We start from the raw sequence: 72,089 nt of genomic DNA, 5'->3' as shown, positions 1-72,089 counted from the left end.
ATTTATTTCCTGGGCTTGGCCATTTACGTACTCCAACTGGCCCCCTAATTTGTTCTCTAATCCCCCAATTTGACTTCCCATATCATTTCTCAATCCGCCAATTTGGTTTCGCAATTCATTTCTCATTCCCCCAATTTGGTTGCCCATATCATTTTTTAATCCCTCAATTTGGTTTCCCAACCCCATTTGTACGGCTGCCTGCAGCTGCGCAATGAGGTCCTGCAGATCCATCCCTTCCAGTTGCGCAGCGGGCGCGGCCCTCGTCGCCATGTGCGAGGCGCCGCCATTTTGTGCGCCTGCAACCCCCACTACCGCACCTTCTTCAATTCCCTCTTCGATTACTCCCACTTCTTCCCTGGGGTCCTGGGTTGACTCTAACTCTTCCTCTATTTCCTCATTTACCCCCACCGGCATCCGATCGCCTTGGTTATCCATGGCACGATTCAATTTGGATGTTCAATAAAATTTCGGCCGCTCGTGATTTTTTACCAAAAAATTTTCAGATATAAAAAATTTGGTTCGGGTCCAAATCCCACTCCCAGACACCAATTGTTACGGCCAATATGCACAATTGGTGTCCAAAATTTTGTCTAACAAATTTCGTCCCAGGTTCCAAATCCCACCCCTGACACCAATTGTTACGGATCTTGGGGGTCGGCGCTCCCCTTATCAAGGGGGGGTGGGGGGGGGGGTTAATCCCTTTATCTTTTTAGCTGGCCGACTCGAGTCCTTAGAAGTTATAACGTTCCTTCCGGTCGGTGGTAAATAGGGATGTTGGTCGAGTCTTAGTCCAATTACCTAAGTACTACCACCGGCCGTGAAGCAAGGAGATAACTCCCGCTCGAACCACGGATACGATGGAATATGCCGAGCGGATAGCAATCCGCGATCCGAGCTATTAACAAAGTGACTAGACCCGATTATAGCGGTTTCAATCGTGCCACGTTTACCCAATGATAGAAAGGACGGATGCGATCGGATGGAGAGGAATCCAGAATGTAGGAAGAACAAAGATGGGTTTATTAACAAATATACAGAAAGAAGAGGAAACGAAAGGGATGTACAAGAGGAAGAGGAAGAAGCAGCACACAGGGCAGTCTTATAACAGTCTTATTCTAATACCCCACACAAACATACACACTCACATGGGGATTGTAGTTGGTAGAGTGGAAGGTCCGGCAATGGGGTCCAGGCTCCAGTCGACTCCGGTCCAGCGGGCGAAACCCGGCAGGCAGCTCCGCGTATGGTTGGACGCGAGCGGACAGTTCATATAACGGGGGAGGCTGGGACGCTGCGTACGTAATTCGTGCACACTTGTGCCAAGCGCTTTCTCTCTCTCTCTCAAGTCCTCCTTTGATAAGGTGCGCTCTCCCAATTAGTTCTGTGATCAATGCCGTGCGCACGCAAGTCCCGTGGTGAAGGTGAGCCCTCTCCCGCAGTAAGTCCAAGTCCCTCCGAGTCCGTTACAATGCGCGAATCGTGCCAGTCCTGTGAAAGGGCTTTGCGTTCGCGCCTATATAACGCGCCACGTGATCACTCCGCGCTCCACAAAACCACGCCCGTCGGTGATGTTCCTCAGCCCTGGTTGGCTGGTGAGGGCTGACCGGCCACGCCTTTGATGACTGGATGATGTGGCCACACCTTCTTCTTGCCGTTCCGTCCCCTTTCTCGGGCCTAACCGCATGGCTTGTGGCGGCGTTTGGGCAAGCTTCAGCTCAAGGCAGCGAACGTTGCTGGCAAAGGCAAGTAATGGCGTCGCTTGGAGAGAGAGGTTGGCAAAAATGGATGGAATGAAATGGGCCTACTTCTTATTTGATTGATGCAACGCAGATTCAACTATTGGAAACACGGCCTTATCTAAAACACATACTAATGAAATAACTGAGTTCCTATGGCGGCCTACGTGTTGCTTGTGGCCTAACTAGGGGTGCTACCTTTAACCTTTTAATGATGAGATATTTACAAGAGTTTATATACAAGTGTGGGTTCTAAAACCGCAACAATATATATATATATATATATATATATATATATATATATATATATATATATATATATATATATATTGTTGCGGATATGGGATTTGGCCTCCATCCATATCCGCTTGTAAATATTCCCCTATTTCCCCAATACTCCCCAACTATCCCCAATCCCCCATTCCCTAGTCCCATTGTCTGTAAATAACACTCTGTAGCCCCGACCTTCCCCTTTTTCCCCCATTAAATGTCGTGCCCAGGTTCACCGCATCTCACGTAGACAACTATAGGACATCTTGCTAGTTATTCTTAGTCTATGTCAGTTAAGGACTCGTTTCCATTAATTCTGACTCTTCGTTGCACCAGAATGTGATTGTATGGCACCAGTAGTAAGTTTAGGACCTCCCCATACCTCCCCGCATCTCTTCCCTATGAAACAACAACACCAACAACAACAACAGCGGCGCGGGGAGTGCGCGTCCTCACTCCGGCTTGGTTAGCCGCCATTGACCATGTGCTCCGACGGGGTTACCACTCAGGGGCTGACTGTCAGCTCCTCGTCAAGGGCGGAGCCCGGTAACCCCCCGCACCCAATAAGAAGCGGCGGACCGATTCCATCTGGGGCGGAGCTAATGAGCCGAGGGCGTGTCACTCCCCGCTGGATATGCGCAGGAAGACGGAGGTGACGTCAGATGCGCCTCAGCTTGGACAAAGAAGGACGCCACCTCCGAGCGCTGAGACACCTCCCTGAATCTTTTGGACCGGACCGGGTCGATTCTGCCCCTGAGCCAAGGTGCACCTTGAGCCATCGACTGCCTGCCCTCCCCTGCCATCAATCCCTGTGTGAGTCAGTCTTGTCCCGTTTGTCTGTGGTCTGTCGGGAATAAGATAAGACCGTGTATAAGTGCCCACCTTTCTGTGCTGTACCTCTTGTGCCGTGTAATCTAAACGTTCTGCATATCCCATATTATATCCTCCTCCGGAGGTCTTGAGAACTGTACCCCTGGTGTCGTGTCATTTAACCCAGCCGTTGTGTCCTTTCCTTCATTGATCTAGCGTAGCGCGATTCGGCCAACGTTCGAGTATAATCGGGTAAGTTGTGCGAACACGGCGGCCATTCCGCTCGGCCCAGCATAACATCTTAATAAGTCGTGTCCGTAACAATATATATATATATATATATATATATATATATATATATATATATATATATATATATACACACAGTTGGACCCCGCTATTCGTGGGGGATATGTTCCTGAAAAATCTGTGAATAGCGAAACCCATGAATAGCGGGGCATTGTTTTGATGGAAAAAGGGGGGGGGGGGGGGGGGATTGGTTCCCAAGTCATGAAAATCCGCGAATATAGAGGACCAAACCGCGAATGGGGCAAAATCCGCGAATGTTGACGCAACTCCAGAGAGTGTCGCCGATAATCCGCGAATGTCGATGAAAGTCCCGGAAATGGTGAGACAAAACCTGCGAAGGTCGAAGAAAATCCACGAAGGTCGATGAAAATCCCATGAATGTATGCCACGGCATTGTTTCAATGGGGAAAAAGGGAATACGTTATAGGTTTCCGGCAGTTCCTGATTGATCGAGGAAATTTCTTTTAAGTTTAAAATGTTTTCGACAGCAAATGCACATGGTTACAGTCTCACAAAAAATGCTTACAAAAAAAAAAAAAATGACAACACCAGGTACCATTTCCAATTTATTGAAGGAATGCACTAATAGTTTATTAAAAGTGCTGAACCATACCTTACCGTGAAAGTAAAAAAAATAAAAAACACCACCATGTACTGTTTAAATTTTTTATTTTACAACACACGCAACTTTCAAATGATGATGATGATGCTGTTGTTGATGATGATGGTGATGAATTAAAATCCCTTGAATTCCTTGAACGCTGAGGATGACCCAAATTATAGTCCTGCAACGAAATGCACTGAGGGAGAGGCAGGACAGGCAGCAGGACGCTGGTAAGGACACTGAGAGGGCGGCAGGATAGGAGGGTGCTGGTGGTGTTGAGGTGGAGGGAGCAGGGCTGAAGAAATGCTTAATTGAGAGCTGCCTGGCAGATTGCCGCAGGTTTCGATGCAGCTCTTCGTAGGGGAGAAGGAAATCATCCAGGCCCCTCTTGTACTTGAGGTACTTCTTTCTCCATGACTGGGTCAGCATCTTCTAATTTGTCGACAAGCACCCACATGACATGCAGCAACTCACCCAGGAACTGAACTGTGAGGTTAGACCTCGGCACCTCTTCCTCATCACTGCCCGACTTCTCCTCCTCAGAAACCGTTATAATGGCCCCCAACTCCTCCTCGTTGAGGTTGTCGCCATGTGAGGCAATGAGATCCCCCAACTCCTGAGGCTGCATGTCATCAACTCCTTCCCCTCCCAACTGCCGTGCCAACCCGACAATCACATGCCTCTCCTCGGTGTTATCGGGAAAGCCAGCAAAGTTTCTGACTTGTTTAACTGCTGGCCACAGGTTGTGCTAGCACGTGTTTATGGTGGAGGCTCTCACTCCATCCAGCGACTCCTTGATGGTGCCGATGTAGTGGGCAATGTTGAAATCCTTCCAACACTGCCCGACGGTGAGCTCTGGGTCCAGAATTGCATCCAAAATGTGGCTAAAGATGCGACGGGTGCAATATGTTTTAAACGTTGAAATCACACCTTTGTCGAGTGGCTGGATGATGGAGGTGGAGTTGGGAAGCAGGAAGAAAACCTCGACATTCGAGTGAGCCACGTCGAGGTTCGGGGGTGGTCAGGAACGTTGTCCAGGAGCAAGAGAACCTTGAATGCAAGGTTTTTGCCCACCTTGTACCTCTCCACCTGAGGGCTGAAACAATTATGGAACCAGTCCAGGAAGGTTGCTGCCATCACCCAGGCTTTCCTGTTGGCCTCCAAAACACGAGCAGAGTTTGCTTGTTCTTGCCCTTGAGAGCACGCGGGTTCAGGGAACGAATGGTACAACATCATGGTTTTCAGCATGAGGTCCCCTTTGATGATCATGATCATCATGATGATCATCATGGTTTTATGAGAAGGGATACCCGGTCCTTGGCGGCCTTGAATCCCGATGCTGTCTCCTTGCTTTTCGAGATGAAAGTTCTCGTGGGCATCTTTTTCCAGAAGAGGCCAGTCTCATCGGCGTTGAGCACGTGCTTTGGGAGGTATCCCTTCTCTTCGATCAGCCTCTTGAGTTGAACAGGGAGCACTTTTTCTGCCTCGTGGTCTGCGGAGGCATGCTCCCCTGAGAGCTTCACATTTTTGAGACAGTACCGCTCCTTGAAACCATTGAACCATCCCCTGCTTGCAGTGAATGACATCACGCTGCTTGTACCATCATCGCTCGGCGCACCACCCACGCCAGACTGATGATCGTAGATTTGTTTGGCCTTTTCGTGAATGAGAGGTCCACTCAAAGGCATACTTTTCTGCACGTTGTCCTCAATCCATATGCTGAGAGCCTTCTCCATCCTTTCTATGTGGACATTTAGGACATGGGTGACCACCTTCGTACTCGATACAGCGCTCGCTGAAATACTGTCACCAATCGCCTTCTCGTTCTTCTGTATGTACCGAACTGTGGATTCGTTGACGTCATAATGCCTGCTGTAAATTGCAAATTGTAATCGATTTAATGAAGCCTTTGCATTCTATAATTTGCGGAGTTGACTTGTTTACATATTATCTGGTGGGATATCCCGCGAAGCTCTCGATTTATAGTTCAGCTAAAATTCACGGCCGCAAAAGCCATGAATATGCACATCACACAGCAGGTCATGCTAGCGGCTTGTACAAGATGTTTTTTTTGCGTATGTTCAGCTGCTTTATGCATGGTTGGTGAATGATGGGTTTTACATATGTGTCAAGCTAGCGGCTTGTGAAAAAAATTATTGCGCCCTTGAAAAACCGCAAAATCGCATAACATGGCCGCGAATAAGGGGAAAAAACCGTGATTTCGCAGAACATGGCCGCAAATAAGGGGAGAAAAAACACGATTTCGCGGGACATGGCCACGAACAGGGGGAAAAACGGTGATTTCGTGGAACATGGCCACAAACAAGGGGGAAAAACCACGATTTTGTGGGACATGGCCACGAATAGGGGGAAAAAAATCGCTATTTCGCGGAACATCGCCATGAAAAAAAAACGCGAATTTGCGGGACATGGCCGTGAATAAGGGGGGAAAAAACTGCGATTTCGTAGAACATGGCCATGAAAAGGAAAGAAACGCGAATTCATGGGACATTTTTCTGTGAATAGAGAAACGTCGCATTTTATCAACCGTGAATACGCGGATTCCACGAATAGCGGGGTCCGACTTTGTATATATATATATATATATATATATATATATATATATATATATATATATATATATATATATATATATATATATATATTGTTGCGGATATGAGATTGGCATCCATCCATATCCGCTTGTAAATATTCCCCTACTTCCTCCATCCTTCCCAACTATCCCCAATCCCCCATTCCCTAGTCCCATTTTCTGTAAACAACACTCTGTAGACCCGACCTTCCCCTATTTCCCCCATTAAATGTCGCATCCAGGTCCACCGCATCTCACGTAGACAACTATAGGACATCTTGCTAGTTATTCTTACTCTATGTCAGTTAAGGACTCGTTTCCATTAATTCTGACTCTTCGTTGCACCAGAATGTGATTGTATGGCACCGTTAGGAAGTTTAGGACCTCCCAATACCTCCCCGCAGCTCTTCCTCACGGTTCAGCAACAACAACAACAGCAACAACAACGGCGGCGGCGCGGGGAGTGCGCGTCCTCACTCCGGCTTGGTTAGCCGCCATCGAACATGTGCTCCGACGGGGTTACCACGTAGGGGCTCGCTGTCAGCTCCTCGTCAAGGGCGGAGCCCGGTAACCCCCCGCACCCAATAGAAGCGGCGGACCGATTCCATCTGGGGCGGAGCCAACGAGCCGAGGGCGTGTCACTCCCCGCTGAGCATGCGCAGGAAGAGGGAGGTGACGTCAGATGCGCGCTGGACTTGAAGGAAGAGAGACGCCACCAACCGAGCGCTGTGACACCTCCCTGCATCTACTGGACCGTGCTGTATCCTGTCCCTGAGCCAAGGTGCACCTTGTGCTATCGACTGCCTGTCCTTCCCTGCCATCAATCCCTGTGTAAGTCAGTCTTGTTCCGTTTGTCTGTGGTCTGTCTGGGATAGATAAGATTGTGTCTAAGTGCCCATCTTTTCTGTGCTTTACCTCATACCTTGTAATCTACCCCTTTTCTCCACCACCAATTATATCCTCCTCCGGAGGTCTTGAGAACTGTACCCCTTGTGTCGTTTCATTTATCCCAGTCGTTGTGTCTTTTCCATCATTGATTTAGCATAGCGCGACCAGGTCAACGTCGGGTGGAATCGGGTGAGTTGGGGAAGAATCGGGGGAATTGTTAGGTCGCGGCAATACCACCGCTCGGTAAATAACATCAAATCCGCGATCCGTAACAACTGGTGTCGAGGAGTGAGATCGGACCCGAAGTGCGCTTAACAGTTAACGCGCTCAAAATTACAAGTAACCGAAATTTGTTTTGTTTTAAAATAAAAACCCGAATTTTGAAAGTCGCGCTATGGCAGATCAAGACGGCTGGGTTCCGGTAGAGGAGAGTGAGGCAGGGTCGATCCAGGACCAAATTGAGGGACATGAGGAGAGCGAAGCAGTGAGGGCGGCAGGTTCGCAAAATGGCGTCCTCGCGCACGAGGTTGCGGGCGTGCAAAATTGCGCCTCGCACATGGCTGCGGCGGCCGCACCCGCTGCACAAGTGGGAGGGATGGCCCAAATGCAGGCCCTCATGGAGCAATTTATGGTACAAATGCAGGCGTCCCTCAACCTGCAGAAGGACGATATGAGGGCTAATAGTCAGCAATTGGGGAATCGGATGGATGCTCAGAGTGAGCAAATGAGGGCTGATAGTGAGCAAATGAGGGCTGATAGTGAGCGATTGGGTGAGCGATTGGAGGGCCAAATGGGGGTAATGAGGGACGAAGCGAGGGGTACCGGTGAGGGGTTAGAACAAAGGATGGGGACCCAGATCGGAGGGTTAGGGAGTAGAATAGAGGGATTAGACAATAGATTAGGGGAAATACAGGAGGGGTTAATGGGGGTAGAAAACAGAATGGCCGCTCAAGAGAATCAAATGGAAGGGATGCAAAAGGGGTTAGAGGGGTTAGAAAACAGTATGGAAGGCAAATTGAGGGACATGAGGGACCAAGCGGAAAGGGAAGTTTAAAAAATGGGGCAGCAGATAGAGGGGGTCAGAATGGGGGTAGAAACTAAATTGGATGCTCACAGGGAGGAAATGGAGCAGATGAGGGTGGCATCTGGGCAGGAGATGCAAGTGATGGGAGAGGAGATCAGAAGAGGTGTGAGTGAGGAGGTCGGAGGAGTGCGCGAGGAGGTGAGGCACTGTAAGGAGCGCATGGAGAAGGAGGTGAGAAAGGGGACTGTAAAATTGCAAGGGGGTATAGAGGAGTTGACGCTGGGAGTAGAACAACTGACAGTGGGACAAAAGGAGTTGGGGGCCAGGTAAAGAAGAACACAGCGGTAATAGAGGGTTTAAAATCGACACAGAAGGAGATGAAAAAGGACGTAGGGGTAATTAAAAAAGAGTGTCAGACGGTACATGAGGACCTGACGAGGAAAATGAACAAGGTGGTAGAGGTGATGGAGGTTAAAGAGTGGGAGGTGCGGGAGCACATAGAAAAAAATAAGGTGGAGTTAGAGGAAGAACTTAAGGGGGCGCACGAGGAGATGAAGGAGGTGAAGCAGAAATTAGAAGAAGTGGAAGAAGGGGTGAGCGAAATTAAGAAGCGACGGAGAGAGGATAAGAAAGAGATAAAGGAGGAAGTAAAAGAATTGGTCCAAAGTCTGTGTTCGGATCGTGATGATGTGCTCATTAACCGGATGAGGGATTCGCAGGTGATGGAGGAGAAGCGAAGAGAAAGAGGACCCGGTGTAAGTGGTGACCAATATGGTCGTGCGTATGATGCGCCAGGTGATTTAATAAGCTTGGGGGTCGAGATAGACCCGGATGTTCGTGAGAGGCCGTTGGTGAAGTGTGCGACAGGTCTGGTGTGCGAAAAAGGAGGAGTGCGAGAAAGTCCGACTCTGGGGTGTGTGAGGAAAAAGTGCGTGCCAAGGAGTGAGGGTGCTGTCGAGAGTGAGTCGGTCGTAGCGCGTGTGCGAGGGAGCACATGGAAGCGCGTAGTGAGGAGTGTTACGGAGGGTGTAAAGGGAGAATGCACGCCTGTGGTGAGTGTTACAGAGGATGTAACGGGAGAGGGTGTGCGAGAAAGATGTGTGACGGACAGGTGCATGGGGAAAGAGTGCGCTGTCAAAAGTAAGGAAGAATGCACGCCTGTGGTGAGTGTTACAGAGGGTGTGACGGGAGAGTGTGCGCAAGAGTGTGCGCGAGAAAGGTGTGTAACGGACGGGTGCATGAGGAAAGAGTGCGCTGTCGAGAGTAAGGGTGAGTGCGCTGTCAAGAGTGGAGGTCAGAGTAGTAAGAGTGACACGGAGCGTGAGTTGGTTGTGACAGGTGAGAAAGGATGTACACCTGGAATGGAAGGATGCACACCTGGAATGGTAGAGCATGTGTGGGAATGCACGCTGGAATTGGTCGTGAGGCACGTGGTTGGGTGTGCGAGTGAGGGCACACCTGTGATTGTCACAGAGGAGGTGACCGAGGAGGGGGCGCGAAGAGGTGTGTTGGTGAGGTGTGCGACCAACGAATGTGTGCCAAAGTGTTCGGTGGTCAGGTGTGTGACCAAGGCTGGGAGTGGAATGAGTGTGCCTGGGTGTGTTAGAGAAGGTACGACGAGGAGCAGGGAAACGGCTGGATGTATGAGCAAGAAAGGGGTAGCGTATGCATGTAAGCATGCAGGTGAAGCATCGACGGTAACCGGGTTAGAGGTTAGAACGACTTATAGCCGAATCGGGCCCTCGGTGCGTGCCGGGCTTCGCGTGCCGCGAGAACCAGCGGGGATCCGAGCCACGGCGGGTTCGAAAGGACCGCCGTACGCGATCCACGCTGGGCCTCGCTTTGAACGGCCGCGTCCGTGCTCCACTAGGCGGAGCGGGCAGCCCGATAGGAAGGGTCGTCATGGCGACCACTTTTTGTTGAGGCATTCCGGCAGGTCGAGATCGGGCCATGGGATGGCTCCGTGCCGAGATGGTGCGTGGGGTCTCGGGCCGGGTAAGCCCCCGTCCCTGCCCCGAATGCGGGACGTATCCAGCCGCTGGCACAAAACAACCCGCGTTCATTGGTCGGCTGTACGAAGCCGGGCTGTAGACGTGAATTGGCGCACCGAGAGGATCTAATAAGTAGACGGGTGATGAGGTTAGTGTTTTGGCCCCGAAATTAGAAAAACAAAATTTGGTGATTGGCAAAGGATTGGCAGTAATGATTGGCAGATGATGGGTAGTGATTGGCAAATTTTTGATTTGTTGAAATTTGATGTGCAAAATTGGTAGTGGGAGATGCCCGATGTGGTGGGATGGCAACTCTGTCATCCCTCACAAAGTGGGGCAAATGCGCTATAGTTTATGGGGTTGATGGCAGTGAAAACTAGCCCGGGTGGGTTAGGTTATATTGTTAGGGCCCTAGAGGATGACATTAGGTAACGTTAAGATTAGTTAGTGACTGATACCTGTAGTGGGGACGCAGGTAGATTAGTATGGATGATAATGACGTGGGAGCGCAATAGTTTAAAGGGACGACTGGGAAGCGCAAGTTTCAGAGGGGAGTAGTTAGATGAGATGATGCTGTGTGAGAACTGGACAGGTGTGTGGAGCAGTGTATGAGTAGTGAGTGTTGTGGATCAGCGCGAATGCGCTTTGGGGAGAGAAGGGTGCAGGCGGCACCGAGTATGAGAGCACAGGTGTGCAAGTACAGGTGTGTGGAATACATGGAGTAAGTGGTACGGAGTGGTGTGCATGGTGCGAAGGTGTGGATGGGGGAAGAGTGGACCCCTTTTCACGAGTACCCGGGGAGGGTAGTTTAAAGAATAGTTAGAAGGTATAGGTAAATTGTGGTTGGATATTGGCATTTGTGGTGCGGTTGCAGAATGGTATTGTGGATGGGTGCATTAGTGTTGTGGAAATGGCTGGGCGTGTAGCCTGTTAGTGTGTGTAGTTGGTTTGGGCACTCCACCACTGTGAGGATGTCGGCCAGGTGAGGCCGCAGGTGGGCTCTGGGAGCCGTTAGTGTCAGTGGGTGCCTGAGGATCCCGGGTGTGGATCGGGCAGCCCGTGCCAGAGAGGGCACTGAGGGGTGAGAGTGCGAGAGGGCCTTCCCCAGTTAGTTAGGTTAGGGTGAGGAGCAGGTAAGCTCGGGTGGCAACTACAGTGGTGGAGGTGTGCAGGTGGGTAGACCTGCTGGGAGAGCTCCACGTCACAGCCCAGAAATTGTGCGAGAGCACCGAGTGTTGAATCGGGGGAGTGAGACCCCAAATTGATGAAGCACCACAGTTTGGTCAATGGGAATTGGTTTTTAGAACCCATAGTGTAAGTTGGCCAATGGATTGGCAGGGAAAGACCCCGGGTAATGTAAAGTTGGTAAAGTCATTTAGGAAATAGTTAGGATTGACGAACCTGTCGCACCATACGCAGCCACTTACCTGAGGCGATGATGATGACTCCACACCTGTGTTCCTTTGTTCTGTGTTGCAGGAAATGAGAATTGCTGTGTGGATTTGTGAGACGCATCACGACGTGGATGAGACATTGGGGTGATTCCATCTCTCCCTCCTTAGGAGGGACTGATGATGAATTGGTGATGGCAAATTTTGATGTTGAGTTGGAGATAGCAAATTTTGATGAGAGTTGGAAATGGCAAATTTGATTGGTTAGGAGGGAGAGAAGACGAATTTGGTTTATGGGAGGAACGGGGAAGACAGTAGGGACGTTTGTTGATGTGTAAAGTAGATGTTTATGGGTAGTGTGGTGTTTTGTGGATACAGTAAGGGGTAAGGGAGGGGCAATGTAGGTTACCTGGTGGGGGGAGGGGCGTACGGTAGGAACGTACCTGTCTCACCTGGTTCCCATGTGCCCCCAGTGTGCATTACCTAGCATTGCGTGCACTTTTGCACCCTTACCACCTTACTCACTTGTCTTCTTTTTGTCTCCCACCTCCGAGGATCTGGCTTTGGGGCAGAGAGAGAGGAGAGAGAGGTGCTGGCTCCGCAGTTGTGGGCCTGTACTTTCGCTGCTTGCTGCCTGGATCGATACACCATATGGACCGCAATTTTTGTGGCCGCCCACCATGGACCGCAGTTCTTTTGCGGGCAAGCACCACCCGTGGATGGACCTCTGGGTCAACGTGGCACCTATGCCATACAGGTGAACCACTTATAGTTGGCCCCCCTGACGGCCACAATTTAGAAATGGACGCGGTTGGCGCCTTTCTTTATTCCTAAGGAAGCCAGAAGGCCAAGTGCTCCATGAAGGCAAGACCAGCGGCAGAACATCGGCCGGCTGCGACACCACCGGTGATTATTGAACACTTTATTGGTGCACCGGATGGTGCTGACTGTGTGTATGGGGTGGTGCTTTTGGTGCTTGGATGGGGTGCTCTGCACATTATTAAAGGCCGTAGGGCCACAGGGCACTCGTGGGTTGGTGTATCGATGCTGGCATGCGTGCTCTCTCTCTATGCATAACATCTGCATGTGTTCCTCAAAGAACAGGTCCTGGATCGTAGTGTAAATATCAGTCTTGTGTAAATAATGCTCCCTACCGGCTGTATGTTTAGTTTGAGGATTCTTTCCGCGATTCGGTTATCCTGTGGGTGTGTTTCTGTGAGGAGAAGGGTGCAACATCGCAGGGGGACATATTTACTCGTTTGTGAACATCTGTAAAACTGTCGCACTCAGGGTTGAGTTAATAGTAGAGGGAACTACATCTGAGTGCCACACTAAAGTAAGTAAAAATTTATCGGGTCTGGACGCCCCGAGGTAGAGAAGGGTGCAATGTTGCGGATATGAGATTGGCATCCATCCATATCCGCTTGTAAATATTCCCCTATTTCCTCCATCCTTCCCAACTATCCCCAATCCCCCATTCCCTAGTCCCATTTTCTGTAAACAACACTCTGTAGACCCGACCTTCCCCTATTTCCCCCATTAAATGTCGCATCCAGGTCCACCGCATCTCACGCAGACAACTATAGGACATCTTGCTAGTTATTCTTAGTCTATGTCAGTTAAGGACTCGTTTCCATTAATTCTGACTCTTCGTTGCACCAGAATGTGATTGTATGGCACCGTTAGGAAGTTTAGGACCTCCCAATACCTCCCCGCAGCTCTTCCTCACGGTTCAGCAACAACAACAACAACAACAACAACAGCAACAACAACGGCGGCGGCGCGGGGAGTGCGCGTCCTCACTCCGGCTTGGTTAGCCGCCATCGAACATGTGCTCCGACGGGGTTACCACGTAGGGGCTCGCTGTCAGCTCCTCGTCAAGGGTGGAGCCCGGTAACCCCCCGCACCCAATAGAAGCGGCGGACCGATTCCATCTGGGGCGGAGCCAACGAGCCGAGGGCGTGTCACTCCCCGCTGAGCATGCGCAGGAAGAGGGAGGTGACGTCAGATGCGCGCTGGACTTGAAGGAAGAGAGACGCCACCAACCGAGCGCTGTGACACCTCCCTGCATCTACTGGACCGTGCTGTATCCTGTCCCTGAGCCAAGGTGCACCTTGTGCTATCGACTGCCTGTCCTTCCCTGCCATCAATCCCTGTGTAAGTCAGTCTTGTTCCGTTTGTCTGTGGTCTGTCTGGGATAGATAAGATTGTGTCTAAGTGCCCATCTTTTCTGTGCTTTATCTCATACCTTGTAATCTACCCCTTTTCTCCACCACCAATTATATCCTCCTCCGGAGGTCTTGAGAACTATACCCCTTGTGTCGTTTCATTTATCCCAGTCGTTGTCTTTTCCATCATTGATTTAGCATAGCGCGACCAGGTCAACGTCGGGTGGAATCGGGTGAGTTGGGGAAGAATCGGGGGAATTGTTAGGTCGCGGCAATACCACCGCTCGGTAAATAACATCAAATCCGTGATCCGTAACAATATATATATATATATATATATATATATATATATATATATATATATATATATATATATATATATATATATATATTGTTACAGATCGCGGTTTAGATGTTATGATGACCGAGCGGTGGTGTATTTAACCGCGACCTAACAGGATCCCTGACTCACCCGATTCACCCAGGACTTTGGCCGGATCGCACCGCAGCTGCTCAATGAGGGGAAAAGACAAAAACGACGACTGCAAAGAGGAAAAGGAATAAAACGAATAGACGGACAGAAGAGTAATTGGATTTATTATTTACACAAGCAAAAAGGAGCAATCAAGTTTATTTACAACACATAAGACGCAGGTGACACAGTGCAAATATTAGCTTACCTACAGACTTAATTAAATACCCAGGGACAGAACAAACAAAACAAACTCACGTATACAAGAAGGCTGGAAAGGCAGGAGGTAGATGGCTGGAGGGAGAGGGAGGTCCAAGGGGGTCCCGCAGCACAACCGGCGCGTTTAGCAGCCGCCGTTCAGGCCAGGCCCCACGCTGCTGTTTTGGCTGCTGTGTACGTCGCGTGCTTTGCCAGGCCTTGTCCGACTCGTCTGGTCCAAACCCTCAACTCTTTCTTGGTTCACTCACTCCTCACCACCGACTCCTCACCGCAACCAACTGACCACCGACTCCACTGACTGACTCTTCACCACTCTCTCTTGACGACCAACTCCCTCTGGCAACCGACTCAGACCAACTCAAAGTGCATCTCTCTTGGGAACACCCCCGCCGTGGGTTATATATGCCCCGCCCCTCAACCTTTTCGAACCTCCCCCAAACGTTCTCTCCCCGCCCTCTCAAGCCTAACCCCTTGTTCATGGTTGGTCGAGTGGGGCCGGCTCACTCCTCCCCTCTCTGACGAGGTGGGGACCCGCCTTCCTTCCCCCAACCCTGCCTCGTGGTCAATGGCGGATGAAGGGAAAACCGCCCAACATGCAGTTGGCAATGCGAATTGCAATTGACGGGAAGGGGGGAATGGAAGTGTTGGGAGTGGGAATGAAGGGAATCTATCTCTTTCACTGGTGCAATGGAGTATTTCAATTAATAGAAGACACAGCCTTACACTAATACACATAATAAGAATATAACTGTCAAAAAAAGATATATCGTGTCCTGCATGTATGTTTTATGGACTAACTACGGAAACGCCCTTTGACCTTTATACAACCACAAACGGAGGGAGGAGGGGTGATATTTTACAACAACCTTTTACAACAACATTTTACCACAACAATAAAATAAAAAAACATTCTCATATCCACAACACTGCACCCTCCTCCCCTTAGGCACGTCCCGGGCCTATAACTTTTACCTTAGTGTGGCACGTAGGTGTAGTTCCCTCTACTTTTAACCTGACCCTGAGTGCGACAGTTTTAAAACATAAATAAATGTGTCCCGCTGCTCCATTGCACCCTGCCTAACAGACTTACGCCCACAGTTAACCGAATTGCGGAATGGTCTTCAAACTATACACTGACGGTGGAAGCATTATTTACAATGACGCTATTTTTATTTACAAAACTAACCCAGGACCTATGATTGTTCTTTCTGGGGGGGAGACAGTCTGCTCTGCATCGACGCACCATGAAAGCACCTATAACGCACCAACACACCCTCAAGCACCAATCGGTGCAGTCACCACAGTTCAACAATGTTCAATAAAAATAAAATCAACAACCCCTAACCCTGCAGGTGGTCTCTTGCTCTTCGGCTCCCTCTGCTGGTTATTATTATTTGGTCTTCCAGATGTTGTCATTCTTTTGCTTTGCTTACTGGCGGCCTATTTTCAATAAAGTGTGCCCAATGTGTCCTTTTTATTTGCTTTATTTATGGCCCACAGGGCCGACTATGTGTGGTTCACCTGTGGGGCATCGGTGCCCTGTGGCCAAGGTCCGCCAGCAAGATTTCGGGCCCTCATGGCCGGTTCCAGCAGAGGGGCCATGCCCCAACCCATGGGGTCCATAAGTGGTGCTCGGCCACAGGCATGTGGTCCATAATGTGGTGCATCGATGCAGACAGCTGGTTCTGGGAATTTCGGGCGCACAATGGCCGACCCACGCACGCTCCCCTCGGCACCCAATGGCACACAGGTCATGTGGGAGACAAAAGGGGAAAGACAATTGAGCGAGGGGTAAGGTCACAAGGGTACACATCAATAAGGCAATGCAAGGCGAAATGCGTACGGAGGGCGAAGTGAGAAAGCTCGTCCCTACCGTACGTCACCCCCCTGTCACCTACCCTACCCTTACCCCATATGTACAAAAATCTACACATTTACAAATTCGTCACTACTGTCACGTCTTCCCCATATTTCCCCTATACCAAATTCGTCTCCACAATCCCTCGACTTCAAAATTTGCCATCACCAAATTCATCATCAATCCTCATAAGGAGGCAGAGATGGAACATCAAAGCACAATGTCACACCCACGTCATGATGCGTCTCACCATCCAAACATTTGCACAGTAAAAATAACAAAACATGGCATGGTGTGGAGTACCTGTCACCTCAGGTGAGTGGATGCAGATGGTGCGAGGAGACTTCATCCTAACTACTTTCTAAATGACTTTAACACACTTTACACTACCCGGGGTCTCTCCCTGCCAATCCATTGGCCAACTTACACTATGGGTTCTAAAAACCAATTCCCATTGACCAAACTGTGGTGCTTCTCAATTTGGGGTCTCACTCCCCCGATTCATCTCCCGGTGCCCTCGCACAATTTCTGGGCCGCGACGTGTAGCTCTCCCAGCAGGTCTACCCACCTGCACACCTCCACCACTGTAGTTGCCACCCGAGCTTACCTAGCTCCTCACCCTAACCTAACTAACTGGGGACAGCCCTCTCCTGGCTCTGTCACCCCATGGTGCCCTCTGGCACTGGGCTACCCGGGTCTGTCCTCCGGATCCTCGGGCCCCATCCACAACAACTACTACCGGCTCCCAGAGCCCACCTGCGGCCTCACCTGGCCGACATCCTCACAGTGGTGGAGTGCTCAACCAACTACACACACTAACAGGCTACACGCCCAGCCATTTCCACAACACTAATGCACCCATCCACAATACCATTCTGCAACCGCACCACAGATGCCAATATCCAACCACAATTTACCTGTACCCTCTACCTAACACTTACACTACCCGCCCCGGGTATCTGTGATGGGGGTCCACTCTTCCCCCATTCACACCTTCGCACCATCCACTCCACTCCACAATTTCCACCATACTCACTCCACGACCATCCATTCCAATACTCCATACCATTTATTCCATACACCTGTCCTTCATTCACCTGTCGTTGCACACCTGTGCAATCCTACCTGGTGCCACCTGCACCCTCCTCCTCTTCCTGGACCATTTGGTCAACACAACACGCAATCACCACTACTCCCTCATACACTGCTCCATACACCTGTTCAGTTGCACACCTGTGCAATCACACCTGTTCAATTCTCACACATACGGCATCATCTCATCTAACTACTCCCCTCTGAAACTTGCGCTTCCCAGCCGTCCCTTTAAACTATTGCGCTCCCACGTCATTATTATCCACACTAATCTACCTGCGTCCCCACTACAGGTATCAGTCACTAACTAACCTTAACGTTACCTAATGTCAATCTCTTCTAGATCCCTATCATTATCCAAGCCCTCCCTGGCTCGGTTGTCATAGCCACCCCATAAACTATTGCGCATTTGCCCCCACCTGTGAGGGATGGTGGATTTGCCATCCCACCACATCGGGGGTTTCTCACTATAAATTTTGCTCATCAAATTTCAACAAATCAAAAATTTGCCAATCACTACCCATCATCTGCCAATCATTACTGCCAATCCTTGGCCAATCATCAAATTTTGCTTTTTTCTAATTTCGGGGCCAAAACACTATCCTCATCACCCGTCTACTTATTACATCCTCTCGGTGCGCCAATTCCCTTCTACAGCCCGGCTTCGTACAGCCGAGCAATGAACGCGGGTTCTTTTGTGCCAGCGGCTGGATACGTCCCGCATTCGTGGCAGGGACGGGGGCTTACCCGGGCCGAGATCCCACGCACCACCTCGGCGTGGAGCCATCCAATGTCCCGATCTCGACCTGCCGGCACGTCTCAATAGAAAGTGGTCGCCATGACGACCCTTCCTATCGGGCGGCCCGCTCCGCCTAGTGGAGCCCGGACGCGGCCGTTCCAAGCGAGGCCCAGCGTGGATCGCGCACGGCGGTCCTTTCGAACCCGCCGTGGCTCGGATCCCCGCTGGTTCTCGCGGCACGCGAAGCTGCCCGACGCGCACCGAGGGCCCGATTCGGCTATACGTCGTTCTAACCTTTAAACCGGTTACCGTCAATGCTTCACCTGGACGCTTACATGCATACGCTACCCCTTTCTTGCTCATACCTTTCCTTACACACCCAGGTACCCTCATTCTGCTCACCGACTTGGTCACACACCTGACCACCGAACACCTTGGCACACATTCGTCGCTCGCACACCTCACCAACACACCTCTTCGCGCCCCTTTCTCGGTCACCTCCTTTGTGACAATCACAGGTGTGCTCTCACCTGCACACCCAACCACGTGCCTCACTACCAATTCCAGCGTGCATTCCCACTCACGCTCTACCATTCCAGGTGTGCATCCTTCCATTCCAGGTGTACATCCTCGCTCACCTGCCACAACCAACTCACGCTCCGTGTCACTCTCACTACTCTCACCTCCACTCTCGGTCGCGCACTCACCCTTACTCTCGACAGCGCACTCTTTCCTCATGCACCTGTCCGTTACACACCTTTCTCGCGCACACTCTTCCGCACATTCTCCCGTTACACCCTCTGTAACACTCACCACAGGCGTGCATTCTCCCTTACTCTTGACAGCATGCGCTTTCCCCATGCACCCGTCCGTTACACACCTTTCTCGCGCATCCTCTTGTGCACACTTTTTCGTTACTTCCTCCGTAACACTCACCACACCGCGCTTCCCTGTGCTCCCTCGCACACGCGCTTCGACCAACTCACTCCTGACGGCACGCTCACTCCTCGGCGTGCACTTTTTCCTCACACACCCCATGGTCGGACATTCTCGCACACCTCTTTTTTCGCACACCTGACCTGTCACACACTTCACCAACGGCCTTTCACGAACACCCGGATCCAAACCAATCCCCAAGCCGACTGAAGCTTTCCTCACATCATATACATTGCCACTCACCTCCGTACCTCGTCTCCGCACCTCCTTTGCCACCTGCAAACTCTTTATTCGGTTAGTGAGCATCACATCATGAGTTGAGCACCGACCTTGCACCAATTCCATTACCTCCTCCTGGATTTCTCTCTTAGTTTCTGTCCGTCTCTTCTTAATTTCACTCACCTCTTCTTCCACTTCCTCTAATTTTTGTTTAACCTCTTTTATTTCTCGGTGCGTCTCCTCAAGTTCGTCCTCTAAGGCTACCGTGACCGTCTCTATGTGCATCCTCACCTGCCGGTCCTTTGTCTCCATTATCTCTGTCACCTTGTCCACCCTCATTGTCAGTTCCTCACGTACCATCTGACATTGCCTCTGTGTCGCTATCAAGTCATTTTTAATTTCTTTTTGTGTCGCCTTTAACCCTCCGAGTACTGCAGTGTTCCTTTGAACCTGCTCCACTAACTTCGTTTGTCCCTCTGTCAGCTGTTCCACCTCCTCCGTCAGAGCCTCTATGCCCCCCTGTAACCTAGCCGTATTATTCCTCACTTCTTTCTCCATACGCTTCTCACCTCGCTTTACCTCCTCGCGTAGCCCCGAAACCTCCTCACCCACACCTCGTCGTATCTCCTCCTTCATCTCCTCCCTCTCTTTTGTAGATGCCACCCTCATCTGTTCCAATTCATCCCTCTGAGCATCCAGTTTACTTTCTAACCCGATTTGCACCTCCTCTATCTGCTCTCCCATTTGTTTAATTTCTCTGGCGGATTGCTCCCCTATCTCCCGCAATTTGCCTTCCATCCTGTTTTCTAGCCCCATTAACCCATTTTTCACCCCCTCTAACTGATTCTCCTGGGCAGCCATTCTATTTTCCACCCCCGTTAACCCATGTTTTAATCCCTCACCGGTACCCCTCGCTTCGTCCCTCATTGCCCCCATTTGGCCCTCTAATCGCTCACTATCAGCCCTCATTCCCACAATTTGGTTTCCCAACCGCTCACCCAATCGCTCAATTTGGCTCCCCATACTCATCTGTACAGCTGCCTGTAGCTGCGCAATGAGGGCCTGCATGTCAATCGGCTGCATGTTAAAGCCCGTTGATACAGCGGGCTCGGCTACCGCGCGCTCGTGCGAGGCGCCTTTTTGCGCGCCTGAAACCTCGTGCGCGAGAGCGCCATTTTGTGCGTCTGATACACCCTCAACCGCCTCCTCATTGCTCCCCTCCATTTGATCCTGGGTTACTCCTAACCCCTCTATCTCTCCCACCGGCATCCCGTCGCCTTGACCAGCCATGGCGCGACTTTCAAAATTCGGGTTTTTATTTTCGTAAAACAAAATCAAATTTCGCCGTTATAATTTCGAGCGCGTGAAACGCGCTCCGGGACCGATCCCACTTCCCGACACCAATTGTTGCAGTACTAACACAATTGGTGTCCAAAATTTGGGCTAAATAAATTTAGTCCCAGGTCCGAATCCAACTCCTGACAACAATTGTTACAGATCGCGGTTTAGATGTTATGATGACCGAGCGGTGGTGTATTTAACCGCGACCTAACAGGATCCCTGACTCACCCGATTCACCCAGGACTTTGGCCGGATCGCACCGCAGCTGCTCAATGAGGGGAAAAGACAAAAACGACGACTGCAAAGAGGAAAAGGAATAAAACGAATAGACGGACAGAAGAGTAATTGGATTTATTATTTACACAAGCAAAAAGGAGCAATCAAGTTTATTTACAACACATAAGACGCAGGTGACACAGTGCAAATATTAGCTTACCTACAGACTTAATTAAATACCCAGGGACAGAACAAACAAAACAAACTCACGTATACAAGAAGGGTGGAAAGGCAGGAGGTAGATGGCTGGAGGGAGAGGGAGGTCCAAGGGGGTCCCGCAGCACAACCGGCGCGTTTAGCAGCCGCCGTTCAGGCAAGGCCCCACGCTGCTGTTTTGGCTGCTGTGTACGTCGCGTGCTTTGCCAGGCCTTGTCCGACTCGTCTGGTCCAAACCCTCAACTCTTTCTTGGTTCACTCACTCCTCACCACCGACTCCTCACCGCAACCAACTGACCACCGACTCCACTGACTGACTCTTCACCACTCTCTCTTGACGACCAACTCCCTCTGGCAACCGACTCAGACCAACTCAAAGTGCATCTCTCTTGGGAACACCCCCGCCGTGGGTTATATATGCCCCGCCCCTCAACCTTTTCGAACCTCCCCCAAACGTTCTCTCCCCGCCCTCTCAAGCCTAACCCCTTGTTCATGGTTGGTCGAGTGGGGCCGGCTCACTCCTCCCCTCTCTGACGAGGTGGGGACCCGCCTTCCTTCCCCCAACCCTGCCTCGTGGTCAATGGCGGATGAAGGGAAAACCGCCCAACATGCAGTTGGCAATGCGAATTGCAATTGACGGGAAGGGGGGAATGGAAGTGTTGGGAGTGGGAATGAAGGGAATCTATCTCTTTCACTGGTGCAATGGAGTATTTCAATTAATGGAAGACACAGCCTTACACTAATACACATAATAAGGATATAACTGTCAAAAAAAGATATATCGTGTCCTGCATGTATGTTTTATGGACTAACTACGGAAACGCCCTTTGACCTTTATACAACCACAAACGGAGGGAGGAGGGGTGATATTTTACAACAACCTTTTACAACAACATTTTACCACAACAATAAAATAAAAAAACATTCTCATATCCACAACAATATATATATTATAATAGGCGAAGGTGATTATGTCTGTCTGTCTGTCTGTCTGTCTGTCCGGGGTGTGGCTTACTCCGTTTGCAGAGTAGCTCCACCCATTCTTGGAGAGGCTTCATGTAAACAAATATCCACCATTTTATTAACTCGATTAGCTTTGAGGCCTATTTAGTTAGGCCCGTGCTGTCTTTCACTCTCTCACAGATTTATTTCAACTCTAATTTGATATATCATTTCATTTTTAACAGTCGCTAACATAGTTTTAGACTCGGTTGAAAAAAAACGGGAAGAGAACCCCATGAAAGTTTCCGTTTATGGAACGAAATGAATTCTCAAAGGCCTGTAAAATAAAACCCATTCATTGAGTCACCCTCACGATTTTATATCAAATTCACCATTTGATTTAATTTTTATCGATGGTTTTAGACTCGGTGTCAGAAATAATTGAGTACATTCACGCACACACGGGAAATTGCCGAGATATATTTTTAAAAATCGTGCCACGATGATACACGAAAATACACCGCCTAAAATAAGTCGGGGAAAATGTCGACATATATTAAAAATTCGCTTTTTCTTTTCCGTTAAGATATATTACTTTTACTTTTGATGACAGTTGTCACAAAAATGACATATTTCTTCATTCTTATTTCATTCAACATTATTATCCGGAAGTAAAATATGTTTCAGGAAATTACCGAGAGATATTTCTTCCGTTTTTTTTTATTAGTTATGTGCGCATACACATTAAATAGCTTTATTTGAAATCTTTAATTTTCACAATGTAATTTACTTTCCATTTGTCATTTGATGATTACGAGACACTTCCTCTTGAGGAACGTGACAATTCATGCGTTGCGTGGAAACTTCCATTTCCAAAATGAATGAGACGGGAGAGGAGCGAGGAGTTGGAGAGTGAGGAGTGAGGGGTTGGAGAGTGAGGGGCGAGGGGTTGGAGAGTGAGGGGTGAGGGGTTGGAGAGTGAGGGGCGAGGGGTTGGAGAGTGAGGGGCGAGGGGTTGGAGAGTGAGGGGCGAGGAGTTGGAGAGTGAGGAGCTCGGGGTTGGAGAGTGAGGAGCGAGGAGTTGGAGAGCGAAGAGCGAGGGGTTGGAGAGCGAGGAGCTAGGGGTTGGAGAGCGAGGGGCTCAGGGTTGGAGAGCGAGGAGCTTGGGGTTGGAGAGTGAGGAGCGAGGGGTTGGAGAGTGAGGAGTGAGGGGTTGGAGAGCGAGGAGCGAGGGGTTGGAGAGCGAGGAGCTAGGGGTTGGAGAGCAAGGAGCTAGGGGTTGGAGAGCGAGAAGCTTGGGGTTGGAGAGCGAGGAGCGAGGTGTTGGAGAGCGAGGAGCAAGGGGTTGGAGAGCGAGGAGCTAGGGGTTGGAGAGCGAGGAGCTAGGGGTTGGAGAGCGAGGAGCGAAGGGTTGGAGAGCGAGGAGCGAGGGGTTGGAGAGCGAGGAGCGAGGGGTTGGAGAGCGAGGAGCGAGGGGTTGGAGAGCGAGGAGCGAGGGGTTGGAGAGTGAGGAGCGAGGAGTTGGAGAGCAAGGAGCTAGGGGTTGGAGAGCGAGGAGCAAAGAGTTGGAGAGTGAGGGCCGATTGGAGCGGAGAGTGAGGAGCGATTGGAGAGGAGAGTGAGGAGCGATTGGAGAGGAGAGTGAGGAGCGATTGGAGAGGAGAGTGAGGGATTGGAGAGGAGTGTAAGGGATTGGAGAGGAGTTTGAGGGATTGGAGAGGAGTGTGAGGGATTGGAGAGGAGTGTGAGGGATTGGAGAGGAGTGTGAGGGATTGGAGAGGAGTGTGAGGGATTGGAGAGGAGTGTGAGGGATTGGAGAGGAGTGTGAGGGATTGGAGAGGAGTGTGAGGGATTGGAGAGGAGTGTGAGGGATTGGAGAGGAGTGTGAGGAAAGGAGAGGAGTGTGAGGAGGTATTGGAGGGGAGTGTGAGGAGGAGTGGGATTGGATAGGCGTGAGGGTGGAGAGAGAGGAGAGTGTCAGGTGGAGAGGAGTGAGGGGTCACATATTATGTGAAATAAATAAATTGTGTTCATTACACCATTTCTGGATCTGATGAATTGCCAGTAACCATTTCGTAAAATTTAATGTGCAGCATCTAAATCAAGATGTCCAAATGTCGCACACGTCCATGCCCGTGGGATTCCCACGGGTGACCCCACCATCTTATCAGATATAGAATTATATATATATATATATATATATATATATATATATATATATATATATATATATATATATATAATTCTATATCTGATAAGATGGTGGAGAGGTCGCTCAATTACCCCTGGTGTATCTGTTCTGGATTGATTCTCAAACTGATGCTAAAACTGTTGGATTGCTCTTTCACAGGGAAGGTGTTGTATCAAAAGGTGTGCTGCCCTTCAGATGCATGGCAGCAGGGTGTCCCACCGGCTCGGAATTAGCTGGTCGATGCTAAAGGTCCCATAGTGTGTTTCAATGGAGAGTAGGTCAATAATTATTTTCACCATCATCCTGGCCAAATTCCAGACTCATGCCCTGTCTACATTTGCAAAGGTGCAGAATATTTGCAACACTAATTCAATATATACACACACCTTTAATGTTATCATGATAAACAAGTAAAATAAAATAAAAACTTCTGTTAACCATTTCATATAAAATGTACATTTTCCCCAAAAATTGAATTAAAAAAAATAAAATAGATCCTGCAGGGATTTCCAACCGAACTCAATCCAGTCACTCATATGTACAGAAAAGCTGGAAAGCTGTTACGTTAGCCTCGGGAACATTTTAGCTTTGAAAACGGTTTGATTATGGCGTTACATATTAATAAATTTTTTGGAGGATGAATCTCTCCTCATAAAACAATTCCTGGATGACCATGTTTTTGTAAAATGTGACGTGCATGTTAAAGGGTGCACCAATAAAATATTCAGCTTCTCAGAATTGTGAGTACACTTATAACCACAAAAGTTACTTCACCGCACCACACTGATGCTCCCTGTGGCGATGACAATCCCAAAGATAAAACTGAAATTCCTGTTTGTCAAAAGCAATCTGTTAGTGTAAAAAGCTTTTCACTTGCCCGGAATGAGGTTTTGCATCTTGCCTTTTCACATTTCCCTGAGATGTATGACATGATATATGAGTCGCATATGACTTGGCATGGAAATCTTTGCTGTTAATTTCGAAAAACGCAGGCCTCGAGGCATTATCAAAAAGTTGATGTCAGTGAAGAAAGTTGAGTACTTTATTTAAATGCAGACGGTTTTTGTTTGTGGAAGTGGGTCTGAATGTAAAATTTGAATGTATTTTTTTGTAAAATTTGTAAAAAAAAAATGTAGAATTTGAAAGTCCGCAATTTGAATGTAAAATAATTAATCACAAGGAAATGAAATGTTCTCCAACCACATCTTCTGAATCATTTCAATATCAACTTAAATAAATATTTTGATTTTCAATGATCTACATAACAATGCAATAACACTTTTCAATAAAAATTCTGAAAAAATATTTTGAAGAAAAATCCAAACGGAATCACTCGAGTTTTTTTTAAAGAGCTTCAAAGGATTTCATTTTATTATTTCTCTTCTACATGGGAAGCTCTCAAACCACATTTCCTGGCCTGATGACCTTCTGTAGAGAGCCCTGGGCCTGCTTGATTAGAGCATTTTAGGTGATTGGCTCAGTGAATCAGCTCTTGCGGCATAATTAATTTCATTTGGAGATTTCTCCCCTGCAGTCTCAGAGCAGAATACCTGATTGCGTAGCACTGCCATAAAGCTCAGAGCACTGAAATTGCTGACAAAAAGCTGCATCCTGGCAAGAAATTTATGGATGGCTGTTAGCTCTGCGCCTCCTTGTTTCCTGCACAATTTCCTTGCTTTCTCTCTCCACCCTCACCTCAAGGCTTTTGGTAGTTTTCCTTCCCCTGACAATTGCATCTCTATGTCCCACTCCTCCCTCTTCATCTCCCCTCTGCACATTCCTTTCACAGCCGCAGGCTCACGCTATGAAATGTTGGTTCCAGTCAATAGCTATTCATCAACCAAAAGTCCACTGTGGATAAATTAGTGTTTTGTTTTTTTCCCAGGTGCCACATCTCTCTCCAAGCATGCAGACACTACAGGAAACATAGTGGAAGTCTATACTCAGCTTGCTGAAATAATGTGTGGATGGTGTCTAAGGTTTTTCAAACCCTTGCACAACCCTTTCGACAGCCCTCTGGCTTCTTATATGTAGTCTTCTAGTAATACTGGATATGGTCTGCTGCAAATTGGGCCCACACCCTGCGGGGGTGCAAAAATCCACAAACTCATTGCAGCTGGCTTTGCTTCCACATCATTAGAATGATGTGGTTGCCTCAAGTCAGATGCTGCTGCCTGCATATGCAATGGGCTTCCTGTGACAGAATTACAATCTCTGAACCCCATGGTTTTCATTAAAAAGCTCATCATATGAGAAGATGCTTCCTGTCATGAGCTGTAGGTGCAGGTGAAACACCACAGGCTATGCATCGGGCATTAAGGTATTACATCACAGGTACTAATTGAACTAAGTTGTACAAAAGGGACGCACAGTTACCTTTTGATGCTCTTATCATCATGACCCCAGATTCACTCCTGTTTTCACATAACCAGAAAGGACTGTGTAAAAAAAATGAACATTACCACAAGGCTGTAAAAAGTATGCATGAGATACAATGAGAGGTGCCAGGTTGTCTGGCTTGCAAATGAGTTGCATTCAGACAGGCTGCAGCTGGGCCTTTTAACCTCTTACCTTGTAGGTGTGCCGAGTAGGGTTATTGGGCCATAATGCTCTCCAAATATAAAAACAAAGGATTTCAATGGTGAACATGAAGTCACCAAGGCGATTTAGTACTTCCTCAGGGCTCACACATTGTTGCACATACTTGAGCTCAAGTTGCACACACTGACTATGTCCAATACAAAATGTGTAGTGAATACCCTGAGATCTCTTGAGCAACATCATAACTCTGTTTAATCCCTGTGCCTGTAAAGCACTCTAATGATTGGCCATCAAAAGCAGCACAGGGATTGATTGAAATAGAGCATGAGCTTTTTTGTGTTTGGTCCTAGGACAAGGGCATGAAGGGAAGAGTTTTGTTTTGTCCTAGGATGTCTCAGGAGTCCAGTGTGACCATAGGTTTGAGGCAAGGAAAATACTCTCGGCCTACTCATGTTTATCAACGTGATAGAGCTGGTAAGCAGGAAGGTGAACATGAGGGATAGTATGGGGAGGATGTGTATGCGGCTGATGTGGCTATTGTGGTGGAGAGTAGGTGGGAGATGCAGGAAGTACTGGGGGAGGGGAAGGAGGAATTTGGGAAGCATGGGCTGAATATGAGTATGGAGGAGGGGCAGGTGATATGGCTCGGACAGCAGAGAAAATAAATGAATATCAGGTTAGAGGGGAAGGAGACATGGAAATAGGCTTGAGTATCTGGGTGGAACAGTAACCAGAGATAATAAGTCAGAGGCAGAGGTGTGGAGGAGCATTCAGGTGGGTGCGAATGCGTGGAGGATGTAATGGCAGAAAGAAGGATTTCAAGGAGAATGAAAGGAAAAGTTCTGATGTCTTGTGTAATGCCGGCCTACCTTTATGGTCTGGAGATGGTGGCACTGACAGAGAGACAACAACAGATGCTGCAGGTTTGTGAGAACAACTGGGTCAGGAGGATTGTGGGAATGAATAGGGTGGATAGAAGGAGAATGGATGAACTGAGGGAGGATATTGGTGTGTAGATGAGCTTGATGGGGGGGGATTGGTGAAATACCGGCTGAGATGGGCTGGACTTTTGGTGTGGATGGGGGAAGAGAGATTTGCAAGGAGAGTGGATAGGTTGAAGGAGCAAGGTAGGAGGAAAAGAGGTAGACCACGGTTGAGATTGGAGCATTGTGTGAAGAAGGATATCAGTAAGGTGTGGCGGTTGCAGAATGGAGAGGAGGAATATGGAATATTGTGGTCAAGGCATGGCAGAAGCTTTTTGCCATTGGACTTCACCCCTTATAAAGGGAAGAGGAGGAGTAGAAGAAGAGTACGCCTTATTTTTGACAACTTTCATTCTATTTGTTGTGGGATCTATTTGTTGTGGGAAGATTACGCCTTATTTTTGACAACTTTCATTCTATTTGTTGTGGGATCTATCGCTTGTCCATGTGCAAATAAATTACCAGCAGGTATGAGTTACGTTCTCGGCATGTGCAACTAAATTGAGAATAATAACATTCCCGGGCCACCATTTGGCATCCTCTAGAGCAGTGTTTCCCAACTTTTTTCGCTATGTGGCGCAACTGGCTTTTGACCTGACATGTCATGGCCCAGTGGGGATCATAGCAATTTTTTGAAACCAAAGAAATGTCAATAAGAACCACAACTTAATTCAATTTAGGCTTTTAGAGTATTTAATGGAACAATATTTCTCATTTGAACAATTTCTTTGTGAAATGAATTATTGCGAGTGAAGTAAAGCAAATTTATTTGTGACAAAGGGTCTTGCGAGAAATTTTTAGAACAGAACATCAAGAGAATAAATTGAAAAGGCAAATGAACACTTCAGACTTCAAGGCTTTTCCATAAAAAAACAAATATTTATTTTAAATTAAGAAATGAAACTCTATTACCACATTGCAAAAATAACCAGGCAAATGAAAAATATTTGAAAACTCATCTCCAGGGTGCTTTGATTGTGGGCTGTAACACAAAACATTGCAGTATCTGCCAATTGAAAAAAACTCAAACCAGTTTAACCTAAAGCTACTTTAATGAGAGATGTTTTCCTGAATTTTCTGCACCAGTTTCCAAATCCGAGGTTCTGTTGTAGAAAGCGCACATCTAAGATCTGCCTCACATTCAAGGTGGTTCCGAGCCTTTGTCTTCAGCTGCACCAACGCTGAGAAGACTGATTCACAATGATAGGTTGTTGCAAAGGGCAGGAGTTTCCGAAGGCATTCCTTTGCAATGTTGGGGTAGCTTCCCATCATTTTTGGCCAAAACTCAGATAGAGGAAGCTTCAAAGACATCTCTGCATCCAGAATCATTTTGAAATTCAATCAGTTCATCTTGCAGGTCATCCTGGACGTCACTGACTTTAACACGAAAAAAGGATTCCTCATGAGCGCCAGTCCTTCTCTCCCAATTTGTGGAAAGTACTGCAGAAATTCTTCTCGGAGACAGCTGAGGTGTGTCACAACATCCCTTGCAACGCCAGAATCCAACCGCTCATTAATAGTGACTTCTGAAAGAGATTCGAACATGGTAAAGTTCCCTTCTTCAGCCTTTCGTTTCCAGTTTTCAAGCTTCTGTATAAATGCACTAAGAGTGTCAATGAACTGAATGATAGTTGTTCCCTTTCCTTGCAGCTTTAGATTCAGTCTGTTCAGTTGATCAAAAATATCCGCAAGGTATGCGAGGCGAAAGACCCACAGCTTTTCATGGAAGGAAGCTTCAAGTTTGTGCTTTTCTTGCATCTGTAGGGAACTCTGCATCTCTTCTCGGAGTTAAAAACACTCATGCGACAACATTTCCTTTTGATAGCCAATGCACCTTGGTGTAGTAAAGCAGGTTCTTGTGCTCTGAATCCATTTCTGTGCACAATTGCTTGAACAGTCGGGAATTCAAAGCACTGTTTTTCACGTAGTTCACAATTTTGATGACTTGTTCAAGAACTTCCTGAAGATGAGATAGAAGGGTTTTTGAAGCAAGAGCTTGCCGATGAATCAGACAATGAGCAGAAATGATGCCTGGAGATAGATTTCGAACAAGCGCTTGGAAGCCACTTTTTGCTCCTAGCATAGCTGGGGCGCCATCTGTGCACACTCCACAGAGGTTGTGCCAGTTCAGTTACTCATGGTCAAATAACTCTGTTACTTTTTCCATCACATCCACAGCTCTGGTATTTCTTTCGAGAGAATGGCAGAATAAGAATTCTTCCTTTATGGAATCACCCTTCACATACCGAACGAAGGCAAGAAGCTGGGAACAGGATGAAACATCTGTGGATTCATCCAACTGAATTGAGAACAATCCAAATGCAGCGTCTTTGATTTCAGCAATCACCTGTTCTTTTATGTCGCTAGACAAGTCAGCAATCCTCCTTTGAACCGTATTATTTGACAGATAAATTTTGTTGAACTTTTTTTTCAGCTTCTTCCCCAAGCAGAATCCTAGCCATCTTCAGAGCACATGGCTTGATCAGAGTCTCTCCGACTGTGTGAGGTTTCTTCTGTTGCGCAATGAGGAGGCTGACGGCATAACAAGCCTCCATAAGATGCTTGTTTTGCTGAAATAATGTTCCACTTTAATCTAAGCGCTGGCGCATCACGTTCTCATCCATTCGCTTGAAGAAGTCCACATACTTATGTTGATGATGTGGATGAATCTTCTCCAAATGGAGCTTCAACTTCGATGGCTGCAAAGATTGATTCTGGGAACTTTCCGGCACAGGACGCATTGTCCCTTTAATTTTCCACAATCATGTAAGGATGTGAATCCAAACTTTATGTATTGCTCATCATATCCTCGTTTTGTCATTTCAGAAGGGTTTCTGGAAAAAAAAAAGGAAAAATATTTTTAAAAACAAGACTTTAAAAATATGCAGGGAATAGTGGGTGGCTACCACTGGCCACCACCAACACACACAGAATTGAACTCTTGTTTTAGGCCTTGTGTGTGAAAAGATTATATTATTTGGGCAAATATTGGGCAGTCTCTGTGGCCCACCTGGAAAACGTGCTGTGGCCCACTGAATGGGAACCCATGCTCTAGACTAGAGTCTCGATACATATATATATATATATATATACATACATACATACATATACACAGTATATATGTAGGGGGGTTCACATAGGGGGAGCCTACAACCATCCAGTAAAGAGATGGCGTCTCCTAAAAAACACCCATCCAGTTTGGACCGGTTCAAGTCATACCAAAGACTTTAAAAATGGTACGTGCTGCTTCCTTTCTTGAAAGTGATAGAGCACGGACAATTCCCATCGGTTGGCATCCATGGGGAGAAGGAAATTCCTCTTGACAAATTATCACTCTGGACTCCTACTGCATAATGTTATACAACTCTTACTTTTATACTGGCTAAATGATAAGCTTCCAGGTCATGAACTCTAGTATACATAATGTGATTCCTTACCAGGAAAGGCATTTAATGACTGCATAGAAGGAAAAACCATTTAGTTAACATGATTTTCATGATTTGCTTTTCTAGACAAATGAGTACCGAGACCCTGAAATATAAAATAATGTCTTTGCCTAAGTTTTTTTAAATTAATGGGGCAATTGCTGTGTGTTATGTATCCCTTAGCATGATTACACACAGGTTGATGATGGAGTATGGTGGGGTTTTTGGGTGGTCCACGCAAATACGTTTGATATTGAGACTAAACCTCTCTGATTCACGTACCTGCTGTGGATTCCCGAGTCAATAGATATAACAATCTCCATGTCATAGGCCTCAAAACAATATAGATCTCTCAACATAAGGCAAAACTGAGCAAAACAATTGAGGAGGAACACCTGTAATAGGCTCCGGAGCATGTGAATTGCATAGAAAAATCAATGGGACTTAGTTATGTTGTGAGCTGAGTCAAAGTCTAACCTGTGAAGAAAAAGGTAGTTTGTTTGGAGATGCACACTAGCGGAACCCCTCCCTACCCCCTTTGGCAGAATGGGGGGGTACTGCACACCATCAGGAATACATGTTGTGGGGGTGCATTGCTAGCTAATGGTGCAATTGGTCACCTTCATCCTTTATCTGAATCTTTAGAAGTAGAGAAGTACATTCAAGTCCTGGAAGAGCATTTAAAGCCACATATCCTTCATCATATCACATCGGGACCAAAAACTGCATTTTCTTCCATTATTCTGCTCTTTGTGCATTTCGAAACTCAAGAGTGTCTTGACGTTAGCGACTTCATGGTGGATCATTCCATTGTAAAGTTTTATGACAAATCATAATATTTACATTGCAAATACACATCCTTTCAAATTGATTGATGCACGTTTTCCCAATCGATGTGAAAGACGACCTGGATTATGCTGGCATTCACATTTTGTCTTGGCCTGGAAATAGCCTTGATCTCAACAGATTGAGAACTGCTGGAACATTGGAGGCAGAAAATTGGCTGAAAGGCACGAAGAACCGTGATTGAACTTCACACCTCTTTGATGCAGTTATGGATCGAGAAAATTACAGTTGAATGCTTCAATAATCTAATATCATCCATGCCCAAGATGTGTGAAGCGGTCCTCAAGGCTAAAGGAGGTCCAACCAATTCACAAATGAGTCTTTGTTTTGAAGCTTCATCTTGTTTCTGCAACTTAAGTTCGTTGAAGGATGTTTATCTTTTCCGTTTCCCTCTGCAAAACGATGTGATTCTTGTTGTCCATGTTTCCCTGAAATCATGACTTTTTGATGGGTGAAGAAGAAATCTATTGCTTTCTTCATCAACTGAGTACAAATCTTTTTAGTGTGTTTGTATTGTGAAAAATATATTACTATTAGCAAAATAAATTATGTGAATAAGTTAATAGTCACACATAGAGTACATTCTTCTTGAATACAAGGAAAAAACAAGAAAGAGCAATCAGAGATTGCAAACCTTCGCCAGGATGTATTTTCAGTGGTTTTAAGGCTTTTGTGTTAAAACAAATATGGCGGCCGAACCACGTGACCTATGACGTCAAATTATCATTAAAAAAATTCGACAGGTGGAGTTGCACCTATGGTGAAAATTTCCTGTCGATCGGACCAACGGTTGCAGAGAAAATCATATTTATTCTCTGCGGACAAACAAACAAACAAACAGACAGACAGACTCAAATGCAATACCCTCTCCTCCGGCGAGGGTAACAAGTAAGATAAATAAGGTAAGGTTATTGGAGGTGTTCTTTGCAGGTGAATCATCTACATATATTTGTATGTTGAAAGATGTCTACACATGTTGAAAGATTTGCAGCTCAGGATTCATATTGTAAAGGACACACTGAGCAGTAAAAATAATTTAAGTTCTTTATTAATCACCTGATCTTTCGAGAACAAACTAGTTCTCTTCCTCAGAGTCGTTGAGTTTTGTGTGGTAGTGAAACCGTTAAGTTCTGTTGGGGAGGGTGCACGTGATGGATTGGTCCAAGTCCTTGCCAATCACAGGGCTTCCCTGCATTCAAATGACTGCCGTTTTTTGACTTTGTATTTGATTGCGTAGTGCTTTGTATGTGGGATGTAAATCGATGTCGGTTGATGGAGTTTTCATCAGAGTACCAGGCCTCGATAATGTCGCGGTTCACTCTCAAAGATCCTGTGTCAAGGATCGTGGTCTGATTCCATGAGTGTGTGTGTGTGTGTGTGTGTGTGTGTGTGTGTGTGTGTGTGTGTGTGTGTGTGTGTGTGTGTGTGTGTGTGTGTGTCGCAACCAATGACAACCTGTCTTGTCCTCTTACCGTTGGTGTTCAGTTAGCCTTGTGGTTCAGCATTTGGATGTTTGGCCCACATAATTGGCTTCACAATCTTCACATTGTATGTTGTAGATGATGTTGTCACATTGTTTGTCAAAAACGGCAGAGTCATTTGAATCAAGGAAGCCATGTGATTGGTAAGGACTTGGACCAATCCATCACGTGAACCCTCCCTAACGGAACTTAACGGTTAGCACAACATTCAACGCCTCTGAGGAAGAGAACTAGTTTGTTCTTGAAACGTCAGGCTATTAATAAATAAATTTTTTTATTCTTTTTACTGCTTAGTGTGCTATCCTTTTCAATATATATATAGTCACGTGAAAAAGTAAGTACACCCCATGTAAAGTTTTGACTTTTTCAACATATTTCAACATACAGCTATTTGATCTTCATTTCAACAATATTGATAGATAAAGGTGATATAATATAACAAATAGCATGAAACATTTACATTTTGTAGTCCATTGTATAATTTAAATAAACATAAATGCGAATTTCGCATGTGGAAAAAGTAAGTACACCCTTGGCTCTAATAGGTGGTATTGCCCCCTTTGGCAGAAACAACCTCAAGTAGGCGTTTCTTATAACTGTCTACCAGTTTCTGACCGACTGGGAGAAATTTTTGCCCACTCCTCCATGCAGAATTCTTTCAGCTGTGCGATGTTTGAGGGGTTTCTTGCATGCACAGCTCGTTTCAAATCCCCCCACAACATCTCGATGGGATTTAGATCCGGGCTTTGACTTGGCCATTCCAGAACCCTCCATTTTTTTTTTTTTTTTTTTTTTTTGTATACAAGATCGAGGCTCGTGAAAGAGCGAACATTAATCACACAGAAAGACAAACAGACACATAAAACAAATAACATCGGGAGCGGTAGACAAGATGGGGAGAGAGGGGGAAGGACACAAACACAACATTTGAGAGCAGGGACCGAGAGACATGGAGACATCGAGAGATCTGTGGGAGGGAGAGGGCTTTGGGGGGGAGGCATGTGAAGGGGGGGAGGCATGTGAAGGGGGGGTGGGGGTGGGAGAGGTATAAACATATGGACACTGCCAGGATTTCCAGGAAAGAAGTTGGAATTTCAAACAAGGTGGATCTGGGGTGAATTAGTGGGGGTAGAAAAGATCAAGGTTATGGATGGGGGAAGATAAGAGATGGTGGTGAACAGCTGTTTTAAAGACCTGGAGGGAGGAGAGGGATTGAAGGGAGTGTGGGAGTTTGTTCCACAGGCGGGAGAAAAGAGGAATGAAAGAGTGAAGGTGAACGGAGAGCCAAGATTTCGGCAGTTTAACCATCAGAGGGTTGCTGGCAGATCTTGTGCGACCTGTAGGAATATTTGGGGGACAGAGCACAGAGAGAGCTGGGGGAGCAAGGCCGGAGAGGAGTCGGTAGAAGACAGAAAGGCCACCTACCTGCCTGCGGTGAGTGAGTGAAAGGCCCTCAGAGATAGCTTCATCGCGGGAGATTCCAATGATTTTGAAAGCTTTGGATTCAACAGCGTGAAGCCGAGCCAGGTGTGAGGCAGGAGCACCAGCCCATAGGGGAGAACAGTATTCCATTGAGCTGCGGATGAAAGCCTTGTATGTGGTGAGGACCTCAGGTGTGCCGAGGAAGGACTTCGCACGACGGAGGATGCCCAGTCGGCGACTGGCTTTGGAGGCCAGCTTGGAAATGTGGTTTTCCCAAGAAAGATCATGGCAGATAGTGAGACCCAAAAGCTTGAGTGACAGAACTTCTTGGAGAGGATTGTTGAGAAAGTAGATGGGAGGGTTGTCCAGTCGATCTTTTCGGAGAGACATAGTAAGAGAGTGAGATTTGTCAGGATTGAAAGACATGTTCCACTTGTTTGACCAGTCTGTGATTTTGTCCAGGTCTTCAGAGAGTGAGGAGGCTGCAGACTGCCGATCTGAGGGAAGAGGAATGGAGCGGCAGAGAGTGGAGTCATCAGCAAAGAGATAGAGAGGATTTTCCAGAGAGTCAGAGAGATCATTGATAAAGACCAGAAAAAGCACAGGGCCCAGCACACTTCCTTGGGGAACTCCAGCCTGAACAGGAAGGGGAGATGAGAGAAATCCATTCAGGGCCACACGTTGACTACGACCAGAGAGGAAGTCCGCAAGCCATGCATGGAGATTTCCATGGATACCATAGGAGAAGAGTTTGGTGAGCAGAGCTGGGTGCCAGACCATATCAAAGGCCCTTGATATGTCAAGGGAGACAGCTCTGATTTCCTGTTTGGCATTGAGGACCTCCATCCATTGTTGAGACAGCAGAAGCAGCATGTCCAGAGTAGAGTGACCTGGTTTGAAACCAAATTGATGATCAGAGATCAAGCCATTGGAGAAGAGGAAAGATTTCATATCCGAAGCAATGATGGATTCCATGACTTTGCTGATAATTGGGAGCAGGCTGATTGGTCTGTAGTTGCAAGGATCTGTTTTTGCACCTTTTTTGTGTAAAGCGGTAATGTTAGCTGATTTCCAGGATGCTGGCAGATGACCTTGAGCAAAAGATAGGGTGAAAAGAACAGAGAGAGGGTGAGATAGAGCGGCAGAGCAGGATTTTAGGACCCGTGGGCTGATGCCGTCTGGTCCAGTTGCAGAATCAGAGTCGAGGTTTGACAAAAACTCCTCCACCTTGTCAGGAGAGAAGGACACAGAGTCCAGGAGCAGTTGGGTTCGACTGGGAAAGGTGGGAACAGAGAGAGATGGGTTTGGGACTAAGGATTTCGAGGCGAACACAGAGTTGAGGCATTCGGCTTTGTCACGTGCGATGTCAACTGTGTGGCCATTTGAGGTAAGGGAGGGGATGGAGGGGGAACAAACACCAGAAACGGATTTGACCAGACGCCACCAGGATTTGGAGGAAGGAGACAGGTTTGAGAGTTCATTCTTGAGTGAGGAGAGATAGTGCTTCCTGGCACTCCTGAGGGTAGACACACACTTGTTCCGAGCTTGGTGGAAGGAACTGAGATTTCCTTCAGTTGGATTAGCCTTCCAAGAGGCAAAGGCAAGTTGTTTCAGGGCAACTGCCTCACCACAAGATTCAGTGTACCATGGACGGGAGGAAGGGTAAGACAATTGTGGGCGAGATGGGATAAATCTGTGCATGAGAGAGATCAGTTTGCTTTGGAAGAATTCCCAGGAAGAATTGATGTCAGAGGCATTGGAGATGGGAGACCAATCCAGACGATTGATGGCTGCTTGAAGACCGTCCCAGTCGGCCTGAGTGAAATGCCAGACTCGTCGACGCTGAGGAGGCTCTCTGAGAATGGCCAGAGAGATGTCCACTTTGACAAGCACATGATCAGAAGAACCGATTGGAGCAGAAGAAGAGCAGCAGACATTAGCAGGGAAGTTTGTCATAACCAAGTCTAGAAGAGAAGATACTCCATTGGCTGAGATCCGGGTCGGGAAATTGACAGATTGTGTCAATCCCAGTGAGTCACAGAAGTCCTTTGCTGAGGTGCCATGACTAGTGAGAGAGGAACCCACACCCAACCAGGTGGCATGATGACAGTTGAAGTCACCACATATGAGGAAGAGAGAGTTGGGATGAGTGGATAGAAGTTGGTCCATGTTGTCAGACATTGAAATGTAGATGGAGTCATCACTGTTTGGGGGACGGTACAGAACACATATGAACAAAAGGTGGGAGCGGAGAGGAAGCCGTAACCAGAGGTACTCCTGCGGGTGAGGAGGAAAGAGAGCAGTGCAAGGAGAGTGAGGAAGAGAGTTTTTGACAAAGATAGCCACCCCACCACCAGGCCGAGGCTCAGGTCTATCATACCGGAGGAGGGAGTAACCAGGAAGAGATATTAAGGAATCAGAGACATCTTGAAGGAGGAAAGTCTCTGTTAAGCAGATCAAGTCTGGATTGTCAGAAGCAACCTGTATGGAGAGATCAGTCAGGTTTGAGCGAAGGCCCCGGATGTTTGAGGTCCATACCGTTAATGAAGAGAGAGGGGGAGCATCGGGTACAGGACAGGGGAGGGGAGGAGTAGGGTAAGATGAAGGATGAGAGGGGGAGGTAGGGAGAGCAGTTGATAGTGTTTCAGATGTTGCAGAAGAGTTCCAAGAAAGGGAAGGATGAGGAGGATGAAAGGTTTGATGGTGAAGGGATGCGGCACAGTGAGGGGTTGTTTGAGGGGGGGCAGAGGAAAGTAGAAGGTTTGGGGGGGTGGAGGTATGAGATAGAAGGGAGACGAAGTGGGGAGGAGGCAGCTTGGAGGAGGAGGGGGGAGGAGAGAGAATTGGAGAGGAATGGTATGGGGGGAGAATTGAATGGGAGGGATTGGGGGGGAGTTTTGAAGGGGAGGAGTGAGGGGGGAGTTTAGGAGGGGAGGGGGCAAGGGGGGAGTTTTGGAGGGAAGGGGAAAGGGGGGAGTTCAGGAGTGGAGGGGCAAGGGGGGAGTTTAAGAGTGGAGGGGCAAGGGGGAAGTTTCGGAGTGTAGGTGCAAGGGGGGGGATTTGGATGGGAGGGGCAAAAGGGGAGTTTAGAAAGTGGATGATTAATGAAAGACGAACATTGATAACAAATTGGGTTTGTTGTGATTTTCAAGTTAGCAATCCGATTCAGAACGATGGAGGAGGGATGGAATGAATGTGAATTTAGACCATGTAGTGAGGGAGACGTATAAGATATTGAATTTCTTTTTTTTGAACTGGAATGAGTTGGAGAGGAAATTGAGAAAAGCCTTTTAAATAGGAAGAAAAACAGCGTGTTGTAATATACCACTGAATAAAAAACAGAAGGGGAAAGGTTAAACATATTTAAATAATATTTAAACAGAACTATGAACAATCTTATATGCACAAAAATACCAACGGGGGGAGAGCCGAGAGGGACCACCACGAGTCACGTGAACAGGACAAACGGTGGATGGCAAGGAGATAATGGGGGTGGGGCGAACAGCACACCTGGACAGAAAATACAGGATGAGACAACAGTACACGTGGAGAAAATAAAATAAATGTTTTTGTTTTTTTTGTTTTTTTTGGGGGGGGGGGGGGCGGGTGGGGATTTAGAACGTTAGACAGTATTATGTTCGGGGTAGAAGGGAAAAAACCAAGAGCCAAGCAAAACACGCTTAAGTTAACAAAACACCGACGGGGGTACAACTACAAGGCCACACACGAGGAGCAGAACACGATTAATTAATTACGAGTTACAGGAAATTCAAACCAAAACTAACTATAATCAAACAATATCGCATGGACGATAAAATAACGAGTTGAAATTTGACAATCTATCTGGGGAAATGGGGGAGAAACACGTGGTCGAAGAACGAACGAACGAATAAGAATGAATAAACGAATGAGCACAGAGAAGGTAATGTCTTTTTTTTTTGTTTTTTTGAGTTGAGATTTACATAAGGAAGTAGGCTTTGGGGTGGAAAGACTGCGAAAACAGAGAACGAAAGTTATTGGATCACAAACGACAGGCGCTGAGAGAAAAACAAAGCCTCAAGGTTGTACAGTGTACACTGTACAAGGCCTCAAGGCGACACAAATTAACAAATTCTTTCTTTCTTTTCAGCCATTCCTTGGTGGATTTACTGGTATGTTTAGGATCATTGTCATGTTGCAAGTTCCACCTTCGGTTGAGCTTCAACTTACGAACAGATGGCCTCACATTATCCTCAAGCACCCTCTGGTACAATGAAGAATTCATAGTGGATTCTATGATGGTGAGCTGCCCAGGTCCTGATGCAGCAAAGCTGCCCCAAACCATAATATTTCCACCACCAATCACCATGCTTTACAGTTGGAATCAGGTTATTGTGGTCAAATGCTGTCTTTGGTTTTCGCCAAACATGTCTTCTGGTACTGTGGCCAAATAGCTCTACCATTGACTCATCTGTCCAGAGCACATTGTTCCAGAAGTGCTGGTCTTTGCCTTTCATTGGCAAACTTTAGTCTTGCCCTGATGTTCTTTCTGGACAGCAAAGGTTTCCTCCTGGCACACCTCCCATGTAGATCAAATTTGTGCAGCCTCTTTCTAATGGTAGACTCGTGCACTTTGACATCAACAGTGGCAAGAGCTACCTGTAGGTCCCGTGATGACATTCTGGGGTTCTTAGAGACTTCTTTCAGCATCTTGCGGTCTGCTCTTGGGCTGAACCTGCTGGGGCGGCCTGGCCTGAACAAGATGGCAGTTGCTTGGAATCTTCTCCACTTGTAGATGATCTTCTGGACAGTCGAATGATTGATTTCAAATTGTTTGGAGATCCTCTTAAATCCCTTCCCAGACTCGTAGGCATCTATAACCTTCTTTCTGAAGGCCTCAGAGAGCTCTTTTGATCTAGGCATGGTGACGCCACACACTTCAACAACAAAGAGCAAACCAAACTAAATGTCTGAGGTTTAAATGAGACAGGTTCATCCAAGATCCTCTCTAACGATGTTCTAATCATTTGCACCTGAGCTGGTGCACCTGATTCTAATTTTAGGTATTTGAAGTAGTGATAAATGTCGGGGTGTACTTACTTTTTCCACAAGCGAAATTTGCATTTCTGTTTATTTAAATTACACAATGGACAACAAAATGTAAATGTTTCATGATATTTGTTATATTATATCACCTTTATCTATCAATATTGTTGAAATGAAGATCAAATCACTGTACGTTGAAATATGTTGAAAAAGTCAAAACTTTACATGGGGTGTACTTACTTTTTCACGTGACTGTATATATACATATATATGATCTTCATTTTGTAGACATATATATGGATATATATATATATATTATAAACAGGAATCAAATTCCTGCGAGGGGCTAAGTGTGAAAAAATTCTGACTCAATGCGGGGCTCGAGCCACGGACCTCCGTTGATAACTCGTCAACAGCCCACTGTGCTATTAAGCCAGCCGCAATCTCCTCAGAACTTTTCCACACTTAACACTGCGAGCTTTATCATGGCCGATGTCTTACGTGCCTGCTAGGCAGACCCCGAATGTTAGCGTAAGTATATGCACGCCTATGTTTGTGTGAATAAGTAGAAATGCATTGAAGATTAATTCAAATACAATTTTATAAACAGGAATCAAATTCCTGCGAGGGGCTAAGTGAAAAAATTCTGACTCAATGCGGGGCTCGAACCATGGGCCTCCACTGATAACGCGTCAACAGCCCACTGCGCTATTGAGCCAGCCGCAATCTCCTCAGAACTTTTCCACACTTAACACTGCGAGCTTTATCATGGCCGATGTCTTACGTGCCTGCTAGGCAGACCCCGAATGTTAGCAGACCCCAAACTCAATGCGGGGCTCGAACCCTTTGGCTCGAACTCGAACCTAGGGCACCTTTGGTCTCGGACTTCGGTCCACAGGAGATCAGGACAGCGCTCGTCACGCTTTTATGTTGTTGATTATTATCTCCGCCGATCGCACCGCACCCCATGGTTTTGGTTTGCACTGGCGGGAACGATGGTCTGTGTGGCAGACAGGCTGTTGGTTCCTTGCGGGTTATGCGGTTTTTACCATGTGAGACATAATCCGTGGCTGGTGTTCACCATTAAAGCTAGGAGGTGCCTTGATCAACTTAATAGACGAGTTTCGTCCTCATTTGTTAGATTTTTCGCAGTGTGCCGCCCTGTGGCGACGCGAAAAACTGCATGGAAATCGGACCTGGCAGGAGTAATTCCCTGCCGGTGGATTAAGGGGTCTCACTCCTATTAAGAGGAGTGGTCCCACCTGTATGACCATGCATTGTGGCCCTTCGGGGGCATGATGCATGCGTTTGAATGACCATGCGCTTCCCCCTCGGGGTTGAGGCGCATGTGTATTGTTATGGGGACAGCCTTGTTGACGATGTGCCTTGACCATGGGGTCAAGGTGCACGTCCAAGGCTGTTCAAATGTTTGACTTTTTACCTTTTTTCTTTGTAAAAAAGGCAGGCCCTGTCCGGGGCCCTAAAACGGAAGCATAAAACTGCATGCAAATCTGACCTGGCAGGAGTAATTCCCTGCCGGTGGATTAAGGGGTCTCACTCCTATTAAGAGGAGTGGTCCCACCTGTATGACCATGCATTGTGGCCCTTTGGGGGGCATGATGCATGCGTTTGAATGACCATGCGCTTCCCCCTCGGGGTTGAGGCGCATGTGTATTGTTATGGGGACAGCCTTGTTGACGTTGTGCCTTGACCATGGGGTCAAGGTGCACGTCCAAGGCTGTTCAAATGTTTGACTTTTTACCTTTTTTCAGTGTAAAAAAGGCTGGCCTTTTTCGTGCGGGCCCTAAACGCCGAAGCATAAAACTGCATGCAAATCTGACCTGGCAGGAGTAATTCCCTGCCGGTGGATTAAGGGGTCTCACTCCTATTAAGAGGAGTGGTCCCACCTGTATGACCATGCATTGTGGCCCTTTGGGGGGCATGATGCATGCGTTTGAATGACCATGCGCTTCCCCCTCGGGGTTGAGGCGCATGTGTATTGTTATGGGGACAGCCTTGTTGACGTTGTGCCTTGACCATGGGGTCAAGGTGCACGTCCAAGGCTGTTCAAATGTTTGACTTTTTACCTTTTTTCAGTGTAAAAAAGGCTGGCCTTTTTCGTGCGGGCCCTAAACGCCGAAGCATAAAACTGCATGCAAATCTGACCTGGCAGGAGTAATTCCCTGCCGGTGGATTAAGGGGTCTCACTCCTATTAAGAGGAGTGGTCCCACCTGTATGACCATGCATTGTGGCCCTTTGGGGGGCATGATGCATGCGTTTGAATGACCATGCGCTTCCCCCTCGGGGTTGAGGCGCATGTGTATTGTTTTGGGGACAGCCTTGTTGACGATGTGCCTTGACCATGGGGTCAAGGTGCACGTCCAAGGCTGTTCAAATGTTTGAATTTTTACCTTTTTTCTTTGTAAAAAAGGCAGGGCTTCCCTGTGGCCCCCAATACAGGTAAATAAAACTGCATGCAAATCGGACCTGGCAGGAGTAATGCCCTGCCGGTGGATTAAGGGGTCTCACTCCTATTAAGAGGAGTGGTCCCACCTGTATGACCATGCATTGTGGCCCTCCGGGGGCATGATGCATGTGTTTGAATGACCATGCGTTTCCCCCTCGGGGTTGAGGCGCATGTGTATTGTTATGGGGACAGCCTTGTTGACGATGTGCCTTGACCATGGGGTCAAGGTGCACGTCCAAGGCTGTTCAAATGTTTGACTTTTTACCTTTTTTCTTGTAAAAAAGGCAGGGCTTCCCTGTGGCCCCCAATACAGGCTCGCAGGCTTGCATGCAAATCGGACCTGGCAGGAGTAATGCCCTGCCGGTGGATCAAGGGGTCTTACTCCTATTAAGAGGAGTGGTCCCAATTGTATGACCATGCATTGTGGCCCTCCAGGGGCATGATGCATGCGTTTGAATGACCATGTGCTTCCGCCTTGGGGTTGAGGCGCATGCGTAATGTTATTGGGACAGCCTTGTTGACGTTGTGCCTTGGCCATGGGGTCAAGGTGCACGTCCAAGGCTGTTCAAATGTTTGACTTTTTACCTTTTTCACAAGCAAAAAAGGCAGGCCTTCCCTGTGGCCCCAAAACAGGTAAGTAAGCCCTTGTCGGAATGGCATGGTGTTGAAGTCATGGGGACTCACTCCTATGGAGGAGGGGTCCAATTGTATGACCATGCATTGTGGCCCTTCGGGGGCATGATGCATGAGTTTGAATGACCATGTGCTTCCCTCTTGGGGTTGAGGCGCATGTGTATTGTCATTCTGTTTCTGTTTCGCAATGCGTTCAACGATGACCGACTGGCAGCCATTTTAGTTCTAAATAATACCCGATATTGAACACATCCTCAACCATTTCTCGGACATGCATGGTCCAATTTTGTTCAAACATGGCGCAAAGACAATACAGGAGAGTATGCATAAGCAGAAGATTTTGTTTTGCAATCCGACTAAAGATCGCCGACTGGCAGTATTTAACTTTGTACATCAAAATTACGAAACCATGGGAGCTATGACATTTTTGGCTTTTTCTTCTTGTTTATTCTGCTTTTGATCATGTTTGGGGCTCATTAAGCAATATGACTAAATTAAAGAATGACAGCCATACATTTAGTATGACCACATTTCAATTCTGATTAAGCTGGTCATTCTAAATGTACTTTTGTTGTAAAAAATGATTTTGGTGACAATGTTTGCAGCCTTTTACTCTTTCCTCATTATGATTACACTATAATAATACTGACCAGTGAAATCTTCATTGCTGATGAATGTGTTAAAATTATTCCGCTTAACAATTCAGGTGCAGACGAATAATTTGAAATTTTATGTGATTTTTGACTAATAACAATGTAATTATTGTAGCAAACTACACAACCGGTCAAAAGTTTTAGAACACCTCAATTTTTCCAGTTTTTATTGAAATTTACGCAGTTTAATGTCTCGATGTGCTCTGAAATTAAGCATAGAATAAATAAACAATTGGAGATAATTTAAAAAATCACAGAATCATTTTGTTTCACAAAATTTAATTTAAATTTTTGACTCGGCAAAGCAGCCACCTTTTGCAGATATAACCCCCGAACACACTCGTGGCATTCTTTCTACAATGGAAATCAAATATAGTTCGGGAAGTTCTTCCCAACACTGTTGCAGAAGTTCCCACAAATGTGTTGCACTTGTAGGTTGCTTTGCTTTCACCCTTCTGTCCAGTTCATCCCAAACCAGCTCGATGGGGTTTAAGTCTGGAGACTGTGCTGGCCATTCCATGATTTGAAGCCTACCGTCTTGTTCTTTTCCTCAAAGGTAGTTTTGACATAGCCTGGAGGTGTGTTTAGGGTCATTATCTTGCTGTAGGATGAACCCCTGACCAACTAGGCGTATACCAGAGGGTATTGCATGGCGCTGCAAAATGCTGTGGTAGCCCTTTTGGTTCAGGGTGCCAGTCACTCTGTGCAAGTCGCCGACTCTGGATCCAGAAAAAGAGCCCCAGACCATCACGCTTCCTCCTCCATGTTTGACAGTTGGTGTTACACACTGAGGAACCATCCTTTCGCCTACTCGGCGGCATACAAAAACCCTGCATGATGAACCAAAGATTTCAAATTTTGATTCATCGGTCCATAAGACCTTCTTCCAGTCTTCAGTAGTCCACTGGCGGTGCTTCATGGCCGAGGCAAGCCTCTTTTTCTTATTTTGCCATCTTAGCAATGGCTTTCTTACTGCCACTCGACCTGTCAAACCTGCAGCTCAAAGTCTTCTCTTCTCAGTTGAAACTGAGACTTGCTTACTTCGACCAGTGTTATGCTGTGCTTGAAGCTGTTGTCCTGTGAGCCGCCTTTCACGCAAGCTGTTGACTCACAGAAACTTGTCTTCTGATTTTGTTGTGGCTTTGGGTCTGCCAGACCTCTTCCTGTCAGTTTCCTCCAGTTTCCAAGTGCCTTTTGATGGTGTAGGAAACTGTACTCACTGACACCTTGGCTTTCTTTGCAGTTTCTCTAAAGGAAAGACCTACAATATGTCAAAACTACCTTTGAGGAAAAGAACAAGACAGTAGGTTTCAAATCATGGAATGGCCAGCACAGTCTCCAGACTTAAACCCCATCGAGCTGGTTTGGAATGAACTGGACAGAAGGGTGAAAGCAAAGCAACCTACAAGTGCAACACATTTGTGGGAACTTCTGCAACAGTGTTGGGAAGAACCTCCCGAACAATATTTGATTTCCATTGTAGAAAGAATGCCACGAGTGTGTTCGGCGGTTATATCTGCCAAAGGTGGCTACTTTGCTGAGTCAAAATTTTAAATTAAATTTTGTTAAACAAAATGATTCTATGATTTCTTTTTTATCTCCAATTGTTTATTTGTTTTATGCTTAATTTCAGAGTACATTGAGACAATAAACTGCGTAAATTTCAATAAAAACTGGAAAAGTTGAGGTGTTCTAAAACTTTTGACCGGTAGTGTACATGCATGACACTTATTAACAAAACATTTCCTCATGAAAATGGTGCAGGTTCGAATAGGCGACATGTTACATAAAGAGCTGCCTTGCTTTTGAATTGGTGACGTCACGTGCCTTCACTGCTGCATGTTGTCCTTAAGAGTAAATTTTCTCGCATTATCGCCCCAGCAGCTCATCATCGTTAGCAAATCCATATTGGACAGGGATTCAATTACAAATTAGGCGTGCTTGTTGCAGCATTACTGAGGCATGGCAGTGCCAGCTGTCATGCAGTGCCCATGCAGATGAGGGCAGGAATTTGGAATTTGGCCAGGATGTTGGTGATAATGTACATACTCTTCATCTAAGTAAGCCTTACATTGCAAGCCGCACATACCCGAGTATTTTATTTTTCTATAAGAGTGTCTAATACAGTATGTGAAAGGCACTAAACTAACCGATAAACATATAAGGTGCCCCCAATAGGCCTAAACCCTTGAAGCCAGTGTTACTGTGACACATGGATCCATGTTCACCATTCCAGGGGAGAGGTTCTATTATATATGTACATACACATACACATATACATACACAAACACATACAAAAACATAGACATACAGCATTACTTGAACATTACTGAGTATCTTATTCCAATAATTTTTGAAATCCCCTTGTATCATGCCTTATTTATGTGAGATCAAGGACCTTAAATTAGCATTACTGTCATGAAAAAAGAAACATCACATGATTTATATTTAGTCACCCACAAGTACAGGAAGACATTGGCTGCCATCACAGAAACATCACTTGATTTATATTTAGTCACCCACAAGTTTAGGAAGGCATTGGCTGCCATCACAGAAATTACCTGACATTTCACCAAGCTCGGTATTCCGCTGAGGTTTTTCTAAACCTACTAATGTATAAGGACTAAGGTATAAGGACGAAGAATGAAAAATTGCATGATATATAAAATATTTTCGGATCCCGCGATTCGTGGTTCCGCTATTCGCGTGTTCCGCGTATTTGCGTGTTCCACGTATTCACGGGTTCCGCGTATTTGCGGGTGATAAAATGTGACCTGTTTCTCTATTCGAGGAAAAGTGTCCCGCAAATTCGCGGTTATTTTTTATATTTGCGGCTGAACCCACGAATTCGCCTTTTTTTCCGATTAGTGGCTGTGTTCCGCGAATTCGTGGTTTTTCAGGGGCACAAAAAATAAAAATTCACGAGCTGTTAGCTTCACATATGGCATTTATAAAACCTTCACGGATTATCGTCAACATTCGTGGGATTTTCCTCGCCATTCGCGGATTTTGATTATTCGCGGTTTGGTCCTCTCTATTTGTGGATTTTCGTGACTTGGGAACCTATCCCCCCTTTTCCATTGAAACAATGCCCCGCTATTCATGGGTTTAGCTATTCGCGTATCTCCGCGAATAGCGGGGTCCAAGGGTATAGCAATTTTCATTTCGCAAAATTTAAGGTTTGTTTTAGTTTGATCATACAGTAACAGATGCACTGCAGTTTTCCAGTCCATCTTGTTAAGGCATTTAATATCTTGTATCATTTAATATCTTATATCATTTAATATCTTATGTCATTTAACATTGTCGTGTCCCCAGCGTTAAGACACCTGGGTGACGAATGACTAACCAAGCTTTAACTTCGAGGCGTATGAGCCGAATTGATGACGGGTCCTTTGGCATGCACGGGGAACGGAGTTCCCTGGTCTATTTACATGGACGGACGCGACGAGGGTTTATCCGAACCCATGAACAAATAAATATACAAGACAGGCAAATCAACAATACAACAAATGAAATGGAACAAATAATGGTTTAATGAAAATAATGCCAGGATAACAAAAAAATGAATGTACGGTAAACTAATTCCTATATTTAGGCGCCTCCATATGGACTCGCATATGAACAAGGGGAATGATAAAATAAAAATAAATGTCAGATGTCGTGCAGCCACTCAACTCCGCTCTCCACGAAGGTTTGCGGCCGTCACAGGTCCCACATCCCTGCAAGGGAAAACACGCAATGGCGCGAAGTCGGGTCCTTCTCGTTCGGCTGCACCGAGCTCCGATCGTCCTGGACTTCCCAGGCGCGCACAACACGAAGTGCAGCCGTCACGAGCCAGCACCAAGAGAGAGAGAGAGAGAGAGTTGTGTCCGCCTTTCACGTAGCCCAGAACAGAGAGAGGTAAATGCATCCACTTTCACCGCAGCCAGGAACAGAGAGAGAGAGAGAGAACGCGAATGAGACCGCCTGCGACCAAGCCCAGAAACGAGAGAGAGCAAAATGGCCGTCGCTTTGCCTTTTTACTCCAGCGCTAGAATGTTCGATGATGACGTCACACTCTAACCAATCGTGCAGCGCCATCGTAACGCCCCATCGTTGCTCAACCAATCGTCCCTCACGGCCATTCTTGACGCCCACAGAGAAGATTCGGCTGGGCGAGGTTGTAATGTCTGGGTACCGTCGACAATTATGTTATTTTAATTATGTGCCGATTGCATGGCTGGCCGAATAAATGTCATAAAAACAAAGAGAAAATCACAAGGGCAATTACACACTGGGAATTTATCCTTATGCCCTATCTAATTAGCATAGCTCCACCCCTCGCATGGAGACACATATACACTTACACGGACATCTGGCCCTGACTTGCATACATGAGGGTTCTTCTTCGCGACATTCGGAGCACACTACTCAATACAATTCTATCTCGACTAAGGTATTTCATTATCTACCCCCACACACGTAACAATATATTATATCATTTAATATCTTATATCATTTAATATCTCATATCATTTAATATCTTATCACAAAATGTATTTCATTACAACGTGTGTATTGAGGTTATTACCCAGTGCTTGTTGAATGTATGTTAATGTAGCACTTGGAATATGGGTTGTTTCATTGCAAAACCACATTGGTGATTGTGGTGCAATGTGGTTACACTGTTCCTCTTAATACAACATGTCAAATTTGGATATACTGTTTGTACAGTTGCTTCACAAAGTATTCACATCCCTTGACTTTTTCACATTTTGTTATGATACAGCCTGAATTTAACCTGGATTAAATCTAAAGTTTTTTTCACCGTTCTACACAAAATACTCCATTATGACAAATTGAAAACATGTTTTTAGAATTGTTTACAAATTTATTGAAAATGAAACACAGAAATATCTAACTTACATGAGTTCAGCCCCCTGAGTCAATACTTCATAGAAGCACCTTGGGCAGTGATTACAGTTTCAAGTCTTCTTGGGTATGTCTGTATCAGCTTTTCACATCTGGATTTGGGGAGTTTCTCCCATTATTCCTTGCAGATTTGTTCAATCTCTGTCACGTTTGATGGGGAGTGTCGGTGAACAGATATCTTCAAGTCTTTCCACAGATTTATCAATGGGATTCAAGTCTCAGCTTAGGCTGGGCCACTCAAGGACTTTCACAGTCTTGTTCCAAAGCCATTCCAGTGTTGATTTGGCTGTAAGCTTAGAGCTATTGGCCTGTTGGACCGTAAATCTTCACCGCAGTCTAAAGTCATTTGCACTCTGAAGCAGTTTGTCCTCAAGGATTTGCCTGTAGTTCGCTCCATTCATTGTTCTCTCTATCCTTACAAGTCTCCAGTCCCTGCAGCTGAAAAGCATCCCCATAGCATGATGCGGCCACCACCATGCTTCATGGTAGGGATGGTGTTAGATGGATAATGAGCTGTGTTCGGTTACCAGCAGATGTAGTGCTTTGCATTCAGGCCAAAGTGTTCAATTTTTGTCTCATCAGACCACACAATCATTTGCCTCATGGTCTGATTCTTTAATGTGCCTTTTTGCAAACTCAAGGCATGTTGTCATGTGCCTTTTTCTCTGGAGTGGCTTCCATCTGGCAACTCTCCCATAAAGCCTAGATTTGTGAAGGGCTTCATAGACTGTTGTCCTTCCGGCAGGTTGTCCCATCTCAGCCAAGAAACCCTGTAGTTTTGGCAGAGTGGTCATTGGTTCGTGGTCGCCTTCCTGACCAAGGTCCTTCTTGCCCGGTTGTTCAGTTTGGCCGGACGGCCAGCTTTAGTAAGAGTCTGGGTAGTTCCATATTTTTTCTTTTTCCGAATGATGGAGCTCAATGTGCTCTTGGGAAATTTCAACATTCTAAAAATTGTTTTATACCCTTCTCCAGATCTATGCCTCCTCACAATTCTATCTTGAAGTTCTACAGACAGTCCCTTGGACTTCATGGTAGAGTTTCTACTCTGACATGCACTGTCAACTGTGGGACCTTATGTAGAAAGGTGTGCTTCTTTCCAAATCACACCCAATCAATTGAATCGGCCACAGGTGGAATCCAATCAAGTTGTAGACACATCTCAAGGATGATCAAAGAAAATTGGATGTACCTGAGCTCAATTTGGAGTGTCATAGCAAAGGGGTTGAATACTTATTGACTTGAGACATTTCAGCTTTTCATTTTTAATTATTCTGTAAAAATTTCTGAAAAAAAATCCACTTTGACATTACGGGGTATTCTGTGTAGATCAGTGACAAACAAATCCCAATTTAATCCATTTTAAATTCAGGCTGCAACAACAAAATGTGAAAAAGTCAAGGGTGTGAATACTTTCTGAAGACACTGTACACATACAGTCACGTGAAAAAGTAAGTACACCCCATGTAAAGTTTTGACTTTTTCAACATATTTCAACATACAGCTGTTTGATCTTCATTTCAAGAATATTTACAGATAAAGAGAACCACCTTTAGAGGCCATTTTTCCCCACAGCGTAGGGTTTGGCCTTTTTCAGGCACCGTGGTCCCCTTTTTGAAGCAATGTTTTATGGCCGGATGCCCTTCCTGCCGCCAACCCTGTGAGTCACCTTTTGCGACACACAGGGAACTACCAGTGAACTGGTACTCAATTTGCCGACTTCGGAAGGATGACAGGCTGAGTCAACCCCCCTGGCGTTAATTCAGCGATCGCACAGGATTCGAACCTAGGATCCCAAGCCAGCACCCTAACCACTAAGCCAACACCAGGCTAATAGATAAAGGTGATATAATATAACAAATATCATGAAACATTTACATTTTGTAGTCCATTGCATAATTTAAATAAACATAAATGCAAATTTCGCATGTGGAAAAAGTAAGTACACCCTTGGCTCTAATTAGGTGGTATTGCCCCTTTTGGCAGAAACAACCTCAAGTAGTCATTTCTTATAACTGTCTACCAGTCTCTGACATCGACTGGTATAAATTTTTGGCCACTCCTCCATGCAGAATTCTTGCAGCTGTGCGATAGTTGAGGGGTTTCTTGCATGCACAGCTCATTTCAAATCCCCTCACAACATCTCGATGGGATTTAGATCCGGGCTTTGACTTGGCCATTCCAGAACCCTCCATTTCTTTCTTTTCACCCATTCCTTGGTGGATTTACTGGTATGTTTAGGGTCATTGGCATGTTGCAAGGTCCACCTTTGGTTGAGCTTCAACTTTCCGACAGATGGCCTCACATTATCCTCAAGCACCCTCTGGTACAATGAAGAATTCATAGTGGATTCTATGATGATGAGCCCAGGCCCTGATGCAGCAAAGCTGCCCCAAACCATAATATTTCCACCACCATGCTTTACAGTGGGTATCAGGTTTTTGTGGTCAAATGCTGTCTTAGGTTTTCGCCAAACATGTCTTCTGGTACTGTGGCCAAATAGCTCTACCTTTGACTCATCTGTCCAGAGCACATTGTTCCAGAAGTGCTGGACTTTGCCGAGGTGTTCATTGGCAAACTTTAGTCTTGCCCTGATGTTCTTTCTGGACAGCAAAGGATTCCTCCTGGCACACCTCCCATGTAGATCAAATTTGTGCAGCCTCTTTCTAATAGTAGACACTTGCACTTTGACATCAACAGTGGCAAGAGCTACCTGGAGGTCCCGTGATGACATTCTGGGGTTCTTAGAGACTTCTTTCAGCATCTTGCGGTCTGCTCTCGGGCTGAACTTGCTGGGGCGGCCTGGTCTGAACAAGTTGGCAGTTGTTTGGAAGCTTCTCCACTTGTAGATGATCTTCCGGACAGTCGAATGATTGATTTCAAATTGTTTGGAGATCTTTTAAAATCCCTTCCCAGACTTATCGGCATCTATAACCTTCTTTCTGAAGTCCTCAGAGAGCTCTTTTGATCTCAGCATGGTGACGCCGCACACTTCAACAACAAAGAGCAAACCAAACTAAATGTCTGAGGTTTAAATAAGACAGGTTCCTCCAAGATCCTCTCTAACGATGTTCTAATCATTTGCACCTGAGCTGGTGCACCTGATTCTAATTTTAGGTATTTGAAGTAGTGATAAATGTAGGGGTGTACTTACTTTTTCCACATGCAAAATTTGCATTTATGTTTATTTAAATTATACAATGGACTACAAAATGTCAATGTTTGATGATGTTTGTTATATTAATTATATCACCTTTACCTCTCAATATTGTTGAAATGAAGATCAAATAGATGTATGTTGAAATATGTTGAAAAAGTCAAAACTTTACATGGGTTGTACTTACTTTTTCCACATGTGAAATTTGCATTTATGTTTATTTAAATTATACAATGGACTACAAAATGTAAATGTTTCATGATATTTGTTACATTATATCACCTTTATCTCTCAATATTGTTGAAATGAAGATCAAATAGCAGTATGTTGAAATATGTTGAAAAAGTCAAAACTTTACATGGGGTGCACTTACTTTTTCACGTGACTGTACATACATGATGGGGGTTACATCGCGTGTATCCTAATGCAGGGTGTGGTTAATCAGTTCCCCCATGTGCAGCACGGATGAAGAGACCTCAATGTGGTTATGAGGTTCATCCAAATGCAATATGTGCAATGCTATTTGTCACCAGCTCCAAAGCACACAGTGCATAAAATCCCAAAAACATCACATAACACATCGATTTTCTGAAAACTCCACAAGGGAATATCACCAGAACTGACTGCAAGTATAAATATTTTCTCGCAAGCTCGGACCTATCTTTGCAAACATGCCCCAGCTGTAAAGGGCCAATGAGCAACTCGAGCAATTATAAACAGTTTATACGGTCAGATTAAATTATAGTCGGACAAGGCATTGATACGAGAGACTTCCAGTAAGCTCGGTCCAGTCCACCCAGCCAATGGAAGTCATAAAACTCCAGAGATGCAATTGTAAATTAGAACAGAAGGTTTTTTGAGGTCACCAGAGAGGTGCAAACACATTTCTGAAAGTAAATAAAAAATATTTGATGCTTTATAAAACAAGGGAACAAAATAGAAACGAACCAACTTCACAATTGCTTTGTCACTGCATTTCAGTCTCAGAGCTTTCATGGCACTATATTGTTTTCCTCCCCTGTGACAGACAACACATCTGTGAAGTGAATACAGCTCATCTTGTGATGGCTTTTGAGCCACTTGGGAAAGCAATAAAAAATAGAAAGTGTGAAAAAGAAACGAACGCGGACTTATTTTCCCTTTAAGATTGTTTTAGCCACATGGAATAAATGGAACTGGCAGCTCGAAACTTGATAAACAACACAAAAGAAGGCAACAAAAATAGAGATAATTACATAAATACAGGCAAAATGATTGGTGCAGTAATCCTGTCTGTCATGAATTCGAAAATATTATGCGACAAATGTCTGATGACTATCTCAAGGTATAACTGACCTGGAATTTAATCCTCCCCGGAGTGAAGTGGTCAAACCCTACAACAAATTAATTCCAAATCATTAATCAAGTGTCACACCAGCTATTGCTGCATGCATCCTGACCAACAGGCAATGCCTGCGACACATTAACCTGTCTGTGGTGCACAAAACAGTTCCGAGGGACGGCACACAAATTGATGAATCGCCCTGCTTGTGAAACATCGGGATGACCGTTTATAGCTGAGCCCGGATTTGAACCACAGTTTAGAGGCGTGTGCATACCTCTAGGCCCATCGTGCCATCTAACCCTCTGCCATGTCATTCTTCAATGAGCCTGGACCTCATTTCCATAAAAGTCTCTCATCTTTCATTAAAATAACTTATCCACCATGAACTGGACAAACTACTGACAATTGATGATATGCCTTCAGAAAACCAATTGGGCTTTAATAAAAATCCATACCAGGCACACATGGGTTGACTTTCCCTCAATCATAGCAGTAATGCTGTTAAAGAAAATGCAAATTATAAAAGGGCTTTAAAAACCAAAGGTTTCCAGACTCTTTGCAAATTGCTTATGCTCAAATGCCTAATTATGGTGGGCCCATAATCTCTTGTGCCACTGGTCTTGATCATATCAGCATATTAGTCTTTCAAAAATGCATTTCTGAGCAGGAACCTTCTCTTTCTATACCGTTTGCATTTATTGCTTTTGCTCCTCTGACCAAGTAGATTTGCAAAAGTCACTCTTATTCACAATAATCAGGTTGTCATGTATGATTACCTAATACAGTACCACCTGTTTACCCATACAACCAAGTTTTTTTTTAACCAATCAACTGTTTATCAGATCGATCAACTTCTCCAACAAATTTCACGCTCATGATTAAATCATCGTTGACATTGAGCAATAGTGGTGCTTGAACCCAACCACAGCAAATACCCTTGTGAATTATTCAATATTTATTCTGAAATATCAATACACATGGCGCATTTCGCAGTGATAAGGTGTTCTAGAATTCCCATATCTTTGAGGATTTTACAAAGTTTGCAAAAATTTAGCAAATTAAAAGTCGTCTTGTAAACAAATAGTCTTTTCATTAATATTGTTTGGGTTTGTTTTGTGGATGTTTGTCATGTCATGTGGATGGTAAATATTTGAGCATGAGTCCTTCCTCACTTTTTGGAAGCCATATTGTTCTTGCGGATGTGATATTACCAATATCATCTTTAAAAATCATCATCAGGACTTGCAGTATAATTATGCTTGTGCGTGGGACAAGATGTAGGATTGTTAGTTTTACACAGGTATGGGTCACCTTCTTTTAGGATAGGGAAAAAGAATTGTTGAGATATTTTTTAAATCTCAGCCAACTTTTTTTTGCTCCAAGTAATGTTTCACAGACAGATGATAAACTGTTCCCCCAACTCAACTGACGCACAAAGGCAATCTGACTGTGCCGATGAAATGTTGTCGATACCTGCTGCTTTTTTTCTTCCATTATTTACCTTATATTTCTTTCAACACTTTGCTTGAGGGTATCAGTGGCTTAGGTTCTCCATTTTATTTGGATAATCAAAAAATTGTCATCCGCAGTTGGATATTGCTCCATCACCCTGGAAATCTACGTGAGCGCTCGTTCTTTTTCAGACGTCGACTGCTTTATACTTCAACTGAGGCCTGCTCACATTTTGTAAAATTCTTATAGGTTTTTCAGTGGTGATTGTGCTTGTTGCAGCTCTTACTGGCATCGCTTTAACTGTTGATCCATTGTTGCTTTCAATGCTCAGCATTTTCTGTGGCTCTCATGAGAATGCTCACAACACTCCTTGCTGATGTTTTCCAACTTACCAGGAGGGAAATACAGGAACACTGTTTAGTGGAGAGAGGTGAGTGAGCACAGCCATAATAAATTTCAACTCCCATTATAGTAATGCAGAAAATACAATGTGCATGGAAATTTGGACTCATGCGTTCTGTGACGCTGGACTTTTCGCTTGTTTCATGAGAAGGTTATAAAATTGCACAACAATGATGGGTTTGCATTACAAAAGTAGTTTGTATTTTATAAAAATAATGACAAAGATATATTCAACTGGGAGATTTTCTGATCAACTGAGTGCAAGCTCTACCGTGTGAAATGGGCTCTACCCCATGAGATTACCGTTTGACCTTAGGTATAACTAGTGCATGGAGGTCTATAGGACAAGTACCAAGGGTTAGGGAAGTATACATGCGACACCCCCCACTGTTATCAAGACAACAACACAACCATTCATTCCCCCCAAAAACACCCCTTTCCCAATTCTACTCCCCAGGTGCCCTACATGATCCTTGAAAAGTTTGACCACGATAAATTAAAGCGGTTAAATAGATTACCCTCCTCTCTATTCCAAGTCCCCACACATTAGGTCTCAAAATATATTGAAGCTAATAATTCATTTGTCATCATTACACCCCTGGTGTTGGCTTAGCGGTTAGGGTGCCGGCTTGGGATCCTAGGATCCTGGGTTCGAATCCCGGTCGATCGCTGAATTAACGCCAGGGGGGTTGACTCAGCCTGTCATCCTTCCGAGGTCGGCAAATTGAGTACCAGCTTGCTGGGATAAATGATCCCGGTGTGTACCCCGGTTTAGAATAGGTACACTATCCCTGCACGTCGTAAGAGGCGACTAAAGGGTTGGCGTCAGGAAGGGCATCCGGCCATAAAACATTGCCTCAAAAAGGAAACCATGATGATTGTCATTGGGCCCGCAAGGCTAACCCCCACTCTAGTGGGGAAAATGGCCTTAAAACGATCATTCATTCATATTCACACCCCACCTTCCCCAAATGAGGCCGACACGATTCCTACCAAGTCTGCTGGCTATCACTCAAGCCATTACAATTACCCAACCTCCCCTACCCCCCACCCCCTATCCCATAAATCGAAATATCTATAAAAGCTAACAACTTACATTCACCATAAATCCCCACAGAGCCCTCCCTCCCCCAATTATTTGTGCAAGTCATGTTTGGTATCACTGTGGACCATGTGGCTGATGTGAATAGCCAGAGGACAATATTGAAATATTGAGAATGCCCCTTCCCCCTCTCCAAATGTCCCCCTTCAAATCACCCGCTAAGTTTACTATCCACTCCCTCATACACCCCATGGTGCCCCCACTATGGGTGCTAAGTCTGGTTGTGATCACTCAAACCGTTACAAATACTGCCCCCCTACCTCCTCTCCCTCAAACCCCATAATCACCATAATCCCATAATCACCACCTCTCCTCCCCTAGGACACTCCTCATGAGGCCTCCATTATGTCTGCCAAGTTTTATGGCCCTACACCGTTTCATTCTCAAGATATACAAGATATAAGGGAACGGACAAACATCAGACAGACAAACAGAATGAAAAGTCACTCATAGAACGACACTTGGCAAAACAGAACAAAGTAGAATGGCACTCAGTAGAGCATCATTTTGACCTCAAAAATAATTAGTGGTTGAATTCAGTTACCTGATATGCAAATCGCCTTCAAAGTTTAAGTTAATCTGATGAAAATTGACAATTTTAGAAATTTGGCCTATGTTGACCTTGTGGCCTATGTTGACCTAAAAAATAGTTGGTGGTTGGTTTCAGTAAACTGATATGCAAATTATATTCAGATTTCAAGTCAATCGGATAAAAATTGAGGATTTTAAAAATTTGAAAAAAGTGGTTGACCTTTGGCCTATGTTGACCTTGCGACCTATGTTGATCAAAAAAATGGTTGGTGGTTGAATTCAGTTAGCTAATATGAAAATCCCATTCAAATTTCAAGTCAATCAGATGAAAATTGAGGATTTTAGAAATTTGAAAAAAGTGGTTGACGTTTGGCCTATGTTGACCTTTTGGCCTACGCTGATCTCAAAAATTGTTGGTGGTTGAATTCAATTCGACGATATGAAAATCACATTCGGGATGAAAATTGAGGATTTTAGAAATTCAAAAAAAGTGGTTGACGTTTGGCCTATGTTGACCTTTTGACCTAAGCTGATCTCAAAAATAGTTGGTGGTTGAATTCAATTCGACGATATGTAAATCCTATTCAAATTTCAAGTCAATCGGATGAAAATTGAGGATTTTAGATATTTGAAAAAAAGATGTGACCTTTGGCCTATGTTGACCTTTTGACCTCAAATATATATAGGATATTGTCGGACCACGAACTCTACCATTTGGTGAAGTTTCGTGAAGATCGGTTTAAAATTGTGACCTGTAGGCAAGTATAAGTGAGCGGACAGACAAACGCACAAACACACAAACCGGAGTGATCAACATACTTGGCAATTTATTTATTTATTTATTTGCTAAGTAAAAATGGAGTGTGACAGTAAGGGCAGGTTGGCATTTGTATCAGCTCTACCCTGTGAGAAGACAATCGTCCTGTGGGCCTTCCAACAAAGATGGTGATAGAGTGGTTTGCAGACATATCACACGGGGACCAATGATTACTACCATAGACCCACCTCTGAATTGGGTCTATGGTAGCAATTGGGTCTATGGTAGCAATTGGGTCTATGGTAGCAATTGGGTCTATGGTAGCAATTGGGTCTATGGTGTCTCTCAGCCCATATCGCAATGCCATCTGGAGCAGCGTTTGTCTGTCCATCCACACGATGTATGTATGTATGTATGTATGTATATATGTATGTATGTATGTATGTATGTCCCTTCCGCCGGCATTTTGCGAGTTTATTCCCTTAAAATTTGTTTTCTCTGCAACCGTTGGTCCGATTGACACAAACGTTTCACAATAGTATGCACCGACTCATGTACATTTTTAATGACAAGTCTTATTCCATAGATCACGTGGTTGATCCTATTCCATAGATCAGGCGCCATCTTGAAAAAAAACCGAAAACATTTGCACCTATATATCTCCAAAACCACTTCATGGAAAAAATTTTGAAATATGGCACATTGTAAAGTAATGCCCATGGTGAATAACATATGTTAATGATCATGTCAGTGGTGCCTTTATTATGACGTCATAAATCGACAATCTTGATCTTGATCCGATCAGTATGGAATTTCTTGAACGTGATCTAGGGATAAATTGGTCGAGAAAAAAAAATTGATGATGACGTCGGTCACGTGGTTCGGCAGCCATATTTTTACAGGAACAACATTTATCTGTCCATCCTGTGTATATATGTATGCCCCTCACAAAAGTCCACCAATCAGAACTGAGGATCTGGTCACATGACAGGGGGACAGCTTGGCTACGCCATTGTTAGACTCGGTCTTGTTTTTGAACTGGATGCATTTTGCTTTGTCTAATTGGTGCTCCAGTTTCTTCATCAGGAAAAATGACCCAGATTATTTTGCTCAACATAGACAACCACCACACACCCAAAAGTTCCATTTGCTAAGGACTTTTTAAGGGTGGTCATAACTGGACTTTTTAGCAATCAGGATGGTAGAAAGCCTTCAGTATAATTTATTTGGAGGCCTCCATTCAGGCACAATTGTATGAATCCAAATCAACATGGAGTAATTTTTCTTCAATGACTTTTCCATCAATCTTCCCATATCCCTCAATGGCTTTGATTTTTATAAATTTTTTTTTACAGGAATGTCTTTTACAGAAATGTGAATGAAATTACAGGAATGTCTTTGGAAGAAAGGTGTCAGGGAAGTTTACCTCATGCATGTTGCATTTTACACTCTCTCCATTCAAATTTCAATCTTCGGATGATTTTGGATTTTCCTTTTCGCTTGATCCCCTCTCTAAAATTCCTGTCGAGAGTCATCTATGACATGAAAGGTGCAAGATCCCATTCATTCCTATCCTCATCACCACGTAAAGGAACGCTCTGCAAGGATGATGCATCCTCCCATTCATCATGTTCACTTTCATCATCAGTCTCCTCTTCTTCATTTTCACCAGGAGTCCAACATGCATGGCCCAATATAATGGAATCTACACATTTAGTTTCATGCTTTTTTTGTGGGAATGAAGTTTGGAGGAGGTTTTCCATTTCCATATTCCTACCATAGTAAAGAATGGACATGAGTTGATCGACGGGCTTGGAATTCAATTCTGTTGAAGTTATCCAACAGACGATATTTCTCTTCAAATATATTTGGTGTTGTGAAAATGGAGAAGAGCAGCCTGATTATATTTTGGAAGTGGGAAACAACATCAACTATGCTTCTAGTTATTAATTTGCTCCATTCTTGTTTGGGTATATTTGCAATTTATTCCTCTGTAATGGTCTGACCAGGATTTTTCTTTCACAAATAAAACCATAATGAGCTCATCCCACACCTGCTAAACTCAGAGTTTGAAACAGATGGGGGTAATTTAATTGATGAATCATTGCAAGAACACTTCCCCTTTGCCTCCTGGAAATGCATGACTCCCTCTGATGCTTTTGAACATCTTAAAACCCAAATCATGTCTCTCCATTTCAGATTTTGTGGCTGACTTCAGGAATCCAATCAACATTGTTCCTCAACTTGTCAAATTGGGCTTTCCCTCTCAGATTCCACCTCATCCTGCCCCCTCTCGCCTTCCACTTCATCCTGCTTCCTGACAACTTCCCCCTCATCCTGCACCCTCTTGGCTTGCAACTCAACTCTCAGTTTCTCCCTCGTGCCACTCCTCCCATCTCCCCCCTCATCTCATCCCTCCCATCCTCCCCCCACCCATCCCACAACCTCCCATCTCGCCCCCCATTCCGCCCCCTCCAATATTCTCCTCCAGCCCATACTTTTCCAGCCTCCTCCCTTCCCCCTTACTCTGTGGAACTCAAACATCCAAGGCCTCCGCTCGAACTTGACATATCTCTCAATCCAGGCTACTGCTAACAGCCAAGACATCATCTGTTTAGCAGAATACTTCCTCCCACAGGACATCAATGACTCCTTAGTGTCTCTCTCTTTCACTGGCTTTTTGTTCTCCTCCAATTTAATAGGCCTGAACCCCCGCCCTGCTGGTGGAGTTGCTCTTCACATCAAGAACTCAATTTCTCACTGTCCTTGTACTGATCTTATACCTCACAACTACCAGGAGTACCTTTAGCTGTGACGTCCCCTTCTCTCTCACCTGTTGTTTGTCTGTGTGTTGATGTGTGACCATCCTCCAAACAGCGATGACTCCATCTACATCTCACTCCCCCCCCCTCTCTCCCCCCCCCCTCTCTCTTCCCCCCCCCCTCTCTCTTCCCCCCCCCCTCTCTCTTCCCCCCCCTCTCTCTCCCCCCCCCTCTCTCTCCCCCCCCACTCTCCTGGAGCTGGGGGTCTCCTGGAGCTGGGGGTCTAGTGAACAATCAGCATTCCAGACCTCTAAGGATCTGCTCAAATCGTCCAATGTTCTCGTTCATTTTGATCCAGAGAAGGATCTTGTGCTGACATGCGATGCCTGTCGGTATGGAGTGGGGAGTGTATTATCGCACGTGATGCCTGATGGTACAGAAAGACCGGTTGCATTTGCATCCAGAACGTTGACCCCGGCAGAGAAAAACTATTCCCAACTTGACAAGGAAGGATTGGGAATCGTTTTCGGCGTTGGCAAATTTCGCCAGTACCTTCTTGGACATCATTTCACGATTCGCACTGATCACAAGCCGCTGATCAGTCTGTTTGGTCCAACTAAGGCGACATCTGACACACTACCACCCAGGATCATCCGCTGGTCCCTGTTTCTCGCTGCTTATGACTACACCATATGTTATAAGCCCGGTTCGTCTATCACAAATGCAGATGCCATGAGTCGGTTACCCCTTCCAGAATCCGTTGATGATTCCCCTACACCAGGATCCATTATCGCACTGATGGATCATCTGGAAGATTGTGCTGTCGATTCTGGCCAGATCCGCACTCATACTCGACGAGACCCCGTTCTGTCCAGAACTGTCCAGGCTGTACAGCTTGGATGGCATTTGCTACCTGAGGGTGACCCAGATTTTGCGGCTTTTAAAGCACGTAAAAACGAACTCAGCGTGGAAAATGGTTGCCTACTCTGGGGATGTCATGTCGTGATCCCGGAAAAATCAGCGTTCCAGGGTCATGGATGAAATCCATGACTGTCACCCCGGGATTGTGAAGATGAAGTCACTCGCCAGAAACTATGTGTGGTGGCCGAATCTTGATGCTGATATCGAACATCATGTTCAACATTGTTACCCCTGCCAGAGCACCCGGAATACACCTGCGAAAGCACCACTGCATCCCTGGGAATGGCCCAGCGAACCGTGGCATCGCCTACATCTCGATTATGCCGGGCCTATTAACGGCAGCATGATTCTAATAATTACGGACGCGCACACAAAATGGATCGATGCCTATGTGACGCGTGGTACTACGTCAGCCATTGTCATCGAAAGACTCAGACGCTGTTTCGCCACTCATGGTCTGCCCAGGATGATCGTGAGTGATAACGGTTCGTGTTTTTCCAGTACCGAGTTTGCCAAGTTCACACGTCGGAACGGCATCAAACATAAGTTTGTCAGCCCACATCACCAGGCTTCAAATGGCTTGGCCGAACGATCCGTGGGAATCATCAAATCCGGATTGCAGAAACTTCAGGAGGGAACCCTGGAAACAAAGCTGTCTCGTCTCCTGTTCAAATACCGCATCACGCCACAATCAACAACCGGAGCAGCTCCGTCTGAGTTATTGATGAAACGACACTTGAGATCGACACTTGACAATCTCAAACCAGACATATCATCAAATGTTTATCAGAGCCAGCTTAATCAAAAGTTGGTGCACGATAAGACGTCCAACAGTCGATGTATCAACATTGGAGATCCAGTGTTTGCCCGAAATTTTGGTGCAGGTGCGACGTGGCTACCGGGAGACATCATCGAGAAGCCAGGTCCACTGTCCAGTGTGATTCGCCTGCAGGACGGCCGCAAAATTCGTCGACATCAGGACCACATAACCTACCGTCACTGTGAGTCGATGGAGCCTGTAGCATCGTCACAGTCAGGACAACAGTTCGACCCGCCACTGCCGGAGATCGTCGTGGCCGCTCCAGCCAGCTCGGATGCCCCGAAAACCTCTGCAAACGCTACACCCTTCGTGGAGACCAAAGGAATCACCTCGGACTCTGTATCCACTGGTACACCGCGACCCAAAGGAATCACCTCGGACTCTGTATCCACTGGTACACCGCGACGCTCAATGCGTGAGAGAAAAGCACCCGACCGGTTGAATCTTTGAAGATGTTTTTTTTCACGTTGACACATGTTCTATTTTCACGTATTTTCATTATTCTCATAACCGTTTGCACACATATTTTCACATGTTTTGGAAATGTTGCTTTTGAAATGTCAATTCTGGAAATCTAGCACGTATATTGCTCTTGGTAATTTTGGACTTAAAGGGGAGGATGTCATGTATGCAGTGCAAATGTTCACCGTTGTATCCCTACACCGGGACCGGGTTGTATCCCTACGCGAGAGCTCGGATGGCGCTGCTGTGAATCGGGCCTTGATTGGCAGAGTGAATAAACGCGTACGACAATTGATCGCAGTTTGTCGAGATACTTTACACTCCCCCCCCCTCTCTCCCCCCCCTCTCTCCCCCCCCTCTCCCCCCCCTCTCTCTCCCCCCCCCCCACTCTCTCGCCCCCCCCTCTCTCTCTTTATCTCTTTCTCTCTCTCTCTCTCTCTCTCTCTCTCTCGCCCCCTGCTGGCCGTGTTGTTGTTGGGCGTGGCAAGATGGCGTGTGCTCGTGTTCGTGTGTTGTAGCTCCTGGCTCGTGTTGGTTTCGTCCTCTCCCCACCCCCCCTTTTTACCTTTCCCTTTTCCTTTTTTTTTTCTTCCCCCATTTGTACTTTTGTCGTGTCTGTTGACCTTTCCTCCCTTCCTGCTGCGTTACCACCTGTCCCTCTTTTTCCCCTCTTTTCAAGACAGAGAGGGAGAGCCAGCACGGTGAGGGTTTGTTTAAACCACGTTTTTTCTTAACGTGGTTTAAACCGTGTTTTCGTTATTATTTATTTATACTTTTTTTCTATTCCTTTTTTTCTTTTTCTTTAGGATTATACAAATCTATTTGCTTTCACTTCGTTTCCCCTTTGACGATATGGCTAATAGGAGTAGCCAAAGGCCTGCCGATCGTGTTACCGATGAGGGGTTATCGCGTAAGCACGGGCTGTGCCTTGTCCCGCCGGAGGGAGTTGAAATGGATGACATTTTGCTCGCGATTGGGGATTTGATCGACGTGAGTAACATTCGTGCCGCGTCTCGTATGAATCACAAAATTGTGGTTTTTGTCTCGCAAATAAGTCTGGCTGATATTGTTGTGCAGAATGGTTTGACCTTGGGAAACGATCTGTTTGTTCCTGTGTCGTCGATGGACACGCCGGCAGTTAAAGTCATTCTGAGCAATGTTCCGCCTTTTCTAGGTAACGAGGAAATCCCACATAAGCTAGGTGAGTTTGGCACTGTCGTCTCTCGAATCATTAGGGTTCCTCTGCGTACGAGAAACGGCAGGTTGAAGCACGTACAATCGTTTAGACGTTTTTGTTTTGTTGTTTTAAAAGACGCAGCGAAGCAGTTGAGCACCTCCCACACCTTTAAAGTAGGCGAGCATGAATATAGGATTTTCATGGCTACCGAGACCTTGATCTGCTACGGATGTGGAGCACACGGACACACTAAGCAGTATTGTCCAGACAACAAGAAGACGTACGCTACAGCAGCTGGGTCGGCCCCCCCTGTGACTGACGCAGTGCCCCCCGTTCATGAGCCTGGTGGGGTACAGAGATCCACACCAGAAGACCAGGGTGTGGCAAGTGGTGGCTGTGTTGCTGAGGTTAGTGCAGCAGGGGAGCACCCAGTCGATGTGGACAAGAGGCTACAACCTCAAGATAATATGGTTTTTGAGGAGGTATTGATGAAAGGCACCGAGGCTAAGAGGAACTTAAAACGTACCTTTTTGAGCGCCGAGGTGGAAGACAAAGGTAGCAAAGTGATACTCGTACAGGCAAACAGTATCTCAGACTATCCTGATGATTCTCGGCAAGATGGGCAAGGTGGTGATGAAACAGAGGAGAGTAGGATTTCACCCCTTGCTCTTGTTGAAGAAAATCAAAGCACTAGTATTCGTTGTGATGATGGCACCATTGTCCCTTGTGACAACGAGCAGTCCCAGGTCCTGAGTGACAATGGTTGTTGCTCACATCCGGTTGAAACGACCAAGGATGATGGTCTAAGCAGACCTATAATAGGCAACAGTGGTGGCACAGATGTGCCCCTGGTGATGCAACAAGAAGACTGCAGTGTTGATGACACAGAAGGTGTGCCAGCACCTGACACACAATAAAGGAGTTCCAACGTTGATGTGGTTAGGGAGCTGGATGAGGAAGCTCAAAGCCTTGTGTCTGCGAATGATCAGGAAGAAGAACAGATGGAAGCAACAAAGGAAAACGTCATCAGTTTCCTAAACGAGACGTTTAGGCAACGCTATGTTGTAATCAAAGACCATTTTCCCGATGTGAAAACTTTCATCAGGGCTGCAAGACCCCTCCTGCAAAGAAATGACCCAATGGAAATCTCAGAGGCCCAATTTCAGCGTCTTCGGAAAGCGGTCACAAAGGCGAATAAGGAATTGCAGGCGGAGGGTGAGTACCTTTGTAAATGGCAATGCGAGAGATATGTATTGCATCCCTGAATATCAATGGGGGTTGTACCCCCTTACAAAAAATTCAGACAATTCAGGCAATGGAGAGGGTGAAAGCCGACATCATCTTGATACAAGAGACTCATGCTACGAACACCCTGGTTGCTGAATGGGGAAAACTTTATCGAGGGCAGTGGTGGCTGAGTGGTTTTACCACACCCAAAGCTGGTGTTGCCATCGCCTTGAGTGATAGAATCCCTGCTCGGAAGATTGTCTTTAAGGAAATTTATAAGGGACCTCTGATAGCGGTGGATTTCTATTGCAACACGCAAAGGATCATCATTGTAAACGTATATGCACCGAGTGAGCCCATGGAAAGAAGAGTGTTCTTTTCCACTCTGCATGACTTTGTAAAAGGACTGGATACAACCGCTTTCATCTGTATTGCTGGTGATTTCAATTGCACTATCAACCCTTCCGTAGACGGGACCGGTCATGAACCCCATCCGGCTTCTACGAAGATTTTGGAGAACATCAAAAATCAGCATCTGAAAGATGTTTGGAGGTTGCAACATCCAACTTCACGGTGCTATACGTGGTGCAGATGCCAGTATGGGAGGATATCAATGGCAAGGCTAGACAGATTTTACGTGAATAAGCCAATGCTAAATGTGGTGGTCACAACCCAGATACTCCCAACTGGTTTCACAGACCATTACCTGGTTTCAATGGGTTTTAATTTGCCTCTGGCCTCAGGTGGTAATGCGTATTGGTCACTTAATACCCACCTGCTGAATGATATGAAATTCAAAGATGCTTTTCGAGCCATGTGGGAAAGATTTCGGTCCTCCAAATTTGAGCATGCTAACCTTCGACTGTGGTGGGACCTCGCAAAGTGTCAGGTCAAATCGTTCTGTCAACAATATAGCCTTTATGCCACTAAATTGCAAAATCTCTCAATTGATTCATTAAAGGCTGAAATTGCAGCTCTGGAGGAAAACATTAATACGGCTGGGAAAGACACTATTGGCTGCTATGGACTAAAAAGGCAATCTTGACTGAACTGGTACGACAGCGAGCAATGGGCACCCTGGTACGCATGAGAATGAGTTATTTAACGTTGGATATGCCAAATAAGGCCTTGTTTGGTTTGGAGAACTCTGTCAAAAAATCACAACAGATTCACGGGCTACGTGCTGCTAATGGGTCAATAGTGACCTCCCAACAGGAGATTAAGTCTGTTTTGAAGGGTTTTTATACAAACTTGTACTCCCCCTAGAGCATAAGTAATGAGACCTTGCAGGAGCTGACTACTGGGCTTCCAAGACTTGAGGAGGACCAGCAACGCACATTGAACATGTCAGTTTCGGCTGTTGAACTTGAAACTGCTATGCGGAGCTTGAAGGATGGTAAAGCCTCTGGGATTGATGGTTTGCCTGGAGAGTTATATAAGACTTTTTGGAACCTTGTGGGAACTGACTTGCTTGAGGTATTTGATGAATGCCTTCATGTTGGAGAGCTTCCCCTGTCCTGCAGAAGAGCAGTCATGTGCCTGTTGCCAAAGACTGGGGACACTCAACTTGTCGAGAACTGGCGGCCTGTCTCATTGCTGTGTGCGGATTACAAGATTTTGTCGAAGGTTTTAGCAAACCGTTTGTGAACTGTGATCAGCTCTATTGTGCACCCTGACCAGACCTACTGTGTACCAGGAAGGTCAATTTATGACAATATATTTTTTGATAAGGGATATTATTTCTTGTAATAAGTACTTGCGTGCCAGTTTTGGGTTGTTGTTTCTTGACCAAACAAAGGCTTTTGATCGAGTTGATCACACATATTTGTTTTCTGTTCTGGAGCGGATGGGTTTTGGCGAAACTTTAATTTCCTATGTCAAGCTGTTATACACTAACACCTTCTGCATGATGAAAGTAAACAACAGTTTATGTCCCCCTTTTCCTTTCCGAAGGGGTATCCGTCAAGGTTGTCCCCTTTCTGGACTTCTGTATATAATTGCCCTTGAACCACTCTTAGCATCCATCAGGCAGCGAATAACTCAGGATGTGGGAGCCGTTTTTGGTTCAAGATTTGTGGTCACAGCTTATGCTGATGATGTATGCGTTCTGATTAAGAGCCCAAGTAGTGTTGCTGCAGTGCAGCGTTGCCTTAAAGATTACTCTGCGGCCTCTTCCGCCGAAGTAAATTGGGGGCAAGAGTGTAGCCTTATGGTGCGGTTCAGATAACCTTTCTTTTACACTGCCGTCACTCCCACATAATTTAGAGTGGAAAACAGATGGGGTCAAATATCTTGGTGTCTATCTCGGCAACCAGGAAGTAGAAATGAAGAACTGGGAAGGAATGATTGAACAAATTACACACCGCTTGAAACGATGGGAAGGACTGCTGCGATCTCTTTCTTATAAAGGTCGCACTCTTGTGCAAAGATTATGGCACAAACTAATTGCCTTGCAGCCACCCAAGGAGTTGATGCCAGCCATCCAGCGGGTCTTGGTTAATTTCTTTTGGAATGGATACCACTGGCTTCGGCCTCAAATACTGTACCATCCCCGGAAGGAGGGTGGACATGGAATTGTGGATGTGTCCTGGCTTATGGCTTTTCGCCTACAGTCTGTGCAACGTCTGTTGTATGCTGAAGAGTTGCCCTGGTGCCCATTTGCGTTTTTTTTTGCTGCAACAAGCGGGAGGCCTGTGTTATGATAGGCACTTGTTCCTGGTGAACCTTGACCGTGTCAGCTTAGTTTCAATCCCAATTTTTTATCAGGGTTTGCTGAAAGTTTGGAAAGGTCTTGGGGTTCTTCGTTGCCTTGAGGCTTATAATTGCCGGATGATTATCCAAGAGCCTATTTTCTATAACGGGTTTTTTCCATGCATTCCTCATAGTCCGACTTTGATTAGGAAATTTACTCAAGGAGGAATTGGCAAAGTTTGTGACCTGAGGGATACATCTGGGACAAAATGGATGTCTGCTGGCAGGGTGGCGGCCATTCTTGGTTTACGATCTGTGCGTGTTGTCAGCCAAATTATACGCATCGTCAAGGGGAAGTTTAAGGAGTAAAATATTGGCTGGGAAGGTATAAACAATGTCGAGGATTTTCGGCTGTCCTTCCCTGAAATTAAGGTGCTCCCAGCTCTCCAGTCGAATGGTGAACTTGTATCTCATTTTCATTTGGTAACAAAGGCGGGTATTCACAAGCTCCCTCGAGAAAACCAAGCATCACCCTTCTCCGGAGTGGCATGAGTGGCCTTGTGGTCAGAAAGGTTAGGGCCAGGGTCTCCTGCCATGCCACTGTGGCCTAATATGTACAAACTACCTATTTATGGGTTCCTAGCAGATATCCAGTGGAGATTAGCACATTGGGCTCTCCCTACGAACACCTTTGTTCATCACCTTGATAGCTCAGTGCCCGTAGCATGCCCCTTCTGTTAACAGAAGGAGGATCTCTTTCATGCCTATGTGAAATGCGAAAGACTAATGCCTCTTTTCTCGATTCTCACACACCTTTTTGATCAGTTGTCCTTTCCTTTTACTTCACATTCTTTTATCTTTGGTGTACCTTTCCGCCCCTCCTGCAAGGACTCTGGTATTCTCCTAAACTTCTTAGCTGCTATAGCAAAATATACAATATATAAATCAAGGAAAATTAAAATTGATAATGGGCATGGCTTTGATGTTGTTCCTATGTTTAAAGGGCTGTTGGCTGCAAGAATAAGGTTAGAGTTTGATTATTATCTGGCAAATGAAAATGTCAAACTCTTTGAGTGCAAATGGTGTATTAATGAAGCCTTATGTGTTGTGAATGAATCGAACTTGGACTTTTCTTTTTAATAATAACATTAAGAGCTGTGTTGTTGTTTTTTTTGTTTTTTTTCTCTCGTAAAATTTTTGACTAAAAAACGTGTGTTTTTGTGAAATAAATGGTGTTGCAAATTCAAATTCAATTCTCTTTTCTTTCTCTCTCTCTCTCTCTCTCTCTCTCTCTCTCTCTCTCTCTCTCTCTCTCTCTTTCTTTCTCTTTCTCTTTCTCCCTCATCTCTTGCTTGCCTCTGTCCTGATCCAAATGTCGTTAAAGAATTCTTTCAGGTAGCTCTTTAACAGTTGGAAAAGGTGTTCTGTGTTTGGATTACAAACGAGATGAGATTCAAGAGCAGAGACGGTTGCAGTTTTTTTTTGGACATCCAGTTGTAAAATGCTGCAGTTTGTTGGGAGAAGATTGCGATTGCTTTCACAGTGAGTTTCAAATGGGCTATCCACATTGGTGATGCTAAAATGCAATTTTATTGGCAATCCAGTATGTACCAACAGTCGTCTGCAGACTTCCAAGACAAAATTGGCTGTCTGTGTCTGAACTATGTGTTGGTGAGAGTCGGTTTATTGTAAGCTGCAAAACTGATGAGTTACTTTATTTCTGCCGTGCAGCCTGAGATTTCCAAATAATTGCCCTTTCGCGCTTGTACCAACTGTTGAATCAATGTTTCCTTTAAGAATTGGGAAATCCCGTTTGAAAGCTTCATCCAGCATTGTTTGCCATTGTTAATACGCATCTTGTATGTGTGAGCATTTTTTTTATTTTTTAGTATAAACATTGTGTTGTTGTTTATTGACATGGAGCATGATGATTCGATTGGAGAAACTTTGTCCTTGCAGATTCCTAGTTTCTCATTGTCCTCATCCTCACCGTCACCCCCATCCTCTTCCATCTCCCTCGTTTTCCTTCCTCTCAAATGCCCATGATGTAAGTCTGTGTATTACCTTGAAGCTTGAGATTCAAAAAAAGATAGTTTGCAGCAAATGCAGGCTCATGAGACCCAACGGTCCATGCCCCCAATGCTCCCAGAATAGTTTTCCTCAAGCCAGCATCCTCAATTCACCAATCCCCTTCCCCCTGACACCTGTCCAGATTCCCTCAAACTTAACGTTTGCTCATCCACCCCTTCATCTCCTGATCCTCCCCTTCTCTCAGGTTATTGACCTCTAACATTTGAAGAAACCGTTTTGTCCATACAGCTTGAACTGCACTACCAGACATTATAGACTGAATTTACGAAAGGTCACCGTTCAAAGTTAATCGCCTACTATCGCCGAAGTGTAATTATCTAATACGTGATGAAAACCTAATTACAAGCGTTTAAACAACAAATAAACTTTTACACCATTCATGAACGTAGAGCAGCAACGAAGGCTGGAAAGGGTGGAAATGCGAATGGTTCGGTGGATGTGTGGAGTATTGTTGAGAGAGAGGAAGACAAATGATGAATTGCGAAAGATGATGGGAATAGAGCCTGTGATTGATGCTGTGAAGAGAAACAGGTTGAGATGGTTTGGTCATGTGTTGAGGAAGGATGAAAGTGTCTGGTTGAGAAGAGTGATGGAAATGAATGTAGAAGGAAGTAGAGGACGGGGAAGACCGAGAAAGACTTGGCTCAAGATGGTGGAAGAAGAAATGCGGGCAAGGGGGTTAACAAGGAGAGATGCAGAAAATAGGGCAAAATGGAGAAGATTGTCATGGGGACCGCAAGGCTAACCCCCGCTCTGGCAGGGAAAATGGCCTTAAAATGCACGTTGTTGTTATTGTTGTTGTTGTTGTTGTTGTTTTTCAAGATATTCCAAATTGTTGTATTTTCTAGGCCCGATTTTTGAGCTATGGTTCTAAATGAATTCTTCTGTTCTTTCAGCTTCCAAATTGCTTGATTTTCTTTCATAGACAGTTCTCTGGTGTTCATGTTGGTTTATGCCTACTGACTCCAAAGGCAAAATCAAAGGCTAAAACCGAGAGTAGACATTCACAGCTCTTTCAATTGTGAACAATCAATGCAACAAGAAACATCTGCAACAATAAACATTTGTTGCAATAATTATGCTTATCTAGAATGGGGAGACTGAACATAAAAAGTGCTATTGTTCCACAATGGTAAACATATAAAACATATAAATACCAATAAATAAAAGCTGACATTCTGTACTCTTACCTCATTCATCTTCCGATCTCAAATCCAAATTTCTTGAGTACATAACAATAATAACAAATCTGACTTCACTGTTCCAATACTTATGGAGGGCACTTTACGTCAAGCTGCAATGCAAAGTGCCTCCAGTATATCAGGAAATGAATAGTTTTACATTAGCCAGATGATTGCTCAGATGCACGCCATTTATTATGGTTCTTCATGGGTTAAGATGAAGTCTCCATTTAGTGAAGTACTACTCCAGAACATTGAGGTTATCGGTGAGAACACAGCTCACGTCGTAAAGTATGTTGGTAGATATACAGTTGGTTGTCAAGGGCAAGGTCATCAGTATAAGTGACCTTTTGTGAGGAGGTCATAGGTCGGTCACTTGTTTATATGTTGAACAGCATTGCAGCTAGCACCCATCCTTAAGGTAGACCATCATTCAGAGTTATTGGTTCACTGGTCATATCCTAAAGTAACATATGAGTTGCTGAGCATACTCAAAGAAACCAGTACTCAAATGGTTTCTCGACAGGAAAGGAGCTTTGTTGTCTTGAGAGGAGCCCAAGTCTCCAAACGGTGTTGTAGGCTGCTGACATATCTATTAAGGCAACACCATTCTTCAGAGAATGTTGGTGTCCATCCTCAATATAGGTCATTAATGAGAGGTCCTGATCAACAGATCTTTTCCCTGGCCTGAATCCTGCTTGTTCCAGTGGAATAGAGGGCTCAACCAGAGGTGAGATGAGGGTTGGGATACACTTAAATAGTTTGCAAAGCTATAATATGGTTCGGTATTTTGAGGCGTCATCTAGTGGCTTCTCTGGCTTTGGTATGGTGATAACCTTAGATTCTCTCCACATTGAAGGGATAATACCTGATTGGTGGATGAACAGGATGAACATAAAGAAGTAGGCAATCCAAGCTTTTGTCTCCAAACGGTGTTGTAGGCTGCTTTAGGTCCTAGATTTTTTTAGGAATTATGATTACATTCCGTTTGCCCACACCTGTTTATCATGGTGATGGAGCTGGTAAACAGGAACGTAAACATGAAAGATATTCTGGGGAGGATATAATGTATGCGGATAATCTGGCTGTTGTGGTGGAGACTGGGTGGAAGATGCAGGAATTACTGGGGGAGTGGAAGGACGCATTTGAGAAGCATGGTCTGAAAATGAGCAGGGAGAAGTTGGATGTGATATGGGTCAGGGAATATATATGAATGAATATCAGGTTATAAGGGAAGAAAATCAGACAAGGAAATATGTTTGAGTATCTGGGAGGAGAGGGGGATCAGTGACAGGGGATAATAAGTCAGAGGCAAAGGTATGGAGGGGAATTCAGGTGGGTGTGAATGCGTGGAGGAGGGTGGAAGGTGTAATGGCAGACAGAAATATTTCAAGGAGATTGGAAGGAAAGGTTCTGATG

The 72,089-nt window shown here is 45.6% G+C and overlaps 1 pseudogene; it reads right to left on the bottom strand.

Moving 5' to 3' along the window:
• Positions 1 to 29,090: 29,090 nt before the first annotated feature.
• Positions 29,091 to 57,729, bottom strand: LOC144893372 (zinc finger BED domain-containing protein 5-like; annotated as a pseudogene).
• Between the last annotated feature and the right edge of the window lie 14,360 nt (positions 57,730 to 72,089).

Source organism: Myxine glutinosa, chromosome 8 (genome assembly GCF_964187855.1).
Source record: "Myxine glutinosa chromosome 8, kmMyxGlut1.1, whole genome shotgun sequence".
Taxonomy (NCBI): Eukaryota; Metazoa; Chordata; class Myxini; order Myxiniformes; family Myxinidae; genus Myxine; species Myxine glutinosa.
The sequence above is the reverse complement of the archived record's forward strand: the minus strand, read 5'-3'. Positions and strand labels throughout refer to the sequence as shown.